This window comes from Coregonus lavaretus (assembly GCF_964263955.1).
Source record: "Coregonus lavaretus genome assembly, chromosome: 33".
Lineage (NCBI taxonomy): Eukaryota > Metazoa > Chordata > Actinopteri > Salmoniformes > Salmonidae > Coregonus > Coregonus lavaretus.
This window is the reverse complement of record NC_140020.1, coordinates 33,776,512-33,848,600: the sequence shown is the minus strand read 5'-3', so window position 1 is coordinate 33,848,600 and position 72,089 is coordinate 33,776,512. Positions and strand designations below refer to the sequence as shown.

Here is a 72,089-nt window from a genome sequence, read left to right as displayed (position 1 = left end):
TGGATCAACAAGAAAAAGACAGAGACCGAAGAAAGAAGGAATGAAGAGAAGACAGAAATAAAGAACAGGGTGACAGAAGAGGAAGATGGAGATTGAGATGGAGATGGAGAGAAGGGTGTGTGAGGAAAGAAATTGATTGACCGAAAGGAAAGAAAACAACTTGAAGGTGACTTGAGGTTAGTCTTTCTAGGTACTGGTAGAACATAACGTTTCAGATTGAACCTCCCTCCCTAGCCTTGGCCAAACTCTCTTGCTCTCTCTCCCCCTCTGTTCCATACCTCCACTGTGATGTAACTCCCTGTGCCAAACATGTTTTCCTGAAGGAAACACACACACACACAGAGGTCCCATTCATTCATTGCAGCGTTGTTTGTGTGCCGCTCTTTGACACAAGCACCGAATAGTTCACATTTCTCTCTTCCATCTGTCGGCCTGCAGCGGCCAATAAGGTCTTTATTTCTGTAAGATGACTCTTGTTATGAGTAAGCCAGCCTAAACATGCCTTCTGACATGCATTTTGTTTCCCGTCTGACAGCTCTGTGACTAAGCATATGCAGAGGAGCTGTGGGGAGGAAAGCATCTCAACAGATACAGTAAACACACATTCTCTCTCTCACACACTAACACATTGGCATACATATGGTGGCGAGTAGGCAATGTTCTCCAATCTAGTTTAAGTGTGCTTGGGCCGACTAGTCAACAGGAGATAAAACCTTCCTGTTTTCTCTTCTTTCCACTACTTCTCTCAATGTGCAGTTTTGCTCAGTTAATGTCTTCCTCATACACTGTCTTGTTATACTCGGTACTGTCTCACTATGCTCCCTACTGTCTGTCATTAACTGGTCTCCTGTTTAATCCGCTGCATTAGATCTGCACAACGTTGATTTATAGTTCAGAGATGATGCTGTTGCAGATTTGTCTGCTATCCTTTGAAATCAAAGTCAAACCAAAATGGGGGTAGAGTTGCTGCATTTTACTTCAGTGCATAATAGGTGTGAGACTGGTGCCTGAGTCTCTCCCCCCCTCACCTCCCCCCCCCCCCCCCCCCCCCCCCGGCTAGCTGGTGTGATGTAAGTGGAAGGGAAGATGACCATCTGCTGTCCCAGTTGCCCAGTGACTGGACATCAGCATTACAGCCTTCCTTTATGGCACCGTTCCACTGGGGAGAGGGGGGCGGGAGAGGGGGAGAGAGGGAGAGAGGGAGAGAGACCTGGCCTTCAGAAAAGGTTAGCGAAGGGTCACCGCTTTTTTTCCCACCTCGATCTAGTGCAGCAAATTAATACCATTTTTCTCCCTCTACACACACAGGGACACACATGGATGGACGGACACACACACCAATGCTAACATGGATCATTGGATTTTCAAATTAAATATTCCAGGGTCAGTGTTCAGATGCAGTAGCTATCTGCCGACACATTTCAATGGTCATTGTTAAGTCTAGTCGACCGGCCAACCAAATATTCTCAAGGTTATAGATACTGGCAGGCATCCACACACGCATCCACACGTGCATACATGTACGCGCGCACACACACAAACACTGAGGGCTGGAGATATTACTGGTGTCTGTGTGCCATATGGTGTCTCTACAGGTGGGGGACAGACAGACACCTCAGTAGGTGAGTACAGACAGACGGACAGATGCCGCTGTAGGTGATCTAGACTCAGTTGGGCTTGTGGAGGATGGAGAATATTACCCTCTAGCCCACACAGTTCTATTCAACTCCAATGTCTGCATAAAGACAGACAGTAGGGCTTATTCTTAGTAAGATAATACTGTACGCTGTTGGCAACAACAGAAAAAGGCCTAGGCTCGAAACAAATATATGTGATAACGAGAGGCAAGCAAGGGGCTATGGAAAAAAAACACCCACTCACCACATACAAAAATATCTATCACAGGAACCCCCAGGTATTGGATTTACACTTCTCTGCTTGTCCGCTGTGTCTATGTGGGTGACATCACACCATTAGTTTTTCTCTGTTAATATAGTTTTTTTTCTTCCCCTCTATTTTGTTCTGTAACTTGTTGTTGAGAAGTGTTGTTCAAACCGGTTTCTCCTCTTTTCTTTCTCGCACTCTCTGTCGGTGAGAAGGTGAATAAGTGGGTGGATTGATGTGATACAGTAGTGCCTGGGCTCAGTTGCTCATTACGTTGACAACAGCCTTGTCAGTCTGATGGCTCTCTCTTCTGCAAGCTCCTAAACCTCTATGACTACCTTCTGTTAGCTCTAAATCAAATTGTATTGGTCACATACACATATAGTGCTATGAAAAAGTATTTGCCCCCTTTTCTAATTTTCTCACTTTTGCATATTTGTTATACTAAATGTTATCAGATCTTCAACCAAAACCTAATATTAGATAAAGGGAACATACTGTAAGTGAAGAAATAACACAACAATTACATATTTATTTCATAAACAAAGTTATGCAACACCCAATTCCCCTGTGTGAAAAAGTAATTGCCCCCTTACACTCAATAACTGGTTGTGCCACCTTTAGCTGCAATGACTCCAACCAAATGCTTCCTGTAGAATTTTGGCCCACTCTTCTAATTTTTTACTTATCTATTTTTTACTTAACACTTATTTTTCTTAAAACTGCATTGTTGGTTAAGGGCTTGTAAGTAAGCATTTCACTGTAAGGTCTACACCTGTTTTATTCGGTGCATGTGACAAATACAATTTGATTTGATTTGATATTGCGGGTGTAGCGAAATGCTTGTGTTCCTAGCTCCAACAGTGCAGTAGTATCTAACAATTCACAACAATACACACACATCTAAAAGTAAAAGAATGGAATTAAGAAATATATAAATATTATGACGAGCAATGTCTGAGTGGCATTGACTATAATACAGTAGAATAGAATACAGTATATACATAAGAAATGAGTAAAGCAGTATGTAAACATTATTAAAGTGACCAGTGATTCCATGTCTACAGTCTGATGGCCTTGAGATGGAAGCTGATTTTCAGTCTCTCGGTCCCAGCTTTGATGCACCTGTACTCTATGACTTGGTACAGGAGAGGGGTGATTTGAGGGAAATTGGATTTCACGGATGTGAACTTTCTATAACTTAAGTGTAGTGAGCAATGTAACACTTGAAATATTTAATTAATGTACATTTGCCTGTATGGTATATGCGGCATCAGAAATATTTTGCATTGCATTTGAATTCTAAGCTTTAGTCAAGGATAGGTAATCGGGAGCCTCATAGACTGCATGTCTGACGGGCATCACTGGTGAAAGATCACTGCCATTGTTCTGAGGTCGTATTGAGTGACACAAATTGCTTGCATGGCATTATTTTGTGCTTCTGCTTGGCCATCTGTGGGTGCAAGTGTGTGTGTGTTTCCCTTCTCTTTTATTACCTGTCACTGTATAATTTGCACTCTGGTCCTTACCTGTGTGTGTGTGTGTGTGTGTGTGTGTGTGTGTGTACCGCTCAGGTGTGTGGGTGCAGATAGGTAGTGTTCAGTCATTGATTATCAATTACTAAACAGGAAGTGGCTAGTTATTGATTATCTTGGACGATGATGTCACTCCAGATGGACGGTACACAATGTTTGCTTACCCATGAGGTTCTCTCTCCCTCTTTAACCCCCTCTTCTCCCTCGCCTCCTCTTAGCCCCCTCCCTTCTGTCTCACGTCAATGTGGCGGAAAAATCCTTCTGTTCCTCCTGCTCTTCCATTCCTCTTCCTCCTCACTCTCCTCCTCTCTCCCGCTATCCTTGCTGTGGTCATAGAGGTAAGCCTGTTAGTCTAGTGAGCCATATGGAAGATTTTCCCTCGTTGGTTGGTTTGTTCTCCTCTCCTGCTTTTATAGTCCTGTTATTGATTAACCACAGGGTAAACATCTCATCCGCAGCCATCAGAGGACTGCTCAACTAACCACTCGCACGCAGACACACACACCACGATGGTAGTAGTCAGACCTGGGCTGTGAAGTCCAGAGAGGGCGAGAAATTTCACCAGCCAGTCTCTTATTCTATCCAGGTATTACTGTTAGACGTGAATAGAGCTAGACCTAGAAGACTCAAAGACTCTGTCATCTTTGAGAAAACATGCCAGTTGTACTAAACCTTACAACATGTTCGAAGAAGTCTGTTTTTGAATTTAGGGAAGCACATGTGCTGTTTGTTTGTGTGTGTGTTCTGGTACTTTGAAAGACTTATTTGATATTCCGCTGGACAAAGTGAGTCAGAACATTCAGGCTACACTCTTTTATAAATAGCACTGTTTAGTAAAGTCTACCACTACAGGACATTAAAAGACTGATAAAGGGAAAGAGATGAAGCAAGTGAGAGATAGGGACCCTAAAGAGGGGAGGGAGTGAAGGATGAGGAGAGAAAAGAAGGCCTGAAAGATGGTAGATAGATGGAGGGCCTCAGCTGTTACAGCCAGTACATTTCCCTCCCTCCATATTTCATGTGTGGAAATGTTTAGGTAGTGGAATTAGGGCATGAAGAGGGAAAGCGAGAGAGAGAGGAAGGACAGAACTAGGTTGAGTTTCTGCCCGACCAAATGGGCATTTCATAAACAATTAAATATTAACGGCGATGTTTGGGCCGCGGTGTGCCATTCAAACGAGGCTCTGCCGGTGGTTTTGTTAGGCCGGCTGGTACATATTTATGAGGTAACAGGACCTGGGGAAAACGGTAGCGCCACAACGATTAGGGCATATCACATCCTCTCTGCTTTATAGTGGAGCTGGATCATCATGACACCCATGAAACAAAATGGCAAGAATACCACTGCCTGGCAGGAGGGAGAGCGAGAAAGAGAGGGGCACCCATGTCATTATAATCAGCTTCGCCCGCTGGGTATATACAGTGCATTCGGAAAGTATTCAGACCCCTTTACTTTTTCCACATTTTGTTACGTTACAGCCTTATTCTAAAATGGATAACGTTTTGTTTTTTCCTCATCAATCTACACACACTACCCCATAATGACGAAGCAAAAACTGGTTTTTATACATTTTGGCAAATTTATAACAAATAAAAAACGGAAATATAACATTTACATAAGTATTCAGTTCCTTTACTCAGTACTTTGTTGAAGCACCTTTGGCAGCGATTACAGTCTGGAGTCTTCTTGGGTATGACGCTACAAGCTTGGCACACCTGTATTTGCGGAGCTTCTCCCATTCTTCTCTGCATATCCTCTCAAGCTCTGTCAGGTTGGATGGGGAGCGTCGCTGCACAGCTATTTTCAGGTCTCTCCAGAGATGTTCGATTGGGTTCAAGTCCGGGCTCTGGCTGGGCCACTCAAGGACATTCAGAGACTTGTCCCGAAGCCACTCATGCATTGTCTTTGCTGTGTGCTTATGGTTGTTGTCCTGTTGGAAGGTGAACCTTCACCCCAGTCTGAGGTACTGAGCTCTCTGGAGCAGGTTTTCATCAAGGATCTCTCTGTACTTTGCTGCATTCATGTTTCCCTCGATACTGACTAGTCTCCCAGTCCCTCACGCTGATAAACATCCACACAGCATGACGCTGCCACCACCATGCTTCACCGTAGGGATGGTGCCAGGTTTCCTCCAGATGTGATGCTTGGCATTCAGGCCAAAGAGTTCAATCTTGGTTTCATCAGACCAGAGAATCTAGTTTCTCATGGTCTGAATCCTTTAGGTGCCTTTTGGCAAACTCCAAGTGGCCTGTCATGTGCCTTTTACTGAGGAGTGGCTTCTGTCTGGCCACTGTACCATAAAGGCCTGATTGGTGGAGTGCTGCAAAGATGGTTATCCTTCTGTAAGGTTCTCCCATCTCCACAGAGGAACTCTGGAGCTCTGTCAGAGTGACCATCGGGTTCTTGGTCACCTCCCTGACCAAGGCCCTTCTCCCCCGATTGCTCAGTTTGACTGGTGGTTCCAAACTTCTTCCATTTAAGAATGTTGGAGGCCACTGTTTTCTTGGGGACCTTCAATGCTGCAATATTTTGGTACCCTGCCTCGACACAATCCTGTCTTGGAGCTCTACAGACAATTCCTTCGACCTCAATGATGTCGCTCTTGCTGCTGGTGACTCTCAGATCCACCTCTACGCAGACGACACCATTTTGTATACATCTGGCCCTTCATTGGACACTGTGTTAACAAACCTCCAAACGAGCTTCAATGCCATACAACACTCCTTCAGTAGCCTCCAACTGCTCTTAAACACTAGTAAAACTAAATGCATGCTTTTCAATCGAACGCTGCTGGCACCCGCCCACCCGACTAGAATCACCACTCTTGACGGGTCTGACCTAGAGTATGTGGACAACTACAAATACCTAGGTGTCTGGTTAGACTGTAAACTCTCCTTCCAGACTCACATAAAGAATCTCCAATCCAAAGTTAAATCTAGAATCGGCTTCCTATTTCGCAACAAAGCCTCCTTCACTCATGCTGCCAAACATGCCCTCGTAAAACTGACTATCCTACCGATCCTTGACTTCGGCGATGTCATTTACAAAATAGCCTCCAACACTCTACTCAGCAAATTGGATGTAGTCTATCACAGTGCCATCCGTTTTGTCTCCAAAGCCCCATACGCTACCCACCACTGTGACCTGTACGCTCTTGTTGGCTGGTCCTCACTACATGTTCGTCGTCAAACCCACTGGCTCCAGGCCATCTATAAATCACTGCTAGGCAAATCCCCGCCTTATCTTAGCTCATTGGTCACCATAGCAGCACCCACCCGTAGTCTGCGCTCCAGCAGGTATATCTCACTGGTCATTCCCAAAGCCAACACCTCCTTTGGCCGCCAATCCTTCCAGTTCTCTGCTGCCAATGACTGGAACGAATTGCAAAAATCTCTGAAGCTGGAGACTCTTATCTCCCTCACTAACTTTAAGCATCAGTTGTCAGAGCACCTTACCGATCACTGCACCTGTACACAGCCCATCTGAAATTAGCCCACCCAACTACCTCATCCCTATATTGTTATTTATTTTGCTCTTTTGCACCCCAGTATCTCTATTTGCACATAATCTCTTGCACATCTAGCATTCCAGTGTTAATACTATTGTAATTATTTTGCACTATAGCCTATTTATTGCCTTACCTCCATAACTTGCTACATTTGCACACACTGTATATATATTTTCTGTTGTATTTTTGACTTTATGTTTTTTACCCCATATGTAACTCTGTGTTGTTTTTATCGCACTGCTTTGCTTTATCTTGGCCAGGTCGCAGTTGTAAATGAGAACTTGTTCTCAACTGGCTTACCTGGTTAAATAAAGGTGAAATAAAATAAATAAATAAAAATGGCTTGGTTTTTACTCTGACGTGCACTGTCAACTGTGGGGCCTTATATAGACAGGTGTGTGCCTTTCCAAATCATGTCCAATCAATTTAATTTACCACAGGTGGACACCAATCAAGTTGTAGAAACATCTCAAGGATGATCAATGGAAACAGGCTGCACCTGAGCTCAATTTCGAGTCTCATAGCAAAGGGTCTGAATACTTATGTAAATAAGGTATTTCTGTTTTTTATTGCAAAAATGTCTAAAAACCTCTTTTCACTTTGTCATTATGGGTATTGTGTGTAGATTGATGAGGAAAATGTTTTATTTAATCCATTTTAGAATAAGGCTGTAACGTAACAAAATGTGGGAAAAGTCAAGGGGTCTGAAAACTTTCCGAATGCACTGTAGAAAGATATACAGAGTTATCGAGCAACAGAGAATGCGTTTGTCATATCTTGGATGTTTGCAATTATGTCTGCAATACATTGCATCAGACTGTCTTTGTGTCTGTCTGTCTCTGTCGACCCGTCATTCAGGGCAGGTGGGGCTGAGCCCCATCTGTTTTGAGCCACACATTTTTAGCAAAACCATTATTATAATATATATATACTTTTTTTGGGGGGGGCTTGCCTGTTTTGCATGTTATTTTGGCATTAATATGTGTCACATATCAGTTTGCAAAAATGTAAAAAAAATAAAATAATAATAATAACATTTAGTTAATAAAGCCTCATACAAACATTTTCTCTTTTTGCTTTCTTTAGTAAGGCAGCTCCAAAATACAGGTGTTTCAGCCTAGCTCAGTGCTCTTTGTGTTTTGATGGTGGGGCAGCCAGCTGAAAATACGGAGTGTAAGTGTTGGTAATGTTCTCTAATTGCGCCGTGATTGGCTCAGTGTTCTGTCACTCATGGGGACACTACTTCACCGCCAAGTCTAAGGGAAGAGCTCGAAAATTCAAGCCCCTTGGGTGCTGCCATGGAGTTACATTAGAAGTGCCCATCCAAGAAGGCTCAAGGTCATTGGCCACAGATAAAGTGATGTCAAATCACGTTATATCTACAGTAGCTTTGATTGGACTGATCATGTCAACATCATACTTTCAAAATCTTAGCTAGCAGTCAGCATAATGAATCAAGTCGATAATCTACAGGAAAATCCTTTTTAATCCTTGTCATATGAAGAGAAATTATAGATAAAACATATCGATGCTCACCGGCCATTGGATATAAACTTTACACAACAAGTTGAAAATCTCAAATTCAACAACGAGTGGTTTGGAAGGAATCAGTGGCTTACTGCAAGCATTTCAAAGCAATCACTAGCCTGCTATTCAGTGGAGTGGCTGTGTGGTCCCAAATCTGGGATTAAGGGTATTTTTTCCAAATTTGAAATGATCAACATTCAACATTGGCCATGTTGCCAATGAAGCATGATTTGTGCCGCGCTAAAAACAACTGTTAACTCGGAACTGCGAAAAAACGAGCTCCGACTGGGAAAATACGTTTTGAACAGTCATCCAACTCTGAATTGTAAATCCGGAACTTGGGCCTCTTTCTAGAGCTACGACCTCCGAGTTCCCAGTTGTCTTGAAAGCACTATAAATCCAGAGAATGCCATACTTTGATTAAAAGATTTTCCCAAAAAGGACCTCCGCGCCACCTTCCTGTTCAAGTGAGCACAGCACAACAAAGTGAGTCCAAAAATGTTGTTGTATGCATAAATGATGTAATATGCCAGGGAGATATGTATACTGTAGCTAAGAAAGTAATACTAGGTGTATGTTGTGTAGGAAGCTGTTAGTAGCCCATGTGCCTCACCCTAATAATTTGGTATATTTTCACCTCTTAATTTCGCCTACTGTTCTGACTTGGTGGTGCACATGTAGCCTATAACCTGTTTTAGAGAAATGTAATCGTCTAATATTGTAAAAGCTTTCATTGTCTGCTTATATGCCCCCTTTATTTATCCTACGGTTCTGACTTGGTGTACAGGGAGAACACTGTAAGAACGGCCCCTGTTCTGAATTCTGTCGCTGTACATTTCAAAAGTGCTAAACAAATAGTTACATTGACTACGTCCGTCGTAGCTCGCTCATTAATGTCTTAATCGAAATTACGGATTGCCTCATTTCCGCTTGTCGTACCCTTATGCCATAGTTTGTAACCACATTTGTTTAAGCAAGTCAGCCATATCAGCTATGTTTTTTTTTAAAGGCAGTAAATGAGGCTGAATTAACTGTCTTGCTGCCAGACAAGGCTCCGCTGATAGCCAGGTGTAGCAGTGATAAGATGTTGGGACTGCTGTTGGGACTCTGCTGTTGGGACAGCTTTATGTAGGCCTTAACAGTTTGTGGGCACCGTTTGTCACCATTATAGTGCAATTAATGTATTGTTTAGTGTTGTGTTGTGTAGTGGCTTTGCTGGCATGCATCCCACATTTCTGTTTTTGTTTGCCTCACCAAGATTGACATGCTAAAATCGCTACTGTTGTGTGTCCACTGCCCAGTATGTCAGTCATTCAGAATCAGTGGAAAGGATTAGGCCTGGACGTACCTCTCATACCTGCACTCTTCCACGCTTCCATTAATGTGCTACAATAAAACCTGTCCAACAATCCAGCCTTGAGTTTTATCACCCCATGTCTGCTCCTCTCCCAGTCCCGGTCTCTCATACAAAGAGTTCATTGACACCGTTGTTGTTTTTCTTTCCTTTAACCGTATGAGCAATCAGATGAGACTGATAATGCCCTAACTTTGTAGTGTACCGGCTGGCTGAGCAGAGGTTCAGGTTCATGGAGTTTTATATTAGTTATGAGGTTTTATGACCCATGATTTAGTGGCACGATGGTGAGCTGTTTTTACTGTGGTGTGGCCTTTTTTGTTGTTTGTGGAGATGGAGAGAGTTAGGGGAGTGAATTATTGTCTCAGGTGAGGGGTTGGATCTGTTATGAAGGCTTATTAAGGGTTATTTTAATCTGATTAGGGATGTGTTGGATGGGGTCCTGGTGTTGAGCTGACTCATTTCTGCCCAATCAGCAAGGTCTCACCAACCCAAAAAACTGCTGGGACTTACTGCCATGAGGCACGCAGCAAGTGAGCAGGGGGTTGGATAGTTTGGAGCTGCATGTTGCGTCATGGTCAAGGTTAGAGTTTTGAGATGGTTAACTGACCCCAGATCTTTGTTTACGATTGTCTTTACCATGTGCACCTCTCCCTTTTTTATTTTTAAAAAAACAACCATTGGTCCCTGAACTTTCCCTTTGAACTCTTGCCTGCACCCCTCTGTAGAGAAAGTGGTATTTTCCACAGTTCCCAGAGGTGAACCCTCTGAGACACCAAACTCCAGGATATTATGGGGAGTTAGAGCAGGGTTGGAATTATGTTGGCATAAATCACACAGAGGAGGAAGGGGTTTTGTAGGGGTAACATTGTTGGAGGAGGGGCTCTATTCATTATTTTATTGCTAGTCTGTTTTATATCAGGCTAAAGATAGCTGGGCCTGAGCAGGGTTTGTATCTTCTGTTATTCTGTGATCTTTTTGTTTGGGGCCTGTTGTATTGTAACAGCTGCACTCTCTCTCGACTGCCGGACTCTATACTGTGTGTGTGTGTGTGTGTGTGTGTGTGTGTGTACGTAATTGTTTGAAACATTAATGTTTTACTGTATTTAATATTATGAGGCATGTCTTACCTTGCTTCAAAGTAGCCTATAGGCAAAATCCGACCATGAAGGTGGAGGCAATTCTTTCAGAAAGATTGGGGAAGCTTACAATTTATCCTACCATTTCTACTGTTCTGTGTGCCAGTTATGATTTTCCTATGCACATTTTAGTGGAACAGTTTCATTTCAATAATAACGTTTTTGTGTCTCAAAATCATTGTCACATGGTTAATCATAAAAATTGGAATTAAAATGATAAAATCTAAAAAATAAAATAAAAAAAAGTTAACTAATGCGAGATCACCAGCCTCTGCCATATGGACACATTGATACACCCACCGCGATCCATTGGCGGCTAAAGAAATAAGCACATGGAACTCATAGACTATCGGCCAATGCAGCAGTAGGCTTATGTTTTCCATTGCTCTTTCACACCGAGGTTTGATGTTTATCGAGAGGGAGATTGTTGGAAAGATTTTTCAAATAGCTTACTTTGAGGAGTTTTAATATACAGTATTATCATTCGCAATGGATGTACAAAAAAAAGACACTTTCCTATTATTCTGCACAGCAGGCCAGTTACTTCTATGCGTGCTCAGGCGCAAGCGCTTCCCCAACATTATCAGGACAGAGAAACCAGACACATACTCATTGCTCACATTGATCACTCCAAACAAAAGACAATGAAAAAACAAAAAGAATGTTGTAAATGATGGTTATGAAATAAACCAAAACCTGTTTTCACAAGTGTAGCAGGTTGTGAACTCTGCAAACAATGTTTCTACTCCGAGAATGAGAACGGTAAGTGACTGTAATTAATACATGCATTAACAGAAATTAATGTAACCAAATGACGGGGATTAACGGTACATTTACTACTGCAGATGTATGTAATGGGGAATTGATTAAAAAATACAATAATCAAAGGACAAACTATTCACGAGAATTGGTGGGAGACAGCTGAGCCATTCTGGAGAGAGACACCCCTTCTTCTTGTCTCAAAATGATAAGTTGTACATTTACATTTACATTTTAGTCATTTAGCAGACGCTCTTAACCAGAGCGACTTACAGGAGCAATTAGGGTTAAGTGCCTTGCTCAAGGGCACATTAACGTCATTTAGCAGACGCTCTTAGCCAGAGCGACTCACAAATTGGTGTGTTCACCCTATAGCCAGTGGGATAACCACTTTACAATTTGGGGGGGGGGGGGGGGGGTTAGAAGGAATACTTTATCCTATCCCAGGTATTCCTTAAAGAGGTGGGGTTTCAAATGTCTCCGGAAGGTGGTGAGTGACTCCGCTGTCCTGGCGTCGTGAGGGAGCTTGTTCCACCATTGGGGTGCCAGAGCAGCGAACAGTTTTGACTGGGCTGAGCGGGAGCTATGCTTCCGCAGAGGAAGGGGAGCCAGCAGGCCAGAGGTGGATGAACGCAATGTCCTCGTTTGGGTGTAGGGACTGATCAGAGCCTGAAGGTACAGAGGTGCCGTTCCCCTCACTGCTCCATAGGCAAGCACCATGGTCTTGTAGCGGATGCGAGCTTCAACTGGAAGCCAGTGGAGTGTGCGGAGGAGGGGGGTGACGTGAGAGAACTTGGGAAGGTTGAACACCAGACGGGCTGCGGCATTCTGGATGAGTTGTAGGGGTTTAATGGCACAGGCAGGGAGCCCAGCCAACAGCGAGTTGCAGTAGTCCAGACGGGAGATGACAAGTGCCTGGACCAGGACCTGCGCCGCTTCCTGTGTAAGGCAGGGTCGCACTCTCCGAATGTTGTAGAGCATGAACCTGCAGGAGCGGGTCACCGCCTTGATGTTGGCGGAGAACGACAGGGTGTTGTCCAGGGTCACGCCTAGGCTCTTCGCACTCTGGGAGGAGGACACAGCGGAGTTGTCAACCGTGATGGCGAGATCATGGAACGGGCAGTCCTTCCCCGGGAGGAAGAGCAGCTCCGTCTTGCCAGGGTTCAGCTTGAGGTGGTGATCCGTCATCCATACTGATATGTCTGCCAGACATGCAGAGATGCGATTCGCCACCTGGTTATCAGAAGGGGGAAAGGAGAAGATTAGTTGTACTCAAGACACATTATCTTCAAACATATTTTAGTTGCTTTTTACTGACAGCCGCAACTCAATAATCAGCTAGGCTTATTGCCATTTGCGCTGCCCAAATTGCGGGCTTCCCAAATTTATTTTTATTTATTTTTATTTATTTAACCTTTATTTAACCAGGTAAGCCAGTTGAGAACAAGTTCTCATTTACAACTGCGACCTGGCCAAGATAAAGCAAAGCAGTGTGATAAAAACAACACAGAGTTACATATGGGGTAAAAAAACATAAAGTCAAAAATACAACAGAAAATATATATACAGTGGTGCAAATGTAGCAAGTTATGGAGGTAAAGCAATAAATAGGCTATAGTGCAAAATAATTACAATAGTATTAACACTGGAATGCTAGATGTGCAAGAGATTATGTGCAGATAGAGATACTGGGGTGCAAAAGAGCAAAATAAATAACAATATAGGGATGAGGTAGTTGGGTGGGCTAATTTCAGATGGGCTGTGTACAGGTGCAGTGATCGGTAAGGTGCTCTGACAACTGATGCTTAAAGTTAGTGAGGGAGATAAGAGTCTCCAGCTTCAGAGATTTTTGCAATTCGTTCCAGTCATTGGCAGCAGAGAACTGGAAGGAATGGCGGCCAAAGGAGGTGTTGGCTTTGGGAATGACCAGTGAGATATACCTGCTGGAGCGCAGACTACGGGTGGGTGCTGCTATGGTGACCAATGAGCTAAGATAAGGCGGGGATTTGCCTAGCAGTGATTTATAGATGGCCTGGAGCCAGTGGGACCTACTTTCTTTCATTGTCCAGAAGCCAAAGGCACAATCCTAGTCATATTAGCAACCCATCCTAGTTGTTGCATCTTTAGATTTCCCCTCTTTCTAAGTTTCTAACAGATTTTCATCTCTTACAGATATGGAACCTCTATCAGGTGCAATGTTTAGAATGGTGTTTTCCCAGGTGCACTGTTTAGAATGTTGTTTTCCCGCAAATTACATACGTTTTATTGGCTGCTTCATTACATGAGTTGAATGTTCTCTTAAGAAGCATTACCATAATCTAAATGTGATTTCTGTCATTCTGACGCCGTGGGTGGACGGCGTAATGGGTTATGCACCCAATGCATATGGGTCCGGTACATTTTTTTAAAAAGCCGGTAAATTACATTCTTCCCGGTCACGTTGTCAGGCGCCACATTTTCCTAATGGGAACCTGTGTGTGTGTGTGTGTGTGTGTGTGTGTGTGTGTGTGTGCAGGAGATGCAGAAAGAGCAAGCCTGTATGTGTGCGTCTGTGAGAGCTAGAGACAGCATAAGAGTGTGTGTGTGTGTTGGAGACATATTCTACACGTTTTCCAGAGTCAAACCATACAAAGTACAACACAATTTTTTTATATTTTCCTTTGTTTCAGAGTCCTCCCTCCTCTCTACCATCTCTGCAGCCTTTACTTTTTTGTGCTCTTTGCTTCCTAGAGTTCCGCTCCATTTCATGGAAGCCAGGGAACGTGGTTTCCTCCTGGTGTCCGTGTGCGTTTATCCCGGGCCAGGGCCCATTGGTCTCAACCGCGCCTCACCACTCAGGAAAGCCGGCGCTTGGCGAGGCAGCTGCACTCAGATAGCATGCCAGAATACAGACACATCAGAGAGGAGAGAGAGAAAGGGAGAGGGGAGTGGGAGTAGAGGGAGGAATTAAGAGTAGAGGATTCAGTGTTTCCCCTTTGATTCTTTTTAGCAGCAGTGGCAAAGGTAAAAGGGGGGGGGGGGGGGGAGATCTTTGCTGGGGGGTCCGGCAGCATGCCCCCCACTTTATAGAACGACTGTGTGAAGGTCACTTCTGGTGACTTTCTTTAAAATACATTCTACTCCAAAATGCATGAAAATTGAATTATGTTGACAGCATCTGAAATATAACTGATGCGCACCACTGCATTGTAGGGAGATGATGAGGAGCAAGGGGTGGCTGTACGCTCGTGGCTCTCAATTGCGTCACTGCTTGCTCTGTTTGCTACAAATATAAGATGTAACTTGTCACTGACTTTAAAGGGATAGTGTGAGATTTTGGCAATTAAGGCCTTTTTCTACTACCTAGAGTCAGATCAACTCATGGATGCCATTTTTATGGCTTTGCATGCAGTTTGGATTAAGTTAAAGGTAGTTTTGCGAGACAGGAAGTTGATGGTAACAGCATGCTATGCTGTTCTTATAGACTTCTAGTCATTGTGCTAACGCTAGTTAGCAACTTCCTTCAAACTGCATGTAGAGACATACAAATGGTATCCATGAGTTGATATGACTATGGGTATGTAGAAAAAGGGCTTTGTTACCAAAATCTCACACTATCCATTTAAAAGCTTGTCTCAGCAGAAATATATAAAAAATATAATTTACAAAATGTGGGGAGTGGTGGCAATGATTTAGCAGAGGTGGGCCACCGCTAGGACTCTTACGGTGACCGTATTACTTCCACACCGGCGGTCATGATTCATGACCGCAGTCATATTCCACGTGACCGTTTAGTCACAGTAACCAGGCTTCTCCAAGCTCTGATGCCGCTGATGGTCATTAGTAGCCTACCAAACTTGCTAACTGCCTGGTACTCAGCACTCTATTGTCCCTCTAATCACTCTGACATCAATGCAAATGTTTTAGAAAATCAAATCAAACACTTCATGAGAGCCCATGAGCTCATGTTGCACAACATTTCTATAGGCTATGCAATTGCGTGAGAAAACAGAGTTTTGACGGCCTCCATTAGAAAGAGGAGGATCCCATCAGTTTTCTATAGGCTAGGCCTACTATATTTATTTATCAACTTTCCTAATATGAAGCACATTGCTATGCTTTACAACAGGAATATAGCCTACCTGGCTGGCATGAAAATGAACCGCAGGGAAAAGCGTCCTCCATGCGCTATTTAAGTGCATAGATGACATGTTTCTTTCTTTTCATGCCCGTTTCCGAGACAGGTGCATGATAATGGTCGCCGACGTGTCTGTCTTCACTTGTAGCCTACTTCTTAGCTGAGATACCTTTTGAGAAGGAACCAATCATGTGACGGGCATTTGCTAATAAGAATTGGGCTATCTGAGAGAGCCATGTGAGTGAGAGGTGCTTCGGAGCACGGCAGCCGGGAGAAGGGAATTATAATTATATTCAGCCCAAGGGCACAACGGCCACTGTGGCCACTGTGGTCCTCTGTAGCTCAGCTGGTAGAGCACGGCGCTTGTAACGCCAAGGTAGTGGGTTCGATCCCCGGGACCACCCATACACAAAAAATATATATAATGTATGCACGCATAACTGTAAGTCGCTTTGGATAAAAGCGTCTGCTAAATGGCATATTATTATTATTATTATTAAAAGGCATGGATTTTTTAGGGGCCATTACGGCCACACAAGGGGGATGCCGCCGGGAATATTATGCCTGGTGAGAATATTATCAAGTGCTTGTCAAATTGTGAATGAGAGAATGATGAAGTGTGTGCAGCCTGCGCAAGAAACAGAGCAGAGCGCTTACCTTTGATACAACTTTTTTCAAATCATCATTAGAGTCGCATCATGCAGCCTAAGAATGTATCAAAAATCGAAATATATAGCCCAACATTTGTATCACAACTAAAGTTGCATAAATAACTCTAAATTAAGCATAAAGGAGGACCTGTTTCTTTGTTAACCGCTCAACACAGAATAGCCGCATGTGCGCACTTCCTTGGAAATCATTTGGAGAAAATATTATTTCTTTTTTATAAAGCTATGTTCAATAATAATGCCACGGAATTCTAAGCAAATCTTGTCTGCTAAATGAACTAGTGTTGACCACAGTCATATGGCATAGCCATATCAGGGCCTAACATAAGGACAACTTAGATTATGCTATTCTGTTCTTCTGAAATAGATTACATTTTCTTCATATCATGTTTTTTTAGACCTGTCTAAAATAAATAATTGATTTATTGTGATGGTGTAGGCTATATTAAATTGATTTATTAGACTACACTGAACAGACATGTAAACACAACATGTAAAGTGTTGGTCCCATGTTTCATGAGCTGAAATAAAAGATCCCAGAAATGTTCTATACGCACAAAAAGTTTATTCCTCTCAAATTTGGTGCACAAATTTGTTTACATCCCTGTTAGTGAGCATTTCTCCTTTGCCAAGATAATCCATCCACCTGACAGGTGTGACATATCAAGAAGCTGATTAAACAGCATGAGCATTACACAGGTGCACCTTGTGCTGGGGACAATAAAAGGCCACTCTAAAATGTGCAGTTTTGTCACACAATATAATGTTACAGATGTATCAAGTTTTGAGGGATTGTGCAATTGGCATGCTGACTGCAGGAATGTCCACCAGAGCTGTTGCCAGAGAATGTAATGTACATTTTAGAGAATTTGGCTGTCACGCTCGTCTACGAGAGAGGACCAATGCGCAGCATTGAAGGTGAACATAATATATATTTATTAACTGATCACACGATCAAAACAATAACCAACGATGCGTGACGTCTAAGGTTACAACACGAACAAACCTTAACGGAACAAGAAACCACAACACAAAGTGAAAAGACCGATAGTTAAATATGGCTCCCAATCAGAGACAACCAGCTGACACTCGTTGCCTCTGATTGGGAGTCACTCAGGCCCACATAGATATACAAACATAGACTTACATACCCTGGCTCAACATAACATAGTCCCCAGAGCCAGGGCGTGACAGTACCCCCCCCCAAAGGCGCGGACTCCGACCGCGCCAAACAACCACAACAGGGGAGGGACCGGGTGGGCACTCCGCCTCGGCGGCGGATCCGGCTCCGGACATGACCCAGGCACGGGTTGTGCTGGACTGACGACGCGCACCCCTGGCTTGGTGCGTGGAGGAGGAACGGGCCTTACCAGGCTGACGACGCACACCGTAGGCTTGGTGCGTGGAGCAGGGACAGGCCGGACTGGGCTGGCGACGCGCACCACAGACTTGGTGCGGAGAGCAGGAACGGGCCGGGCTGGGCTGTCGACGCACACCGTAGGCTTGGTGCGTGGAGTAGGAACGGGCCGAACCGGGCTGACGATGCGCACCCCTGACTTGGTGCGGGGAGCAGGAATAGACCGGACCGTACTGGGGACACACACCACTGGCCCTACACCGGGATCTGGAACGGGCCGGACCGGACTGGCAACACACGCCAGTACCTCTCGCCGTGCCTCTACATCCTCCATCCCCTCTTCGACCAGTGGCCCCCGTAACCTGGCGGCCTCCTCTGGCAACCCACTGGGCCGCTCTATCGCGGCCTCCTGCTGGTCCGACGTCGTGAGCCCCCCCCTAAAAAATTTCTGGGAGTCTCTCTTCCCCGTGGGCCAGGCCTCGATAATTCTCGCCCACCTCTCGCTCCTCTGCTTCCAATCTCCGTCATTCAGCTCCTCATTCGGCTTGACCCAGTCGAAGCTCTGCCTCCACTGTTGCCAAGTCCACCTACTCTGCTCCTCACTAGGCTGCTTGGTCCAGTTCTGGTGGTTTCTTCTGTCACGCTCGTCTACGAGAGAGGACCAATGCGCAGCATTGAAGGTGAACATAATATATATTTATTAACTGATCACACGATCAAAACAATAACCAACGATGCGTGACGTCTAAGGTTACAACACGAACAAACCTTAACGGAACAAGAAACCACAACACAAAGTGAAAAGACCGATAGTTAAATATGGCTCCCAATCAGAGACAACCAGCTGACACTCGTTGCCTCTGATTGGGAGTCACTCAGGCCCACATAGATATACAAACATAGACTTACATACCCTGGCTCAACATAACATAGTCCCCAGAGCCAGGGCGTGACATTGGCAGTACGTCCAACCGGCCTCACAAACGCAGACCACGCCAGTCCAGGACCTCCACATCCGGCTTCTTCACCTGCGGGATCGTCTGAGACCAGCCACCCGGACAGCTGATGAAACTGTGGGTTTACACAACCGAAGAATTTCTGCACAAACTGTCAGAAAACGTCTCAGGGAAGCTCATCTGCGTGCTCGTTGTTCTCAACAGGGTATTGACCTGACTGCAGTTCGGCTCAGTGGGCAAATGCCCACCTTCGATGGCCACTGGAACGCTGGAGAAATGTGCTCTTCACGGATGAATCCCGGTTTCAACTGTACCGGGCAGATGGCAGACGACATGTATGGCGTCATGTGGGCGAGCGATTTGCTGATGTCAACGTTATGAACAGAGTGCCCCATGGTGGCGGTGGGGTTATGGTATTGACAGGCATAAGCTATGGACAACGGACACAATTGCATTTTATCGATGGCAATTTGAATACACAGTGATACCGTGACGAGATCCTGAGGCCCATTGTCGTGCCATTCATCCACCGCCATCACCTCATGTTTCTGCATGATAATGCACGGCCCCATGTCGCAAGGATCTGTACACAATTCCTGGAAGCTGACAATGTCCCAGTTCTTCCATGACCAGCATACTCACCAGACATGTCACCCATTGAGCATGTTTGGGATGCTCTGGATCGACGTGTACGACAGCGTGTTGTAGTTCCTGCTAATATCCAGCAACTTCGCACATCCATTGAAGAGGAGTGGGACAACATTCCACAGGCCACAATCAACAGCCTGATCAACTCTATGCGAAGGAGATGTGTCGTGCTGCATGATGTAAATGGTGGCCATATCAGATACTGACTGGTTTTCTGATCCACGCCCCTACCAGTGTAATAGTTCCTTCAGTTCTCACTGGTAGGGATCGTTGTTAGGCTACATAGAGGACCACTGATCCACACCAACATATGACTCAAGGTTCATCATCTTTAGGTATACAATATACAGTGGGGAGAACAAGTATTTGATACACTGCCGATTTTGCTGGTTTTCCTACTTACAAAGCATGTGGAGGTCTGTAATTTTTATCATAGGTACACTTCAACTGTGAGAGACGGAATCTAAAACAAAAATCCAGAAAATCACATTGTATGATTTTTAAGTAATTAATTTGCATTTTATTGCATGACATAAGTATTTGATACATCAGAAAAGCAGAACTTAATATTTGGTACAGAAACCATTGTTTACAATTACAGAGATCATACGTTTCCTGTCGGTCTTGACCAGGTTTGCACACACTGCAGCAGGGATTTTGGCCCACTCCTCCATACAGACCTTCTCCAGATCCTTCAGGTTTCGGGGCTGTCGCTAGGCAATACGGACTTTCAGCTCCCTCCAAAGATTTTCTATTAGGTTCAGGTCTGGAGACTGGCTAGGCCACTCCAGGACCTTGAGATGCTTCTTACGGAGCCACTCCTTAGTTGCCCTGGCTGTGTGTTTCGGGTCGTTGTCATGCTGGAAGACCCAGCCACGATCCATCTTCAATGCTCTTACTGAGGGAAGGAGGTTGTTGGCCAAGATCTTGCGATACATGGCCCCATCCATCCTCCCCTCAATACGGTGCAGTCATCCTGTCCCCTTTGCAGAAAAGCATCCCCAAAGAATGATGTTTCCACCTCCATGCTTCACGGTTGGGATGGTGTTCTTGGGGTTGTACTCATCCTTCTTCTTCCTCCAAACACGGTGAGTGGAGTTTAGACCAAAAAGCTATATTTTTGTCTCATCAGACCACATGACCTTCTCCCATTCCTCCTCTGGATCATCCAGATGGTCATTGGCAAACTTCAGACGGGCCTGGACATGCGCTGGCTTGAGCAGGGGGACCTTGCGTGCGCTGCAGGATTTTAATCCATGACGGCATAGTGTGTTACTAATGGTTTTCTTTGAGACTGTGGTCCCAGCTCTCTTCAGGTCATTGACCAGGTCCTGCCGTGTAGTTCTGGGCTGATCCCTCACCTTCCTCATGATCATTGATGCCCCACGAGGTGAGATCTTGCATGGAGCCCCAGACCGAGGGTGATTGACCGTCATCTTGAACTTCTTCCATTTTCTAATAATTGCGCCAACAGTTGTTGCCTTCTCACCAAGCTGCTTGCCTATTGTCCTGTAGCCCATCCCAGCCTTGTGCAGGTCTACAATTTTATCCCTGATGTCCTTACACAGCTCTCTGGTCTTGGCCATTGTGGAGAGGTTGGAGTCTGTTTGATTGAGTGTGTGGACAGGTGTCTTTTATACAAGTTCAAACAGGTGCAGTTAATACAGGTAATGAGTGGAGAACAGGAGGGCTTCTTAAAGAAAAACTAACAGGTCTGTGAGAGCCAGAATTCTTACTGGTTGGTAGGTGATCAAATACTTATGTCATGCAATAAAATGCAAATTAATTATTTAAAAATCATACAATGTGATTTTCTGGATTTTTGTTTTAGCTTCCGTCTCTCACAGTTGAAGTGTACCTATGATAACAATTACAGACCTCTACATGCTTTGTAAGTAGGAAAACCTGCAAAATCGGCAGTGTATCAAATACTTGTTCTCCCCACTGTAGCTAAGCAGCTGCACAAACACAGAAAAGCAAGCAATTGAGTTACAATTTTTTACAATTTGAAAGTTTGACATTTTAATGAAGCATAAAGTCCAATTGTCCTGTACTTCAAAGTGGACCTGGATGGGGACATAAGGGTTATGCCAAGTCATAGCCGTTATGCTAACTGCTTTGTGATGGAATGGAATGGCTTGAACCAAGAGCCTTGTTTGAAGAGTGGGGGAGCGACAGAGTGAGTGATAAAGAGGGAGAGTCAGAGGAAAAGGGGGAGAATACCTACTTAGTCTGCAGTTTTCACTCTTTGCACATGAACAAGAGTAAAAAAAAGTTGAACTTCAACGTTTGTCTGAGGTGGAGCAGAAGAGGGCGACACTGCAAGGTGGGGGAAGGAAAAAGGTTAGCGAGGAGCTTGAGCAAACGCTGTGTGCTCTGCATTACGGAAATAGACGCCTTGCTCAAATAGAAGCCTGTCTGTAATAAGCGCCGGTTGTGTTCAGTGATTGAAGCAAATAAGCACTATTAATATAAGTTTTACGGTATACACTGTGTTGATTCATCTCCCTTCCATTAAGTTTAAACAGACGTTACCAACTACTAGAGAGCCTCAACTCTAAACAACATGCAATGACAGAGAGAAACAAAGTCACATAAGGAATATGCATGCTGCATACAGTACACTGTTGATTTGGGATAAGAGATATGGGTTGTTTTTGTGAAACCGCTCTGGGTCAAGCTGCGGCATATGGTTTCGTGTTCACAGTGAGAATAGAAGTCTACTTGTTACTCACCCACGCACACACACCAACACACATGCACTTACATACACACTTGCACTGAAAACAGCTCTTAAAAACGTTCTGGGACAATTTGTTTGTAAAGTGAAAAGTTAGTCAAACTATTATATAGACCAGATATGCTTGTGCACACAACTTCATGCTCTAGCAAAACCTTTAATTCTCTTTTTTTCCCCAGAGGAAGGAGAGAGGGAGAGTGAGAAAAAAGATTGGCCCCTGTAAGTGTTGTTCTAGCCTGTAATTGGTGGAAGCCTGTTGCTAGGCTTATGTCATTGTGAGGGTGGGAGTTTTTCGCTTCCTCTCTCTGCGAAGCGATAGGTCAGGTTTGAACTGGTTAGGAGGACTTCTACCACTTGTTGAACATCCCCACTGTTTTGTGGTTTTCTTTCGCTCTCCGCTCTCTTCTCTTCTAATTGCATTTGAAAAACACTGCAGCCACTTCTGGGGCACATACTATATGTGCACAGATTTAGCTTTGGCTTCCTCTCTCTCTTTCTTTTTCTCTCTTTTAATCCCTTTGACTTTCATCCTCCTTTTTATTGTTAAAAGCAGCTCAAATGTTTGCGCAATAAAACAATATGTTCATTTCCTTCTTTGTTAACTTTTTTCACCAAAAAAATCCAAAATGCCCAAGTGTTTAAATGCTACTTTAAGTATTCTGTTAAAATGAAAAAATACATATTTCTAGAGTAGGTACAGTAACACTTTCCCAGTGAAGAGAATGGCACTCAAACTCCTCTTGTTGTTGTCCTTTTATGTTAGTTGAATTTCAAGTTGAGAGGGATCAACATTTCAGAATTCAAAACTGGAGCTTGAACTTGTGACTGGACTGATGTTTGCTCTCGTTCTTTATTTATTCAGGGCCCACTCGAATCTCAATTACTATTATCCTGTCCAAAAAAATACTCATCACAAACCGGTTGTATTGATGTGATAGAGATCTGTTAGTTAACTATTTACTAACATACTTCTCTCAAACCCCAGCCCCCCCACCCAAATATCTAATTTGTATAGATAATCTGTTCATATGCGGTCCATATCTACCATTGTTTCGGTCTTATCTGTAGAATGTATTCCCAGTCTTTTGTAACAATAGGATATTATTGTGTGCGGGTGGTTTGTGCATCATCAGTTAGACAGCTCATTCAGACTCAATAAAGAGAGGACCACTGAGGACCAGGGGTCTCTGGAGACCCAAGTAATTTAACAAGGCCCCTATTCCTAATACCGCAGGACTAATGGGATGGCTCATATACCATGTCAATTCGGTTAGTTCAGGAGTCCAAAAGTCCTCAGAAAATGATGGCTAAATGAATGGGGTCAGTTCCAAACGGAGTTTGATCTGACGGAATTAAAGAAGAGTTCACTCCAGCTCTACCGTCCAATCCCTCTATCTCTTCATCTGAGGCTCACCATCTGCACTGATTTGCACTGTGAGAACTGTCTTGAGAAGGATCCCTGCAGGATCTCCACTAGCCTCCCACTGCAGTGTAACTAATCATCATGATGTTATCATAACCCACTCTTACCCCCGCCCCGCCCGCACTCTGCCTCTGGCTGGCATGGGTACAGTAAAGCCCCAAGAGTGGCTGCTGGGTGGTCGTGATGTGTACACCCCTGACAATAGTGTTTGGGCCAGTCGGGGCCCTGGCCTAGCCTAGCGCTTTTATGTGAAAAGATGGTGTCGTAAGCCGAACGCTGACCAGGCCTCTTCTGCTCTGCAACTTTGCTGAGCCATGGGGCTCACATACTCACTGTGCTGCTACTGCTGCTGGGAAACTGCAGAGTGCTGACTCCAGCCCCAGGGCATATTTACCATGACCCCCACCCCTCTCTGGGGGTAACAGGGAGGGGGGAGAGAGGGAGGGGGGCACTGTCACACAATGAACCTGCTGAATGGTGTGCTATCTATCAGCCAGGGGACTGACTTGCAGCCAGCCAGTGCCAAATCAACCAGAAGGCCAGGCCCTTAAACAGAGTATTGAATTGGAGCTTGGATCGGCTCGGCCTTGTGATAACCGATAACGATCTGGGCTCCCTCACACCACCACCTCCTTGTTACCTAATATAACTTGTTTGTCAGGTTTTTATTTGGTTCTTCCCCCTGCCCACCACCCACTCCCCAAACCCACTGCCACCCCCACCTTGAATTTATTATTAGATAGAGTTGATATGCCAGTGGCATTGTGTAACATGCTTGTAAAGACGTTGTTGTTGGCATCTCAGCCATGGAACACACATGACTCACTCAGGCCTGCCTAGCTAGCTGTGCTGTGCTGCAGCAATAAGCAACTATCCCAATTATGCATACGCTATTTACCACCACTAATGTATAAGACAATTGTCAGATATTTAGATTTCATTCCACTGCAAGACCTTTTTTGAGTAGTCATATCCGGACCAAACCTCATATTCATGCTCCTACCATCTGACAAAACAGCATTATGAATTACTCATAAATTACTTGTAAATATTCAGGGTACAATACAGTAAAACACCAACACAGGTGGCTGGTGACATCATCCAGGCTGTGTCTATATTGACAGGCTCTATGATAGAGCCAGAGAGGGAACCGTTGCCTGTCTTATCTAGACTTCCTGTTAGGTTTGTTTGAGGTGCTATACAGCCTGTCTGATTGGTTTAGGCCTGGGCTGCTTTATCTGAGCTCTGTTGGTCTAAAGGCCTCCGCATGCTTCCCATCCGAAACAGTTCGGAACTGTTTGTGCATATATTATGACAACATTTTGAGATGTTTTTATTCGTTTTGGTCTTCGGCAAGGTTTTTTTTTTACTGTTCGTGCACACAATTATTTTTATTTTTGCAAGCTGAATTTCAGTAGCCGAAGTCTATGCCCCTTCGTCAGTCCTTGGTTAAAGTTCACAGTTAGCCATTGTTATGTAAATGTAGGCAGAAAAGTAGCCTACCCTGGGCCTTGCCTTAACTGGCTCAAAGTTAAGGCTCATGTCCACCAGATGCATCAAACTCTTTGCGTTCCGACAAAAGTAATTAATTGCCAATGGAGCAGTCCGCAATGCTACATAGGGGGTGCCACACTAGGCTGCGGTGCGTTCTGTGTACCGCATGCATTGCTTTACCGTGCGGTGGTACAAACTGAGGTACGCACACAGACTCCAACTAGCAAACTTTTAGCTTGTTACAAGTGAAGTACATGTACGGAAAACATGGGGGTGTAACTAAGCTAACATATGGAATTGTTTTAAGATGGTCATACCATGGATCATTTAGCTATTTGATTTAGAATTGTAGGACCCCTTTAGGTATAATTTTTTTCTTTTTTATTATTTGATAAAATATAGATACTGGCCTTTACTACTATAGCCCATAGAAACGCATTGAATAACACATTCATAAATGGCAAAAAAAAGTATGTGAAAAAATGAATCATCAAGGAATAAGGTTTTGAAGTGTCTTGTGCTATATCTAGGAGATATAAGAAAGCTCGGGAAATATTTTTTTGGACACATATTTAACCCCTTATTTTTGTTGGCACAAAACAAGACGCAGCCCATACTAGTTTACATTGATGGATTTTGATGGGGATTTGTTTATTATGTTACTTAGATTGACTCTTAAGGATTAATGCACACATTGTGCGCTGCAGAGGGATGGTGGCCAGTCGATTTCCATTGTCATGATCAATGGCAGAAGCAGGGAACAAAAGGAGAGACATGATTGATTATGTTTTCTTGGGGGCTCGCTCTGCGCTCATGTTTAGATCCTCTCTCCGCACGGTTCACGCCTCCTTTCTCCGTCCCCTTATACCTCATTGGATGAATGGAGGTTGTTTTCGCCTTTCGATTGGCTGTTGTGCACGTCAGTCAACCAGGGCTCAGTTTATTTACGGAGTGTGTGCGCTGAGATCGAACGGGATTCTGCTGTGGGGCTGCAACAGCTGACAACTGAGCACTTTACCCAGTGCCTGAAGGAACAAAGCGAGAAAGGAAACATCCATTTAAATATACCTTTACATTTTTATACCTGAAACACAAGATCGCACTGAGGACACATTATGAGGCACGCAACTGCAGCAACAGAAACCATGGAAAATAATTCATTTACAGTAACAGACTTATATAAAATATGCACTCATTGTGAACGGCTAAGCAAAAAGGTAAGCGAAAAGGAAAATAAAGGGCAAATGCTTTTGACAGTGAATGCATGTTTTTAAAACTATGTGCACCGTCGTTGTGGAATTTAGAGTATTAATGTGTGACAAATTCATGTCCCTTTAGACAGTTTTTCTGTGGCTGCGAGTGAAGGAACTGCAGTGCAGTCTTTTCTTTTGTGTCCAATCTTGTTTATGCGTTTGAGGAGTTTGCGTTGCTTGTCAAAGCTCTACATTTATTCGCCTGCTTTGTCATCATATTGTCAACTCTGCTATTCGGTATATGCTCTTAGCTCAATTTTTCGGTTGGTGTCTTTGAATGCGAGACAGTGTTGTCGCTTTCTAGCAATCTTCGGCCCGGAGTCTTCTAGGTCATTCATTCTACCAGTTCATTGCGCTGCGCAGAGGGACACGAACGGAGCTATCTATGGAGCCCCTAGGGAACATGTCGTGATCAGCGACTTCTTAAGTTGACAGTTTGCTGACAGTTGGCTGTTTAATGTGATGTCAATCATTTCTTGAATTTGTTCCTTTAATAACATCCTTTAGTATGCGAGCCTTTCCGAATAACTTTGTGTCATATAATGTATGAATTAGGGTATTATTAAAACGTATCAAGTGTATATCAAATGTTTTCAAACTGCAAGTGGTTACATAACCTCAGCACGCATGATACATTGTATCTATCAAGTGTTTGATTTGTGTATTTTGAGACTTTTGTCGCATTTCTAGAGACTACTGTTATGGCAGCTTGCTGCAGCGAAATTGTGAACAAAGCGAGTTGGATTTCTCTTTTGCACAGGCTGGGCTTGCAATGCTCCAACCCGACTGTAGAGCGAGTATGTGGTCTAGTGGAGAGAGGGGAGAGATGTATCTTGCAGAAGGTAGTACAATATTACTCGGTCAGGGCTTGCAGCCAAAATGGTACTAAAAACAGCATTTAGGGTTTTCGCTTGCACCCCCAGCTTTTGGCATTTGACTCCACTGAGCACGGTTGGCATGCTGTTGCATTTGGTTCTTGCAGAACTATAATGTGTTTCTGTACTCTTTTTGTCTTGCAGGACTCAGGAGTACGGATACCAAGACCACTGGGGAATGGACCAAGTAGATTTATCCCTGAAAAAGAGGTAAGGAGAACAACAGCTTTATGTACCACAAAGGATTTTTCTATACTTATGAAAAGTATTACTCACCTTTTACTTACCATTACAATACATTAAAGTGCCATATTATATCAATAAGTGATTGAGAGTAAAAATTAATTTACTGGCTCTCTGGCACCAGATCCTTCAAATCAGTAAAGTAGATCCGAGGACACAATCGATATTCGAGGACGCATTCGCTGCACTGGGTCGTCTTGACAACATCTCCTTGGTGATGGGCTTCCACCCACAGTACCTGGAGAGTTTCCTGAGGACACAGCACTACCTGCTGCAGATGGACGGGCCCTTATCCCTGCACTACCGCCACTACATAGGCATCATGGTGAGGCCCCTTACCCCCTACACTAACCACTACACAGACACTCTCGGACAGTCTCGTAACTCTCTCTCCATCCCCCTCTTCCCTCCCAGGCTGCGGCCAGACACCAGTGCTCCTACCTGGTCAACCTGCACGTCAACGACTTCCTCCAGGTGGGAGGGGACCCCAAGTGGCTGAACGGCCTGGACGGAGCCCCACAGAAGCTGCAGGCCCTCGGGGAGCTCAACAAGATCCTGGCCCACCGGCCCTGGCTTCTTACCAAGGCACACATCGAGGTACGCAGCTGGGGCTGGACCTGTGACACACACACCCAGGACTGGACAAAGGGACAGGTTAGGGTTATGTAACTGAGATCATGGGTGGAGGCACACCAGAGTTATGCAGCTGTTACTTGACAGGGTTAGTTATATGAAAGGGGTAGGAATGGACAGAGAAGAAAAGATTCCATCCAAAGGAAACTACTGTCTGACATATCAACTCTCTCTTCTCCCCCTCCCCAGCACCTGCTGAAGGCTGAAGAACACAGCTGGTCCCTGGCTGAGCTGATCCATGCTGTGGTGCTCCTCACACACTACCACTCCCTGGCCTCCTTTACCTTCGGCTGTGGCATCACCCCTGAGATCCACAGTGACGGGGGGCACACCTTCAGACCCCCCTCCGTCAGCCAGTACTGGGTCTGTGACATCGCCAATGACAATGGGCACGGCAACGACCTGGAGGAGAAGAGAGGCAGCCACAAGGTGCGAGGAAGGAGGAGGGTGTGTGGGTGTGTGTGTGTGTGTGTGTGTGTGTGTGTGTGTGAGAGAAAGTGAAACTGGGGGTTTTGTTAGTAACCGGCTTTGACAAAGATGTGTGGTTGTGAGTTGAGTGGTTCTTGTGGTTGTGGTCACCCTATGTATGACCCAATAACGTGTGTGTGTACCTGTCTAGGTGTCTGGTGAGGTGGAGGTGCTGATGGAGAGAATGAAGCTGCTGCAGGAGTGTCGTGATGAAGAGGAGGCCAGTCAGGAGGAGATGGCCACACGCTTCGAGAGGGAGAAGACTGAGAGCATGCTGGTGGCCACGGCAGAGGACGAGGAGTGTGTGCCGTCCAGAGATGTGTCCAGGCACTTTGAAGACCCCAGCTACGGCTACAAGGACTTCTCCAGGAGAGGAGAACACGTACCCACCTTCAGAGTGCAGGTATATAACACACACACACACACACACACACCGTCACTTACGGAAAAACAGGGAGACAGAAAGAGGCGTTTTAAAGGAAAGTGGAGTTTTCTCAATAGCTTCAAGATGACATTTTCTAAATGTTGCACTATGCAGTATCTATCTGATTGACCAATTGATATCCAGACATTGTGATTAACACCTTGCTTTCTTCTCTTTTCTCCTCCCTCTTCTTCAGGACTACAGTTGGGAGGACCACGGCTACTCCCTGGTGAACCGTCTGTACCCTGACGTTGGTCAGCTGCTGGATGAGAAGTTCCAGATGGCCTACAACCTGACCTACAACACCATGGCCATGCATAAAGACGTGGACACCTCCATGCTCCGCAGGGCTATCTGGAACTACATCCACTGCATGTTCGGCATCAGGTACGCCACTCACTGGCGCTATACAAACACAAATCTACGAATACAAATTGATTTATTCCAAGATCACATATGCTAGATTCAAAACATGAATATTGTCACGTGTTTAATACATTGAGAAAATGCATTCATTTCGTACAGTAATGTACTTAGTAAAGAAATAACTGTATTTATCAGTAGCTCTAACAGATCTCCCTCTGTGTGTGTGTCTCAGGTATGACGACTATGACTACGGGGAGATTAACCAGCTGTTAGACCGCAGCTTTAAGGTCTATATTAAGACCATGGTGTGCAGCCCGGAGAAGACCACCAAACGAATGTACGAGAGCTTCTGGAGGCAGTTCCAGCACTCCGAGAAGGTGAAGGAACAACTTCTTATTTTATTTTACTTATTGGTCCATGGGTTAATGTTTCTATTGGTAGCATTTAAAGTTTGATCTGTGTAAATGGAGTAGTGTTGTGTTGTAACTCTCTCTTTCCCTTTCCCAGGTCCATGTAAATCTGCTTCTTATGGAAGCGCGTATGCAGGCGGAACTGCTCTACGCTCTGAGAGCGATCACCCGCTACATGACATGAAGTGCTTTTGGCATTTATCGTTCTCTTTTACTGTCGTTGCTCTCGTTGGACACTTCAAAAGAAAAAGAAAAAGAAGAAATAAACCAAGAGAAAATAAATAGGAAGGGACAGAAAGGAGCCCCGTCCATCACGACGAAGCTCGTCCTCGTGATCGATGGAATGTAGAAAGATGAACAGAACAAAAGAAAGAGAGAAAGGGGGGGGGAAAAAACAAATGAAAGAAAGAAATAACTGCAAAAAAGAATAATCTGAACCCACTTGTGGAAAGATAAGGTGTCCGTCGGTCCTCTTTGCCCGCAGTGCCAAAACTCACCATGAGGAGGCAGCCTGGAGCAGACTCCCTCTGCCGGGAGTGTGTGCCGGGCCAGAGGACAGAAACAGAAGGCACAGGCCAACCTTCCAGTATTCCAGGATGATGGCACTGAAATCTCCTTATAGTGTGAAAACCCACAGCAATTCTCCAGAAAGAAAAGCAGTGCACCAGTCTGCACTCAATAGGGAGGGAGGGGGGGGGGGGGGGGGGGAGAGAAGGTGTTATTAAGAGAAGGTGTTATCATGTGGTTGATGATCTTATTGCGGTAACTGGAGATGATGAAAGCATTATTCGGGCTGTGTGGTAAAGTGTGCCTGATTGATATCATGCAGCACAGCACAGTGTTCAGAGGTGCTGCCTGATACTGCTGCTTCTGTAAGCTAATGTAAGCATGGGGTCATATTGACTCCCCCACCCCCAACCCCCTAAGAACCCTAACCATCCTAAACCCACAGCATTATAAACTGTTTGTGTAAGCTAACCCAAGGAGTGTGTGAAAACGGAAAGGTGTTGGAAAAACTAAAAAAGAACACTGTCTGAGCCCTATTAAGTTTGACTGTACGTATGATGAACCCATTCTGTATGAGAGGCTGATGTCTGTGACAAATATAATGTGTGGATGTGTGTGACTCCGTGTGTTTTACAGAAAATATAAAGAAAAAAAAGTTTTTCAAGCGTAAAAAAGAAGAAAGGGTGGCGCTTTGAAGGATGAGACTTCTTGCTTCTGCTGTAGCTCTTTTTGTGTGGTGACTGTTAAATCGCTGTTGTTTTGTTTCTGGTAGAAGCTTTGTCCTGTAAGGAAAAAAACAAGAAAGCCAAAACAAAAAACGTTTTTATAAACCAGGTCTTCCAGGGGATTGGCTTCCGGTTGTCATAACGATGACCTCACCTGTCTGTCTTCCGTTCACCTGCGACCTTTGACCCTGGCCTGATCATCCTAACATTTTCAAAGCTTTGGATTGTGAATTTTACCAGTAAATACCTCTTCTGTTTTCTCTATCACATGAAGAAGTGCTCTTTGGCGAGCAGAATTACTCTTTATATCTCTGGGTCACTTGGCTTCCATTCGTAGGGAGACCGGTTGGTCCTCACTGGACTGACTGTGGTCGATAAGGTCCGACCGCAGTCGGTCATAGCTGTGCTTGTTCCCTCTGTGGAAGCCTAACCAGTGCAAAAGTAGCTTTTTTATTTTTTAAGACGAGGGCAGACCCTCCACTGTTTTATTTTTGTTGACTAAAAATGAGTAAAGTACTGCATTCTTCTGAGGGTGGATTGGGACAGTTGGACAGTTGAATGATTGTTTGACGTTAAGAGGAGGAGGAACATGAGGATGATTATGGAATGGTACATTATTAGGAGATGGTTGTGGTAGGAGGTTTCATCAAACTTCTGACTGATGTCAGTTACTGACACTTTATTAAAGCAATTAAATATATATTTTTTATTGAATCATTTTGTATCATTTAGTCGTTTTCTCCCTAAAACTGTTTTTGCTGCATCAGAATTGTCATAATCATTACATATCAACATAGGTACACGTTGAATCATTCATGGAACAAACCCACCAAATTGTAGTCACAGCACACATGTATTATCTGCAACCTGAACAATGGACATCTGATCTCTATCAATTACATTTTCCAATGTAAGCTCAGTAATGATATAGGAAAACATTGACTATTACAGATACATTTTGTACACTTTAATGCAATAATGTCTCTCACACATAATGAAATGTTTCGTACAACAGCGTAAGACTGTTAGGTATGCGAGTCCAAATCCTAGCAGTGTTTCAGTTTCCTGTGTGGAGTCAGTCCTCCCATTCACACTACACTGAACTCAGTGGTTCGATGTTTGCTTGTGTTAACGATACGACCCAAACAGAACCACAAATGGTCCTTCCTTGTCCATGTGTGGTCAAGTCACAGTTGAACGTTACTCCCACAACTGTTTTGCTAAAACATTTGGACCTGTCTGTAATGTGCAGTGAGATAAGAGGGGAAATTCCCTCTAGGATCACCTTTGAGCTTTGTTCTGCTCACTTACTTCTGTCCTCACTGGAAAAACTCCCTGGCATGACCAGCTATAGACTGAATTCTTTGGATGTTCAGGGACTTTTCCATTAAGACAGAGGGTGACTTGGTCCATTCAATCACCAGCAGTGTATCTACTGAACTGCCTCTATTTTTGACTGACTAATTTCCCTATGACAATCTGAAAAAGGATGAGACTATTAAACAAATGATGCTCTTAACACCTCCATGATCAGCCAGCTACCTGTTTCATATCAACCCAGACGGACAAGCATCTATCATGTGGAGAACAATGTTTGTCATTGAATATGCCTGACGAAATGCTATTGGGTTGTCTCGTGTGTTGTGTGATGACATCACTGAACGCTTTAATTTTGTGTAGTAGGATAAGGAAGTGGGGAACTGAGGAGGGTTTTTTACAGAAGTGCCGTTTTTTTTATTTGTTGTTTGATGTGATGATAATAACAATGTGATTTGAAAACGCTGTCCTTTACTCTGTGTAACTTTGCAGCAGCACTGCCTGGTCCATATTTGTGTAACAATAAAGGCTTTGAGGAGAAAGTTTACGACACTTTTCTGTTTTGTTGTGGTTTATTGTGTACAGCGGTTCACAGTACACAGATTTAGGGCTCTATTCAATCAGATCCACTTTAGCCGACATCAACATAATAATAATTTAATCAACTTTTATATAGCACTATTCATTAGATTAATCTCAAAGCCCTGTAAAGCAACAACAAAAAACAAGCAATTTAAAAACCACATTAATCGTCATGAGTTGATCGACGGTCAAGAGACTGAAGGTTGAGAAAGTTCAGTGCTTAGGAGGTCAAAGGACAAAGGAGGTGGTCAAATGGGAGAGCCGGGAGCATAGCGGTGGTTTTGGCGGTGTCGGAGGTGAAACTGCGTTAGAGCTGTCAAATCCACAAGCAGCTCCTGGCATTATACCTAAAACGGACATTGCCATTGGCTGCAATGAGTCGCTTTAAGATAAATCCCATGCAGCCTTGTTTAAAATAAATAATATAAATAATAATATATCTATAATATCAAGTTCAAAAACTGGAATGTGAGATGTAATCTATACCTCGATTAGGCTGTTAGAAATCCTCATTTCATTTAATGATGTCAAATTTCAGTGTCATTATTTCTATATAGCCTACACGTTCTCGTTCTGAACTTCTAACGCGAGTGGGACGGCTGTAGCTTCGTTACAATGATCAAGAGGAGCTGCTCACAGATTTGACAGCTCCAATGCATTTAGACCTCTGACACCGCAAAAACATCAGCTATGTGGGTGTCGGCTATTGCCGGTTTACACTTGATCTGATTGAATCTAGGCCTAACAATGTCTTAACCAGCCATAAGGAGAAACATTCACTTTTTATCACCACAGAGGCAAATTACAATTCTGCTCATATGTTAACAAGAGTAGCTTATGACAAAATCACATTAATCATTTACAGTATGCATACGATACAACCTAAAAACGATAATTTCTGTTATTTAAAGTGCAAACAGTTTGTCTTACATGTTAGGTAGAGGCTCAAAATTCAGTATGTCATAGGTATGGGCCCTGAGTTTTTCATGACCATGTGACATAACCAGGAAAAACTCTAGACCCAAGTTACAGCCTATAACTAAGTCCCAGAGTTTTTCCTGGCCAGGGCCTTATTAATAGAATTAGAGAGTGTGGTAGCAGCATAGAGTAGAGAGTGACTTTAGAGAGGTCAGTGTAGCAAGGCACAACAAGGAGTAAGGAGAGGACATTGCAGACGTCACACTAGGGAGGGAGACAGATGTGCATCCCAAATGACACCCAATTCCCTATATAGTGCACTACTTTTGACCAGTGCACTATATAGGTAACAGGGTGCCATTTGCGACAACCAGAGTAAGGAGATAGATGACTGACAGTAGGGGCTGACAGTCATGTCAGTCAGTCTGAGTTTGGATCCTGTCCCTCAGCCTCTGAGCCACAGGCAGGAACTCCAACTCCCAGCATGCTCGGTGGAAGTCACTCATGTCATCACCAGAGGTCCACTGCAGTGCGTCCTCCTCGTCTGAGAGAGAAAGAGCATCATCAAAAAGCTTCAACATAAAAAAAAATATATATATTAAAAAAGTATCTGTTTACAGCAGTAGACCAAAGCATAGAAACACTATAGATGGTTATTCAAGAAACTTTCGGTAAATCATTACAGTAGTTTGGTATCCTTACCTAGGTACAGTGTTAGGACCTCTAGCAGTGCCTCTCTCTCCTGGTTATTCAGTGTGGATGGGGGGTCTGTCTCCGTCCCTGTCCCCCCCTCCTCAGTGAGGTTCCACAGGGTCTGACACACCAGGCCAGCTAGCTGCCAGTCCACTGGCCCAAAGTCCCTCAGACAGTCTGCCAGCCTGTACAGGCATTCACACACACACACACACACACACACACACACACACACACACACACACACACACACACACACACACACACACACACACACACACACACACACACACACACACACACACACACACACACACATATACACACACACACACACACACACACACACACACACACACACACACACACACATACACACACCATGTGACTGGGCAAGACTTAAGTCACATGATCCTTGAGTGCCGCTGGTCCTAAAGGTGGGCTGAGGAAACTTCAGAGTTCTGCCCCTGCTACTGTAGTAAGTCTCTTCTGCTACAGATGACAGTCTTCTGCTTATTACTCTACAACAGATATATTTATATATACAGTACCAGTCAAAAGTTTGGACACACCTACTCATTCAAGGGCTTTTCTTAATTTTTACTATTTTCTACATTGTAGTATAATAGTGAAGACATCAAAACTATGAAATAACACATATGGAATCATGTAGTAACCAAAAAAGTGTTAAACAAATCAAAATATATTTTATATTTTAGATTCTTCAAAGTAGCCACCCTTTGCCTTGCCGGCTTTGCCCTGCCGGCTTTGCACACTCTTGGCATTCTCTCAACCAGCTTCATGAGGAATGCTTTTCCAACAGTCTTGAAGGAGTTCCCACATATGCTGAGCACTTGGTGGCTGCTTTTCCTTCACTCTGCGGTCCAACTCATCCGAAACCATCTCAATTGGGTTGAGGTCGGGGAATTGTGGAGGCCAGGTCATCTGATGCAGCACTCCATCACTCTCCTTGGTCAAATTGCCCTTACACAGCCTGGAGGTGTGTTTTGGGTCATTGTCTTGTTGAAAAACAAATGACAGTCCCACTAAGCGCAAAACAGATGGGACGGCATATCGCTGCAGAATGCTGTGGTTGCCATGCTGGTTAAGTGTGCCTTGAATTCTAAATAAATCACTGACAGTGTCACCAGTAAAGCACCCCCACACCATCACACCTCCTCCTCCATGCTTCACGGTGGGAACCACACATGCGGAGATCATCCGTTCACCTACTCTGCGTCTCACAAAGACATGGCGGTTGGAACCATAAATCTCAAATTTGGACTCATCAGACCAAAGGACAGATTTCCACCGGTCTAATGTCCATTGCTCGTGTTTCTTGGCCCAAGCAAGTTTCTTCTTCTAATTGGTGTCCTTTAGTAGTGGTTTCTTTGCAGCAATTTGACCATGAATGCCTGATTCACGCAGTCTCCTCTGAACAGTTGATGTTGAGATGTGTCTGTTACTTGAACTCTGTGAAGCATTTATTTGGGCTGCAATCTGAGGTGCAATTAACTCTAATGAACTTATCTTCTGCAGCAGAGGTAACTCCGGGTCTTCCTTTCCTGTGGCGGTCCTCATGAGAGCCAGTTTCATCATAGCGCTTGATGGTTTTTGCGACTGAAATTGAAGAAATTTTCAAAGTTCTTGAAATGTTCAGTATTGACTGACCTTCATGTCTTAAAGTAATGATGGACTGTCATTTCTCTTTGCTTATTTGAGCTGTTCTTGCCATAATATGGACTTGGTCTTTTACCAAATAGGGCTATCTTCTGTATACCCCGCACTACCTTGTCACAACAAAACTGATTGGCTCAAACACATTAATAAGGAAAGAAATTCCACAAATTAACTTTTAAGAAGGCACACCTGTTAATTGAAATGCATTCCAGGTGACTACCTCATGAAGCAGGTTGAGAGAATGCCAAGAGTGTGCAAAGCTGTCATCAAGGCAAATGGTGGCTATTTGAAGAATGTTTAACACTTTTCTGGTTACTACATGATTCCAAATGTGTTATTTCATAGTTTTGATGTCTTCACTATTATTCTACAATGTAAAAAATTGTGAAAATAAAGAAAAACCCTTGAATGAGTAGGTGTGTCCAAACGTTTGACTGGTAGTGTATATATATATATATATATATATATATATTTTTTTTAAATGTACCCCCTATTTCTCCCCAATTTCATGATAACGATCTTGTCTCATCGCTGCAACTCCCCAACGGGCTCGGGAGAGGCGAAGGTCGAGTCATGCGTCCTCCGAAACATGACCCGCCAAACCGCGCTTCTTAACACCCACTCACTTAACCCGGAAGCCAGCTGCACCAATGTGTCGGAGGAAACACTGTTCAACTAACAACCGAAGTCAGCCTGCAAGCGCCCGGCCCACCACAAGGAGTCGCTAGAGCGGGATGAGCCAAGTAAAGCCCCCCCGGCCAAACCCTCCCCTAACCCAGACGACGCTGGGCCAATTGTGTGCCGCCCTATGGGACCCCCGGTCACGGCCGGTAATGACACAGTCTGAGATCAAACCCCAGGCTGTAGTGACGCCGCAACACTGCGATGCAGTGCCTTAGACTGCTGCGCCACTCGGGAGGCTCTGTAACAGATATTCTATAAAATGTTTGCATGTATAAAAATCTCAATAAGCTCAATTAACATAATCAAAAGAGGTCAGTAGATCAAGTAAAGTAGCCTAAGCTGTGAGTCCTAAAAGCACCAGGTCTTAATTTACATGTTTTAGTACCATAAAGAAGGTACTGGAGTTGAGACCTAGTAAAATGACCACATACAGTACTCTAATATCATTCCTAGTTCCTGTGTGTGCTCCTTACTTGGTGTGTGCCCCCTCCTGTGTGAGAGTCGTTCTGCTGGGGGGGTCCAGGGCCAGGTTAGTGAGGACCCCACAGGCTGAGAAACACACCTCCGGGCTCTTAGAGTCCAGCAGAGTCACCACAAACTGGTGCACTGGGGGAGATGGGGAAAGGAGGGGTTAAGAGGGGTTAGGGGTACAACACAGGAGTGAGGGGGGTCTTTTTTGTCAGTGTTTATCTGGGAAAAAAGGTTTGTATTGTGTGTATGTGTGTGTACGTGCATGCATGCATGTGTGCGTGCTCTGTATGTGTACCCCCAGAATACAATACCTAAAGCACAACCTTTATTTTGTCTCACAGGGTGTCAATAGAGCATGACACATACCCCCATTTCACTCCACTGTATGTTTGTGTGTGTGTGTGTGTGTGCGCGCATATACACACCTTTGTTTTGTATGATGAAGTCACAAACCTGCCTGGACTGGGACAGGTTTCCAAACACACGCGTGGCCTCCACTACAGAGAGAGAGAGGGGGGGTGAAAGAGAGCGAGAAACGGTGAAACAGCAAATATAAAAAGACACTAGAGCCACACAAACACATAGGCCTAGTATACACAAAAACAGCCTCTCGCACACACAACACACATACACACACACACACTCTGTCTCTAGCTCTCTTACGCTTGGCGACAGTAAGTCCTCTGTCCCTGACCACTGAGCTGTCTTCCTGGTAAAAGGACAGGTTGTTGATGGTGGCAGCCACGTTCACCAGAAGCTCCTCGCTTTCCTGCATGGACCTGAGCTCTGACACACAGACAGAGGACACACACTTTACAGCAGGGATCATTCAAATATGATGCATTTACTGTGGAAAAAATATCTCTGTTGAGGCTCTCTGCAGCACAGCAAGAACCCAATTTATAGGTCAAATAAAGGCACTGGTATAGTGAAAAGTGTGAAAATAGTAACTATGGAATATGCAAAATTCACTTAGCTACATGTTATATGCAGGAAATGTACAAATAAATGTGGGTATCATTTCCAACAAACTTGTGCAGAAAATGAAAAAAAGATGCAAGCGGTTGAAAACAGAATGTGCTCTTGATTTAGCAGCAGATGTTGCTTATTCAGTCATCCTGTATATCACAGATATTGCGGTCGTACTGAGTGTCAACCGGTGCCTGCGTCATAGTGTGTGTTTCGTTTCTGGGTCTAACTGGAAAGGCTCTTTAGTGTGGTGGAGAATTTCTCCTCCTCTCTCTAATGTAAAGCAGCATGCATGGCCTGTCATAAACTGTGATCAAAACAGGATATTATTGAGCTGCCTGATTTATGTCCACAGCCAGTGCAGATCTCTTCGGTCTGTCTGCCTGACTGTCTCACAATCTACTCTCCATTTTGCTATTTTTCCCATTCTTTCTTTACTTTGTTTCACACTCACCCGCTCTTTCTTCAAATATTCCATACCTTTGTCTTTCTCACCATCTGCATATGGCCCTCTATTTCTCTCTGTCATTCTCTTTCCATCTCCCCATACCCAGTCACGTGCAGTACAGTGTGTGGGAGGGAGGTGGAATACAAGAGCTCACAGTTAAAGCTGAGAAACTAAGAATTTCACACCCACCTGAACATGGCCTATACCAGTCAGTCAGTCCTGAAACCATCATTCTAACCACCTAGGAGTTTCACAAGAACCAACCAGGCTCTCAAGAGAACAGAGCATCCTGCTCTCTCTCTGGCTCTTTTCTGCAAAAGGACCCAAACCGAAAAAGGATGTGCACAAAAAAATCTAAAGAAAGAAAGAAAGCGAGAAATGGAAGAATGAAATAGGTATTAGATGTTTGTCACTTGTTCCCAGCACACAGGAAGTGGTGGTACCAAACAAGGACTGACTGTACAGAGTTACAGTAAAGGGTTTGTACAGTGTTATTCATCTGGTGACGGAGCACCTCAGGGATAAACAACTACTGTACTACTGTCTTGAGTGCTAGCTAGCTAGTTAGCTAACTAACTAACCCTGGTGAATAGAACGCTTCAGTACAACCAGGGACAATATGGGGATGAGAACATTATGGGAACATTATGGGGATGTTATGGGGATGTTATGGGAACATTATGGTAATGTTATGGAGACATTATGGGGATGTTATTAGAACATTTTGGGAACATTATGTGGATGTTATGAGAACATTATGGGGCCATATTTCACCCTTACATTACCCTCAAAGCGCTGAAACTCACCCAGTGTGTCCAGCAGGTAGTGTATTAGGTGTGTGTTAGCTGCCAGGGTCGGTCCCACTGCAGGGTGGATGGACATATTAGCCAGCACCCTGACCAGCTTCACCAGCACATCCTCGCTCTCCCGCCATCCTAAGGGAGGGGTGCGGGGGGTACGGGTGTCCCTGGCTGGAGGTGTGCAGGGTGTGTGTGCGGTAGGTGTGTCCCACCTCCCCTGGTAGGTGTGGTAGAGCCCCAGGAGCACAGACATACATCCCTCAGCCGTGAAGAGGTGCTTTCTGGCCTCACTGCTCCGAGACGTTAGGTTACCCAGAGTGAAGAGCAGACGCACCACCAGGTCCTGTGTGGAGGAGAGACAGAGGGAGGGGGGTCGAATGTGTGTCAGTGGAGTGTGTGTGTGCGTGTGTTATCCACATAAACAAATACCTTGGCTACAGAGAGTAACACAGTAATTTCTCCTATCAGATATGGCATGAAATTCGTCACATTTACCATTTCTCCCCCACCACAACCACAAGGACCGACAAATTACCCCAAAAGCAGATGAAAACAACCTGTATACCACTACGTTTGTTTCTCAATCGCACTCCGCCCCTCCCCAAAAGTGTGTGTCACAAACACAGAAACACACACATCCTTCCCATTGCCCTAGAGTTACCCTAGTCCTGGCTGGGCTGACTGGCCAGTGTGGCTGGGATGGACTGGGCTGTACTGTACTGTACAGGCTGTCCTGTCAAAGAGCTATTCAGGACACAACGTGATCAACCGTGTGTCTGTGTGTATTAATGGGGGATATCTACTGTGTCTACTGTGTGTGTGTGTGTGTATGTGTGTGGTGTTAGCACCCCTGCTGTGTGGTGTTTATTCCCTGGGTGATTTAGATCCTCTAGGATTGCCAGAGCCCTGAGGAAGGGAAGGATGACTTCCTCAGTTTCTCCTGGGACGCTGATTAAAGTCAAAACACACACACACACACTGCTGTAAATGCACTGGGACTTGGAGTACATAAACAACTTGCTCAAGGTAAACAGGCTTAGTCGATGAACAGTATAAACACTGGGAGTGAATAGGCTAATCTGCTTCCTATACCACCGTACACACACACACACACACACACACACACACACACACACACACAGGGCTCACCTGTTTCCGCTGGTGTTTGCTCAACAGTTCTATAAATAGTGTGTAGCAGCCAGGGGTCTGGGCCAGAGCCAGGCAGCACTCAGAGTAGGAGGACAGTTTACTGGAGGACAGACAGAGGGACAACAAATAACACTCACCAGATAGACTCTCACTGTTTTACTAAAGAGGGATGGGTTTTAATGGCGTTCGTTGTGGAAATAGGGTGTGCTACATGGTCCATTCATATTATAAGATAGGATGAACTGTCAATGTGTTGTTATGAGGAATAACAGTTCAGGGGTGGCTGATGTAGTTGGGAAAAGTACAGTGGGGAAAAAAAGTATTTAGTCAGCCACCAATTGTGCAAGTTCTCCCACTTAAAAAGATGAGAGAGGCCTGTCATTTTCATCATAGGTACACGTCAACTATGACAGACAAATTGAGAATTTTTTTTCCAGAAAATCACATTGTAGGATTTTTAATGAATTTATTTGCAAATTATGGTGGAAAATAAGTATTTGGTCACCTACAAACAAGCAAGATTTCTGTCTCTCACAGACCTGTAACTTCTTCTTTAAGAGGCTCCTCTGTCCTCCACTCGTTACCTGTATTAATGGCACCTGTTTGAACTTGTTATCAGTATAAAAGACACCTGTCCACAACCTCAAACAGTCACACTCCAAACTCCACTATGGCCAAGACCAAAGAGCTGTCAAAGGACACCAGAAACAAAATTGTAGACCTGCACCAGGCTGGGAAGACTGAATCTGCAATAGGTAAGCAGCTTGGTTTGAAGAAATCAACTGTGGGAGCAATTATTAGGAAATGGAAGACATACAAGACCACTGATAATCTCCCTTGATCTGGGGCTCCACGCAAGATCTCACCCCGTGGGGTCAAAATTATCACAAGAACGGTGAGCAAAAATCCCAGAACCACACGGGTGGACCTAGTGAATGACCTGCAGAGAGCTGGGACCAAAGTTACAAAGCCTACCATCAGTAACACACTACGCCGCCAGGGACTCAAATCCTGCAGTGCCAGACGTGTCCCCCTGCTTAAGCCAGTACATGTCCAGGCCCGTCTGAAGTTTGCTAGAGTGCATTTGGATGATCCAGAAGAGGATTGGGAGAATGTCATATGGTCAGATGAAACCAAAATAGAACTTTTTGGTAAAAACTCAACTCGTCGTGTTTGGAGGACAAAGAATGCTGAGTTGCATCCAAAGAACACCATACCTACTGTGAAGCATGGGGGTGGAAACATCATGCTTTGGGGCTGTTTTTCTGCAAAGGGACCAGGACAACTGATCCGTGTAAAGGAAAGAATGAATGGGGCCATGTATCGTGAGATTTTGAGTGAAAACCTCCTTCCATCAGCAAGGGCATTGAAGATGAAACGTGGCTGGGTCTTTCAGCATGACAATGATCCCAAACACACCGCCCGGGCAACGAAGGAGTGGCTTCGTAAGAAGCATTTCAAGGTCCTGGAGTGGCCTAGCCAGTCTCCAGATCTCAACCCCATAGAAAATCTTTGGAGGGAGTTGAAAGTCCGTGTTGCCCAGCGACAGCCCTAAAACATCACTGCTCTAGAGGAGATCTGCATGGAGGAATGGGCCAAAATACCAGCAACAGTGTGTGAAAACCTTGTGAAGACTTACAGAAAACGTTTGACCTGTGTCATTGCCAACAAAGGGTATATAACAAAGTATTGAGAAACTTTTATTATTGACCAAATACTTATTTTCCACCATAATTTGCAAATAAATTCATTAAAAATCCTACAATGTGATTTTCTGGATTTTTTTTCCTAATTTTGTCTGTCATAGTTGACGTGTACCTATGATGAAAATTACAGGCCTCTCTCATCTTTTTAAGTGGGAGAACTTGCACAATTGGTGACTGACTAAATACTTTTTTTCCCCACTGTATTTGAGCTATCTTTAACCATCACTTTATGTTTACAGACTAAAAAGAAATGCACAATACACACAATGTCCAATGGCCTGAGGAATGTACTGTCCCACTCTCAATGAAACAGTTGAATGTAAGTTTTGAGAGGTTTTAGGTGTACAGTGTGTGTGCGTGTATGTGTGTGTTACCTGAACACCCTGGCAATGTTGGTGCAGATGTCCTGGTCTCCGTGGTGATGGCGCAGCACCAGGCATAGTTCTGTCAGGGCGCCGTGGGAGACGAAAAGGGGGCGGGACTCAGGGAGGTCAGCCAGGTTCCTCAGGGTCGCTGTCAACTGCAGGGGTCAGAGGTGGAGAGAGAGAGAGAGAAAGAGAAAGAGAAAGAGAGAGAGCGAGAGCGAGAGCGAGAGCATGTGATGCAATGTCGATGTGATGAGAGAGGAATCAAGAGAACTGATGATTTATTGTCGATCGTCTTAGCCAGTTGCACCTGATGTAACAATATCTCCAGTTATCTTCAACCTTTTTCTTTACAAAACATGACAGAAAGTTATTCAAAGACCCTATAAATCACTCTATCGTGAAGGAAACTGATTTCCAACACCACATAGAGCATTGCCAGCAGTAGCGCTACAATGAGAACACTCTCAGTTCCCTCTGACTACCAACAGCATAACAAGCAGCCAGATATCAAATCATCTGCTAACCTCTAACTTAAATCAGTTAATCAGATTGAAGTCGTTAAGTGGTGATTTTATATAGAATGAAACACACTGTACTGTGGAGCAGAGCTGTGTGTGTTATGGCCAGAACAGATCAGAATATCATGGAGCAGCAGACAGAAACAAAAACATAATTCCTAATACCAAGAAAAGGACAATTAAAGTTCCCCTCACCAGAACTCTGAGAAGTTCCTTAAAACTGAATATTTCAAATGTTGTTCCTTTTCCTGTTTTGTTTTGTTACATTTTTTACTTCAACTGAAAAGTGAACTGTCTTGCTGTTCTTGAACTGTTGAGGAACTTAGTATAAAGTTGCTCAAGTAACTGCCCTTGACTGATTTGCTGTCAGCTCTACCGGGCCTTTACCATAGTGTGCATAAAACTGGTTTGGGGTATCTTCTACCATCTCACCTGTACATGGATGTGTCCTGCGATGGTGAACTGAGTGTGGTCAGGTTGTGCCAGTGGGTGGAGCTTCTGTATGAGCAGGGTGGCCACACCCACACAGTCCTTGGCCAATAGGAGCCTGAGGAGGGCGGAGTTCCCTGAGAGGAACTTCAGAGTGCCCACACAGTACAACACAGCCTCCCCAGACACACACACATCCTCACAGCGCAGCACACACAGCAGGGAATCTGGACGTAATACAAAGTCGCACGCACACACTTGTTAACACATATCACTCCAACCTCACAACACATGAGCTGCTTTTGATACAAACTTACATTTTAGTCATTTAGCAGATGCTCTTATCCAGAGCGACTTACACAGGTAAACACAAACACACACATTCAAACATACAGTACCAGTCAAAAGTTTGGACACACCTACTCATTCAAGGGTTTTTCTTTATTTTTGCTATTTTCTACATTGTAGAATAATAGTGAAGACATCAAAACTATGAAATAACACATCTGGAATCATGTAGTAACCAAAAAAGTGTTAAACAAATCAAAATATATTTTATATTTGAGATTCTTCAAATAGCCACCCTTTGCCTTGATGACAGCTTTGCACACTCTTGGCATTCTCTCAAAACTTTTTTGGTTACTACATGATTCCATATGTGTTATTTCATAGTTTTGATGTCTTCGCTATTATTCTACAATGTAAAAAATAGTAAAAATAAAGAAAAACCCTTGAATGGGTAGGTGTGTCCAAACCTTTGACTGGTAGTGTATATAAATAACATTATACAATCAGTGTACACACATACTGTAAAGTATGTCAATGTGTTACCTATGATGGAGTTGTTCTGGAAGAGGATATCGTTGCTCTCACTGCGGCTGATCTTGAAGATGAGTTTACAGATGTTCAGCAGGTTGTTTCCACTGACGTTCAGCTTAACAACAACAAGTTATTAGACAACAATCATTCTAACACAGCAGCCAGGAACTTTACGCTGTTGCTTTGTACTGAGGATGTCACCCAACAAAGCTAACTAAGGGCTGGTCTGTTAAACCTACTGTTGTGTGTTAGGGCAAGGAAGAGACGGGAGAAAGAGAATCATCATGATGACATTGATTGTACTCACCTCAAGGGTGAGTTTGGCGAGCTGTAGGTTGAGTTGGGCAGAGTTGAGGTCGATGAGGCGGAACAGCGCCCTGAGAAGCCCCGCTCTCTTCCTGCAACGCCGGCCCAGCATGCCTCGCTCCGCCAGGGCGCCATGGAGACAGTCACACGCGTCACACAGCCGTTCCACAGCATCCTCGGATCCACCTGAGGAGAGGCACATGATTGAGAAAAATATGTAAAGTTACTAGACATTTTTGTGCAAATATACCACTAACATGCATTATTTATGCAAATGCACACAGAGTTTTGAGTTATGCACTCATATCTTATGTTAGGATTTGGCCCTCAGTGAATATGCATGATTAACATTATGTACATTACTGAGAGGAAGAGAGAGGGTGGGGTGCTTTTCCTGGGTTTTCCAGGTAAAATACATAATTTTTCTTCTGTCTAAAAAAGGCAGACAATTGCCTCTTTCCGGAAAGGTTGGTCACACACTCGACTCAACATATTGCAATTTCCCAGCCAATCTGAAAGGTTTTTAATGCATGAGCCAGGAGGTACTTGGTACAAAAAATATTTTATATTTATTTTTCAAATTAATTTCCATTACATTTCAAAAGAGTTAAAATATTTACAGACCTAGATTACATTTTGCGGTAGTCAGACTGCAAAGTCAAACTAGGAGAAATGTGAAGGGACGCCAAACACAACACTACTTTGTTTTGCTTTCTTCAACCGTTAAAATGGCTCGGTGTTTACTTTTTTCATTTGTGTGCATGTGTTTTTCTACCAACACTGATTTTTTTTGCTGAACTTACATTTAAGCATGAAAATGAAATCAGCTCAATAGCACAAGAGAAACTTCCCTATATTCAAATCACAGGATAAACTTAAATTCAGTCCTGTTTTCACAATATCTCCCCACTTCCCAAAAAGTAATAAAATAATTTGTGCATTTACGAAAGAGGTGCTTTTTGTACAGGACAACATAGATGCATTAGGGAAAGAATTGCAATTCAACACCGTCCAATCATCATTGTCCTATATTGAGAAGAATGTTATGTGACTAACATCTGTTTGTACTTTTGTTTGGGGTTCATTCATAGCAAACAGAACACTACCTGCAGCGATGGACTCCAGCTCTTGCAACAGAGGGACAATCTTAACATTCCACACCACTGATTCGTCCTCAGCCGCCTGGCTGGCTGGTCTGTCTCCGTTGCCTAACTCTGTTCCTAACTCTGACACAGAAACAAGGAGACGAAAAAGGAAGAATGAAAAACACAGTTAGACAATTAATGCCTCAAACCCCAACTTGGTGCAAGAGGGCTGAGTATAGTTCACAAGTTCAGTGTCTTAAAATAAATCGCTCTGCAGGAAGTTTAATGCCGGCAATGAAAGGTCACCGTTCGCATCTATACTTCCTCTGATTTGTGTGTGTGTGTGTGTGCTTGCGCAGGTGTGTTCTAACTCTTTACTGAACATTTGCATGTCTGTCTGCCTGGCTGCCTGGTGCAGTGGTGGTGCAGGAAGCGGTGGCTACAGACCAACAGCCATTGATTGCTGCTTACAAAAGGTGTGAGTGAGGCCTTCAGCAACAACACCCTGCCTGATCAAAGCGTGACACACTGCTAAACTCTCAAAGTTGAGAGGAAAGAAAGGTGTTTATGCTGGAGATGAGATTAACACTACATTCTTGGTTCTTTTCATTTAGCAGCTTAATATATCCACCCCCAGTCAGTGTGTAGACATCAAACCAACTCTGATTTTGATTTAAGCTCAAATAAAATAAAACATCCTTCAAAGTCGGAGTGACAAAGGTCAAATTAAAACATATAATCTCTATATATTTTTTCATGGTAACAAACTTGTTATAAGAACTAAAGGTTTTGACACACATCTACCCATCTACAGGCAACCAACCAACCTGGATGGTAGATTTAACAATTGGTTTAACAATTGGCCTGGTGTAGGCTACCCTCTCAGGCTCTCAGTTTGTTCGCTGTTGGACATAGTTGCCCTTAGTTGATCATAACGTACAGTTAGAATTGTATGGTTCAGTAAACTATTGAACTAAGCTAGTATTCACTTAGTGAATCAGGACTAACCTGTTCGGGCCCCGGCTCCTGCTCCTGTTCCTTCGCCTGGTCTGATAGATGAGTCAACACCACCAGGGAGCCTGAGTCCACTGCAATTTGACATACAAACACACACACAAACACACACACACACACACACACACACACACACACACAATACGTTAGAGTTGAAACAGTCTTTAACAAAATGGTGGCTCAGAACCTATTAGGTTTTGGCTGATTAAGTATCGTTAACTAAGATGTAAGACATTTTCAAAGATGGGTCACTCACAGTGCAAAATACTGTAGTTTGGAAACGACTGGTTGTATTGCTAGATACATACGTGACCAGTTCCTTCAGCTACCACTCGGTGTCCCCATTGCAACAGGAACTCAGACCACAGCTTTGCGGGTTAAGCCTGGTTAAAGCCGTTCCATGTTTTGACACTGTGACTTTACTCACCAGTCAGTTTCAGTTAGAGAACAGACAGTAACACCCATTTCATGTTGTTTTAATCTACACTGTTTTGTTCACTGTCTGTTTGTTGTCATTGATGTTCCAATTGATCTTGACAGTGCTCTAATGTCCCTACCGTATATGAATCATTGTAAGAGCACATGGGAGAACAGATAAGTACAATTCTGCATGGAACTTACAACTCCCTCAAGGGCTAAAGCATCTATTGGATGACTTACGGACAGTACTGAGGCTGGTACACAGGGCATAGACTAGAGCAGAGAGCACAAGCCGAGAGCAGAGGTGAATGTTATTCTAAATTTCAGAGAGAGAGAGAGAGAGAGGAGAGAAAAAGAGGGAGACGCACGCATACACATGGAGAGAGAGAGAGACAGAGAGAGAGAGAGCGAGAGTGGGAGAGAGAGAGGTCATGGGGTCTGTGTGATAGGATTAAGGCCTGATAATAGGGCCTCTGTGTGTGATAGTGCATTCTCCGAGACATGATCTCATCTGTGTCTTGGGCCTGGGCAGGGCCTGACCAATGGACAGCAGGCAGTCAGTCAGTCAGTCCCAGCAGAGACGCTGCTATGATGCTGCCAGCCATGCCCAGATGGGCACCCATATCTAACAGACATCAATTTGGAGCTATAAAGCCCTGGCTTATTGGAGAAAAAGAAGCAGCCAATGTCTAATCTCTCACGCTTCATCGCTCGCTCTCTTTTTTCAATTTCTTGCGTGTGCACTACACACTCCAACTTTAAATCTTTCTGACTCTGTAAATCAATTTGTTATATCAATCTCTTTCTCTCTCACCCCTGGCTCAACCCCTCACTCTCTTTTCTCTGTCACTTTCTATCCCCCTCTTTCTAAGATGGGTTGGTCTAAGTAGGAAAGTTCTGAAAAAGATTCCTGGCTTGGATTCTAGGTTCTCAGTAAAAGTGTGGGGGATCTTGGTTCTAAGTAAACGTGTGGGGGATCTTGGTTATAAGTAAACGTGTGGGGGATCTTGGTTTTTACATTTATATTTTAGTCATTTAGCAGATGCTCTTATCCAGAGCGACTTACAGTTAGTGAGTGCATGCATTTTCATACTGGCCCCCCGTGGGAAACAAACCCACAACCCTGGCGTTGCAAGCGCCATGCTCTACCAACTGAGCTACAGGGGACTAAGTAAAAGTGTTTTATGGTTGTTCGCCATCACAGCCCCAGCAGCTCTAGCTCATCGATGGGCGGATGGATTATAATGACAGGCCCCGTCCTCACGCCTGGAGTTATGCCTCCATAACTGACACACTCCTGATGAGGTCGGCAGAAAGAAACGGTGTTCTAGCCTCTCCTGGCTGTGGAGGTATAAGGCTGACCAGTCAGTGATGGTGATAACAGATAGATAGGCCTATTTTATTGGGAAGGGCTTTGGCTGAGAAGGTAGTTTGGGTGGGGAAACTAGGATCCCTTTAAACCAGGGATTCTCAAACTCGGTCCTCAGGCCTCCCATGGGTGCACGTTTTGGTTTTTGCCCTAGCACTTCACAGCTGTTTCAAATAATCAACTCATCATCAAGCTATGATTATTTGACTCAGCTGTGCAGTGCTAAGGCAAAAACCAAAATGTGCACCCATGGGAGGCTCCCAGGACCGAGTTTGGGATATCCTGCTTTAGACAGATACCTGACCTGAATAATGAGGTTGACTTATTAGGCCTAGATGGGGGTAGCTAAAAGGTTATATAATATTTTATAAGACTTATTTACATGCACATTTGGCTAAAACTACTCTCTCTCTCCCAAGGTTCTGGTTTCACTTAAGAGTGGGAGAAATTCATGAAATACCTTGAAGAAATTTGAAGGCAATCTGAGAACCAAAATGAGTGAGAAAGCATGGAGGAGGACACACTGAAGGTGTGACAAAGAGAGTGACCAAGGCCAAGGGCCAGGGGCGTGAAATGTAAAAAATAGGAGGTATAACTCACCACTATACAGCAATGGCCACCATGGAATCCTTTGTGTGCCAATAAATCTTCACTTATTGTGAGAAGGAGGCGAGAGGGAGAGGGAGGAGAGAGAAGTGGGAGAAAGAGGTAGAATAAGAGTGAGAAGAATAGTGAGAAAACATTGAGAGAGAGAAAAAAAGATGGGAAAAAGAGATAGAAAGAGAGAAAAAAGAGATGAGTGGACAGACAGAAGAGAGACGAGAACAGAAAGAAACGAGAATATGGAGGAAAGAAAGAGAGAACAAGGGGTGAAATGTAGAGAAATGTACAGGCAAACAGTACCTTTCACTGTTGGTCCTGCGTGGGGCAGGTTTCGAGGGTCCTCCACTATCCTTGTCCCTCCTCTCTCGATCAGTAGGCTCAACATAAGGGGCTCTCCTGCCTCTTCCCTTAGCTGACAGCTCTCTCTGCTCTGGGCTGGAGTCTGAATTTACACTCTCCCTTACTACAAAAACAAGACAGTACAATTAAGAGTTATTATAGTTACTGGATACTAGTGTTAATTCTGAACTTCGCTAAACGTTTTCACCATCTTTTCAGATATTGTGTAGAAAATTGACAAATAACCCAATTTTACACAGTCATTTTAGCTTTTCCCAAAGGCGTTATAATACAGTAAGTAAGGGATGACAGCAAGAAAAGGTGCAAAAAAGAAGACTAAACCCCATGGCAACCAGCTGCAGTGAATTATGTTTTCCACCTCAACCACCCCAGTGGTAATGTAAATCAGGTAGAATGTCCTCCTGTGAATAGCTCCATTCATTTCCCTTTGGGAGAAGAGCTGTTCCAGCCTTCTGCCTGCACACATGATTTAATATAAAATGACTGGCAGGCCACTCGCTGAAATATTTACTTACAATAATAGTGTTAATGGTTTGCTTATTGCAACCATCGACCATCCCTCTCCACTCCCTCTTTCTCCCCCTCTCTCTAAAAAACCCTAACATGCAACTCTCTCTCTCTCTCTATATTACCTCCTATCTCTCTTTCCATCGCTTTTGCAATTTTGTCTCTCTCTCTATCTTAGACCTCCTAATAAAATACAAAAAAACTAAATCTCAGCCCTCTTTTTCTCGCTTTCCTTTTTCTCCATCTCTCCTTACCCTCTGTTGGCCGTGCCACAGGTGGGAGTGTTGTCAGAGAGCCAGCTCTAAGAAGGCGTGCCCTCGCCCCCGCCGCCCCCCTCTTCAGCTCCAGGGGGTCAGAGGGGGGTTTGGGGAGGGCCATGGGGCTGACGAGATTTGGGTCCTCATCCTGGGCCACTGGCAACTTGGGCTTCTGGTAGGCCACAAAAATTACTTCATCATTGAAGGGACCAAACACTGATTTAGTGTGTGTAGTCTTCAGCTGATCAGAACAATACACTCAGGCTTTCCAAGACCCCCAACAAATTCACAAGGATACACACAGATGAATGTACTGTACAAGTGTGAGGATATGAGATGTACAGTGAGGAGAACCCACATGTTCCAGAGGAGACAGGCGAGTCCCAGAACCCGGTCTGGAGTCTGGCGCTTCAAAGTTCCGAGCGTAGAGGCTGAAAGAGGAAAAATAGATCTTATTCATTCAGTACACTGTATGGATGTGACACTAGACTACTGCTAGGGCGTTTCACCAGATCCTTAACCTGAATGTAGAGGGAGGTCGACCATCTTGGGCTCGAGAGGAGGTCTCTCCAAACAGCTGTCTGTGGTCGTCTCGAGGGGTAAAAGGTCGCTGGGTGCGCAGGGTCCTCAGGGAGTGCCTGGCCTCAGTGACAATCTCTGCGCTGGTCTTCCTCCGGGGGTGAGGGTTCAGGGTGAAAGGGCTGTGTTTCTCACGCTTCCTCTCCAAAGAAGACATTTTGTGAGGGCTGTTGCCAGCAAGACCAGGGATGAGGTCAGGATAATGACTTTATGGGAATGATTTCATCACTGAAGTGGGTTTTGCCTGGGTGTATTACTGAAGAGGAAGAGGCGGGGAAATTATGAGGAAACCTATTCATTATTCACGAAAGCTATTTACTATATACAGTGAGGGAAAAAAGTATTTGATCCCCTGCTGATTTTGTACGTTTGCCCACTGACAAAGAAATGATCAGTCTATAATTTTAATGGTAGGTTTAGTTGAACAGTGAGAGACAGAACAACAACAAAAATATCCAGAAAAACACATGTCAAAAATGTTATAAATTGATTTGCATTTTAATGAGGGAAATAAGTATTTGAACCCCTCTCAATCAGAAAGATTTCTGGCTCCCAGGTGTCTTTTATACAGGTAACGAGCAGAGATTAGGAGCACACTCTTAAAGGGAGTGCTCCTAATCTCAGCTTGTTACCTGTATAAAAGACACCTGTCCACAGAAGCAATCAATCAATCAGATTCCAAACTCTCCACCATGGCCAAGACCAAAGAGCTCTCCAAGGATGTCAGGGACAATATTGTAGACCTACACAAGGCTGGAATGGGCTACAAGAGCATCGCCAAGCAGCTTGGTGAGAAGGTGACAACAGTTGGTGCGATTATTCACAAATGGAAGAAACACAAAATAACTGTCAATCTCCCTCTGCCTGGGGCTCCATGCAAGATCTCACCTCGTGGAGTTGCAATGATCATGAAAACGGTGAGGAATCAGCCCAGAACTACACGGGAGTATCTTGTCAATGATCTCAAGGCAGCTGGAACCATAGTCACCAAGAAAACAATTGGTAACACACTATGCCGTGAAGGACTGAAATCCTGCAGCGCCCGCAAGGTCCCCCTGCTCAAGAAAGCACATATACATTTTACATTTTTACATTTTCGTCATTTAGCAGACGCTCTTATCCAGAGCGACTTACAAATTGGTGCATTCACCTTATGATAGCCAGAGGGACAACCACTTTACAATATTTTTTTATGCATACATTTTTTCATACTGGCCCCCCGTGGGAAACGAACCCACAACCCTGGCGTTGCAAGCGCCATGCTCTACCAACTGAGGTACACGGGCACGTCTGAAGTTTGCCAATGAACATCTGAATGATTCAGAGGAGAACTGGGTGAAAGTGTTGTGGTCAGATGAGACCAAAATCGAGCTCTTTGGCATCAACTCAACTCGCCGTGTTTGGAGGAGGAGGAATGCTGCCTATGACCCCAAGAACACCATCCCCACCGTCAAACATGGAGGTGGAAACATTATGCTTTGGGGGTGTTTTTCTGCTAAAGGGACAGGACAACTTCACCACATCAAAGGGACGATGGACGGGACCATGTACATTCAAATCTTGGGTGAGAACCTCCTTCCCTCAGCCAGGGCATTGAAAATGGGTCGTGGATGGGTATTCCAGCATGACAATGACCCAAAACACACGGCCAAGGCAACAAAGGAGTGGCTCAAGAAGAAGCACATGAAGGTCCTGGAGTGGCCTAGCCAGTCTCCAGACCTTAATCCCATAGAAAATCTGTGGAGGGAGCTGAAGGTTCGAGTTGCCAAACGTCAGCCTCGAAACCTTAATGACTTGGAGAAGATCTGCAAAGAGGAGTGGGACAAAATCCCTCCTGAGATGTGTGCAAACCTGGTGGCCAACTACAACAAACGTCTGACCTCTGTAATTGCCAACAAGGGTTTTGCCACCAAGTACTAAGTCATGTTTTGCAGAGGGGTCAAATACTTATTTCCCTCATTAAAATGCAAATAAATTGATAACATTTTTGACATGCGTTTTTCTGGATTTGTTTGTTGTTATTCTGTCTCTCACTGTTCAAATAAACCTACCATTAAAATGATAGACTGATCATGTCTTTGTAAGTGGGCAAACGTACAAAATCAGCAGGGGATCAAATACTTTTTTCCCTCACTGTATATGGGTGAATAATAAACACAGTATTTTAAGCCATTGCAGAAATAGGGACCAAAAATGCATCTGAGTAAAGCAAGCAAAACGGCATGCACTGATCTGCAGCATTACAGTGGCTTGTTGTAAATGAGAAAGCCTGCGCGTCCTCGCCAAGTAACCATGGTAACCGAGAGCAGCGGCGACAGCAAGCGTTTGACTAGTGACAACAAACCGGAGTGGCTAAAAAAATAACAGAAATTGTGTACAGAAACGAACAAATTAAATGTTCATCTTAGATACACTCAGAATTTTTCAACGGATAGCACTACCAGGAATACTCACCATGAACTGGTATCATAAACTAAATACCTCGGGAGAGGTGTCAAAAACCAAGCACGCTAGACATGCTAGCCAGGCTAGCCTGTTCAAATGCTTTGGTTAACGTTAGCTAACATCAGCTGGCCGACTTTGGAAATTAAAATAACTTGAATTCCTATTGCTAAAATAAACTTACCGTCTATTGGTGTTGAGACAACACTTGTAGCTACAGCCAAACAGGAAAATGCATTGCTTTTGAAGTTCGATGCAAGTGAGTTTGCAGAGGTTGCCAGCAAATGACTGTCTGACGTCGTCGAGTCTCGGGCACGAGCCTTAACATCAGTTTATGTGCCCAGCATTAGCCCAGGTGATTCCCTCAGCATCTTCACCGTTTTTTCGGTACAACATTAGCATTTGTCACTAAACTGACAAAAATCATGACATTTTAACAAGTCAATTGCATCACACCATCACATAGGCTATCATGTCATACATCACTGAATAATAATTTTTACCTGTAACCAGGGATGATAACCAATTTTGGGCGTTTAATTGGTTTCTAGATTAGAGAACCTTTGCCAAAATGATATAGTTTTCCTCATCTGTCATTCAATTAAACGGTGCTCTGTCTTTAGACGATCTTTAAAATGGACTTTGTGTTGTTTGTCACATTGTTATCTTTGTATATGTCCTTCCCAGTGCCCCAGAGATGTTTTATACCCAGACTTAACCTGTTTCAACTAATAGGCAAGTACATTTTCCACATTCCACAGACATTACATTCTGGGTAGTATTCAGAATGAGGAATTGATTAATAACAATAACCATCCATTCAGTTGTTTTTAAGAGAGTGAGTGCAGTGCACCCTGTCCCTTTCAACTGAACAGGCTGCCCTGATTCCTGATTTACACCCTCTGGCTAAATTAAAAATCAGCATTAATGTGTCGGCCGCTATGAATCACCCATCTCCTCTTTTTCACTGGCACATTAAACCGCTGCTGACACTTAAGCTCATAATTAAGTAGTGAAAACTGGTAAAGCTTGACTGATACAGTATTTAAAGACTTAGACTGTCTCAGTCTGCCACAGACATTACAGTTAGGTCATTATGTACATTTGTATTAACCCTTTTTGACATTTATACCTTTTATTTCCAGTCAAGGTTTATAGAATTGCTGGAGGGAAGAACCTTGCATTCTCATGACTTTAGTAGTAGGCTATCTGTTGTTGTTCCGTTGTTTGTTGTCATGGTTACGGTAAGGTGGCATGGGCCATTGCTATACAGTACTTTGACCTCTCCCTTAAGTTTCACTCACCTTAATGAAATACCAGGCAATTAATGTTTTATTCAACAACATAAAATCGGAACTTTTTTAAATATAAGCTGTAAAATGGTAACAATGTAGACACAGATATGAAAAGATAAGTTATTTATTTGTATTACAGAAATTATGATAGAGTTGAGACATTCAGACATTTTAATGTACATGGGGTCATACATTTATGTAGTCTACTTTATAATTAACATAAGGCTGTAGAAATTCATTAAAACTGCTAAGAATATGTGGATAAAATCTGATTTACAAACCTTTTAAACGTGTTTCCAAAGTCCATCTAAAAATGTTGGTCACCATTACGGCATATGTTGCAGGTGATATTGTTGGATTAAATTCAATGAAAACAAATCTCGAAACAATCGTAATGGCTGACTTAGCAGGAGAACATTTGTACGCCATTTTGTGGTCCGTGAAAATGTGACGTTGTTAAAATAAAAAAGCAAACACAAAATGGCCGCGGACTTACGTCAACTTTTTCATCCGGTGCTTTGCTTTCGAATGCTGCTCCTCTGCGAGATGTAAAGTATTTTTCGTACAACATTCCTGTGGCATGAACAACCAATACCCAGTGGCCCCCTGACACAGTAGTACAGGAGAAACGAGACCTCCAGCTTTAGTTCATTCTGTCCACCCGATTTCACCGTTCAGTCTCTGCTCACTGCCACAGCTTCATTTAGGGCAAAGCAGGCATGAGTGCAAGTAAGGGATAGAGTTCTATCAATATTCATAAACAAACTCAAGGTAGAGGGATAGAGGAGTACAACATGCATTGGTACACTGCTTTCATTCATTCAACTCACGCTTCACCCTGGGTCAGTTTAACCACGAAGATGGGTCGATCACTTTGCAGAGATCAGGTCTGTCTGGATTTACAACGTTCGTCCACTCGCAAACCTTTCCCCCCCCCCCTGCATTTTTTCCCCAAAGTAGAAACGTACATCTGAGCAATTTTGTGTCTCTCTTGTTGGATTTAAATAGCCCTACATGCTTCAGTCTCATGGATACAGTGAGCCTGATTGGACGAGAGTGCATGGTGGGCATGCCCAATCAGAGGGCATCACCATGGTGCTTCCCAGCCAATGAGAGTAGGAGGATGGTCTCTGTGATTTTATTGTCACTAAGGGAGGGGGAAACATACTGCCAGGACAGTTGGCACTAACATGGTGAGCAGTGGAGGAGGCTGTTACAGTCAAAGTGTATATCACTGATATGGCTTGGGAGCAGTAGCAGTAATCATTGAGAGAAAGAACAGAACGGCTCGAAAAATGCCAGCAAACACACACTCCCACCACAGACACGTCACCGTTATAACTTGTCCTCACGTCACAGTGAGGAAAAATGGGTTGATTTGCGAGAGCTTTCGTCCTCCTTGAAGGTGGCGCATCTCCTTGGCAACCGGCTCAGGGCCAGGAGCTCAGTATAATAGAGGGAACGCACAGCTGACATGGAGGTTAGATGAGAGGAGCTTCTCTCTCTCTCCTCAATCAATATTCAGTCCAGGACCCCAATGGAAGGTCTCTCTCTCTCTCTATCTCTCTCTCGTCCCATTACTCTCCTTTCTTCCCTGTTCTGATCTATTTGTCTTTCCCCAAATGCATTCCTTCTCTTCTTTCTCAATCTATCTATACAGTGACGTCTCTCTCTCCTTGTCTCTAAGGTCCTCTCATAGCAAAACCTGTTTTATAGAATTGCCAAAATGGTACTGACAGTGCAACCTGCAGGCATCGTGATGAATACCATAGAAAACTGCTGATATCTTGTCTGTCTGAAAAATAAGGGCCCCTCCCTCCGATGTGCAGCTGCAGCAGGTTTTTTTATTTGGCATTTTAAAGATGTTAAAGACCCCACCCCAACCCTCCCCAATATCAGACTTTAATAAACAGGCATGACATAAAATTACAGTAATATAAACACAATTTTGAAACACACAGATATACAGTGCATTCGGAAAGTATTCAGACCCCTTCACTTTTTCCACATTTTGTTACATTATAGCCTTATTCTAACATTGATTCAATAAAACAATTTCCTCATCAATCTACACACAATATCCCATAATGATGAAGCGAAAACAGGTTTTTAGAAATGTTTGCAAAATAATAATAAATAAAGAAATACCTTATTTACATAAGTATTCAGCCCCTTTGCTATGAGACTCGAAATTGAGCTCAGATGCATCGTGTTTCCATTGATCATCCTTGAGATGTTTCTACAACTTTATTTGAGTCCACCTGTGGTAAATTCAATTGATTGGACATGATTTGGAAAAGCACACCCCTGTCTATATAAGGTCCCACAGTTGACAGTGCATGTCAAAGCAAAAACCAAGCCATGAGGTCGAAGGAATTGTCCGTAGAGCTCCGAGACAGGATTATGTTGAGGCAAAGATCTGAAGAAGGATACCAAAAATATTTGCAGTATTGAAGGTCCCCAACAACACAGTGGCCTCCATCATTCTTAAATGGAAGAAGTTTGGAACCACCAAGACTTCCTAGAGCTGGCTGCCCTGCTAAACTGAGCAATCGGGGGAGAAGGGCCTTGGTCAGGGAGGTGACCAAGAACCTGATGGTCACTCTGACAGAGCTCCAGAGTTCCTCTGTGGAGATGGGAGAACCTTCCAGAAGGACAACCATCTCTGCAGCACTCCACCAATCAGGCCTTTATGGTAGAGTGGCCAGACGGAAGCCACTCCTCAGTAAAAGGCACATGACAGCCCACATGGGGTTTGCCAAAAGGCACCTAAAGGACTCTCAGACCATGAGAAACAAGATGCTCTGGTCTGATGAAACTAAGATTGAACTCTTTGGCCTGAATGCCAAGCGTCACGTCTGGAGGAAACCAGGCACCGCTCATCACCTGGCCAATACCATCCCCACGGTGAAGCATGGTGGTGGCAGCATCATGCTGTGGGGATTATTTTCAGTGCCTTTGAACAGGGTATGGTAGTAGGTGCCAGGCGCACCGGTTTGAGTGTGTCAAGAACTGCAACGCTGCTGGGTTTTTCACGCTCAACATTTCCCGTGTGTATAAAGAATGGTCCACCACCCAAAGGACATCCAGCCAACTTAACACAACTGAGGCAAATTGAGGCTGTTCTGAGGGCAATAACTCATTATTAGCAAGGTGTTCCTAATGTTTTGTGCACTCAGTGTATAGACCAAGCCTATGCCCCCTTTGACATAAGGATTAACTTTGCAAACAGAGACTAGAAGGGAGGTAGGTGGGTGTGATGGGAAGTGATTAGAGTTTGAAGATACAAAACTACGAAGTAGTACCTAGGTGGGCCCACAGGATGAAGTCTCTAGGGTCAACCATTTCGGGCCTGCAACATCATGGATTTCTGTCATCCAATATATAATTATTCTTAAATTAGCTGCCCAATAATAATATTGAACGTTTGGAAGTGTGCTAGACCACCCTGCAGGCGTGATCTCTGCAAAACACTTTTACGTATCCGAGGGTTTGTCTTGTTCCAGATAAAAGCAGATATCAATTTATATATGGAATAAAATAAATTGTAAGAAAGATAGGAATACATTGAAATTAAGTATAAAAACGTAGGTAACACATTCATTTTAATTGTGTTAATTCTTCTGCCCAAAGGAAGAGGTAGTAAATTCCAGCGTTCAAAATTATGGAAAGGAAAATTGGCCTTATATAGAGATATTTGAATGTGTGTAACCCAGACTCCCAAGTACTAACATGTACTCTAAAAGGCACATGGCTAAAATAAGTTTGCTCAGCTGAAGGATTAATAGGCATCAATTCACATTTTTGTAGATTAACTTTATACCCGGATATTTTACAAAATGTATTTAGTAGCTCCTGAATGCAGCTGCAGCAGTCTGACCAAGAGGTCATTCTGACACAAGACACAGGAGCCTTTGGCCTTTTCTTTTTCTTTCTCTTTACTATTGTCTCTTTCGTTCTGTCTATCTCTTACTCTTTCTTTTTTCTATATCCAACTTCCTCAAAAGGGCTGTCACCATCTTGAACAGGCTGATAAGTATGCCCTGAGTCAGGTTAAAGTTGTCGTGTGTCAGCGTGCCATGGCCATGTTGTAACGTGAGAGAGAGTTGCAGTGAGGGCCTTTCTGTGTTATGGCAGAAAACCACAGCTGGCTAATGAAGGATGTATCTAGGCCTACGCTCCTGTACAACACAAGCTGTGTGATCTCCCTTTGACACATTTACCCATTGTTTTACATTTTAGTCATTTAGCAGACGCTCTTATCCAGAGCGACTTACAGTTAGTGAGTTACATTACATGATTTTTTTATTATTATTATTATTTTTTTTATACTGGCCCCCCGTGGGAAACGAACCCACAACCCTTCAAACGCAATGCTCTACCAACTGAGCTACATCCCTGCCGGCCATTCCCTCCCCTACCCTGGACGACGCTGGGCCAATTGTGCGCCGCCCCATGGGTCTCCCGGTCACGGCCGGCTACGACAGAGCCTGGATTCGAACCAGGAGCCTTAGACCACTGCGCCACAGGCTTGCTTGACTTTGCAGTTTTATCAGAGATTTCAAGTTCAAATGTGCCTTCAGGAGATCGTTGCCTCATACAGGTACGACAGAACAGAACAGTGTGTACGCTGCATATTTCTGGTGATAAAAAAGAAGCCAACTTTGCTTACTCCAGACTGTGTTTGACAGCACAAGCACTTTTTTCACTCTGTCAACCTTGGCTCTCTCAACTTTTTGGTGAGAGAGAGAGAGAGAAACAATAGGACTCAGAAACCAACTCTAATGCTTGACTTGTTGGCAGGTTAGAGTTTTTTGTCATAAATCTTGTTCTGGAGGCAGCTAGCTGGTCACTAGCTGGCACAGCCACAAAGTCATAAAATCTGATTTTAAACCTTACCCTATCCTTAACCACACTGCTTATTCTAATGCCTAACCCTAACCTTAAATGAAGACGCTCTGGATAAGAGCGTCTGCTAAATGACTAAAAATGTAAATGTAAAAAATGTAAGACCAAAAAGCAGAAAAATTAAAATCATTAATCTTTACAATATAGCCAATTTTGACTTTGCAACTGGCCTATCTAAGGGGAAATCGCTTAGTTCTGCCTCCAGGACAAGACTCGTGACAATAACTTTCAACCTAAGACTTGTTGAGGCCTTTAACCACCAACAATATGTTGTGATTCACACAAGCAGATATAAAATCTGCACACACACTGTCTGCAGCCCGTCTGTAGGGGTGAATAGCAGTCACTGACACAGTCTAGCCATTCAAATAGAGCAGACACACTCGACAGACAGTCACCCTCTTATCACTCATCTCTGTCTGTCTGCACGGAAAATAACCCTGACACGCACACACTCATATTACACACAGATATTTTTTTGGGTGCCACACTTGGAGACATGCGCCATGGGCTCGCACACACACACACACACACACACACACACACACACACATTATGGAGAAGTGTCCCTCTGTATTATATCCCTTTGACTCCTGTCATCCACAGACTCCAACGAAGCGTATCCATCTCATTTAATATGCTAATCAAAAGGAGAGAGCCTCAATCTAATCTTGATGGAACTAATGAATGTTTCCATAAATACCTCCATGGGTGTTGGTGATGCTGTGGTCTGTCAGTCTGTCTCTTTCTTTGTCTCCACAGGCCCTGCCTGTCGGTCTGTCCGTCTATCAGTCTGTCTGTGCACTGTGTTCCTGCTCTATGACAGTCTGTATGGGCTTCTCATATCAAGGGCCAATGACGACAGACACTCTCTGACTCACTCCTCCACAATACAGCCTGAATGCACTCCCAACCTGTTACCCTGGCCGGAATAAACAGACATACACAGAGATACACACACTCCTACTGTCACACCCTGATCTGTTTCACATGTCTTTGTGCTCCACCCACCTCCTGGGTCATATTTTGAATCGTGATAGTACGAACTGGCCAGGACTGACCCAGCAGACTCAGACCAGCTCCGCAACGTCGTCTCCTCCCAGGGAGCCACCATTGGAAGACACGAGGAGTTACTGTCTGTGGGGCAGCCCGCCACTGCAGTAACCCCCTAGCGGCGTTTCTCCCCAATCTACCCCGGCTTCCCAAGAACCCCGCTTACTTCCTCCGGAGTGCTACGCTGGAGATCCCGGATCCTGCCGGGCATTTCTCTCCCAGTGTTCTCTCATCTTTGAGCTGCAGCCCTCTTCATTTCCCTCGGATCGTTCGAAGATAGTGTTCGAGAGAGGCGGCTCGTAAGCTGCTCCAACTATGTCAGGATTCCCGTAGTGTGGCAGAATACGTGGTGGATTTTCGCACGTTGGCGGCTGAGAGTGCCTGGAACCTGGAAGCCCTGTTCGACGCGTTCCTTCACAAATTATCGGAGGTGATTAAAGACGAGCACGCAGCCCGGGAGCTGCCCCTGGACCTCAATTCCCTCATAGCCTTGACCATCCGGATCGATGGGCGGCTATGGGAACGTAGGAGGGAGAGGGAGTCTGTTCCCTGTTGCCGACGCTGGTCCTCGATTTCCACCTTGCCTCCGGGGAATCCCAGAAATTTGCGAAGTCCACATTTCCGAGTGGATCCAATGTCACCCGAGTTCTCTCGGAGGTCACTGAGGGCTGTCGAGTCGTCTCCTCTGGAGCTCTGGGGCCGACGAGAGCTTTATGGACGATTCCCTGGTGTCGGAGCTGGGAATCCCCACACAACCCCTGTCCATTCCCATGGACGTCAGAGCATTGGATGGGCGCTCTATTGGCAGAGTCACCCACACTACGTTTCCCATTAACCTGAGAGTGTCGGGTAATCACAGTGAGTCTATGCAGTTCCTGCCCATTGAATCCTCTCATGCACCCGTGGTTTTGGGGTTTTATTGGCTCCAGAGGCACAATCCTCTGATTGACTGGGCTACTGGTTCTATCCTGGATTGGAGCCCATTTTTGCCATGCGCATTGCCTGAAATCGGCACTGCCTGCCCCGGGACGTCTTCCTGCGGGCTTGGGAAAAGCCCCGGACCTCTCCGCCATTCCCGTGGAGTACCAGGACCTCCGGGAGATTTTCAGCAATCTCGCTTCCTCTGCATCGGCCCTATGACTGCGCCATCAACCTTCTCCCGGGCACTACACCGCCTCGGGGGCGGCTTTATTCCCTGTCAGGTCAGGAGACCAAGGTGATGGAGACGTATATTGAGGACTCCCTGGCTGCAGGGGGTATCCGTCCTTCTGTCTCCCCCGCCGGCGCAGGGTTCTTCTTTGTGGAGAAGAAGGACAAAACCCTGCGTCCGTGTATCAACTACCGGGGCCTGAATGACATCACGGTTAAAAAATGTTACCCGCTTCCACTCATCGCCTCGGCTTTCGAGCATTTCCAGGGGGCTACCATCTTCTCCAAGTTGGATCTCCGGAACGCCTACCATCTGGTACAGATACGGGAAGGGGATGAGTGGAAGACCGCCTTTAACATGGCTAGCGGGCACTACGAATACCTGGTGACTGACCAACGCTCCTGCTGTGTTCCAGGCCCTGGTAAATGACGTTCTCCGGGACATGTTGAACCAGTTCGTATTCGTCTACCTTGATGACATCCTCGTGTTTTCCCACATCAGCTCAAGAACATGTCCTCCATGTCAGACAAGTCCTCCAGCATCTTCTGGAGAACCAGCTGTTCGTCAAAGCAGAAAAATGCGAATTGCATCACTCCACCATCTCCTTCCTTGGATACATCATAGCTGCAGGCAACATACAGATGGATCCTGAAAAGGTGAGAGCGGTGGTGGATTGGCCGCAACCCACCTCCAGAGTGCAGCTGCAACGCTTCCTGGGGTTCGCCAATTTCTACCGCCGGTTCATCAAGGGCTACTGCACCAGGGCTTCCCCCCGTAAGCGCTCACCTCTCCCAAGGTCCCGTGTACGTGGTCTCCAGCTGCAGACCAGGCGTTCTTGGACCTCAAGCACCAATTCACTACCGCCCCCGTCCTAATCCATCCGGATCCGACCCAGCAGTTCATGGTGGAGGTCGATGCCTCGGACGTCGGAGTGGGGGCTGTCCTGTCCCAGCGTTCAGCCCAAGACCAAAAGCTGCCTCCCTGCACTTTCCTCTCCCATCGTCTCAACCCCACGGAAAGGAATTACGACGTGGGTAACGGGAACTATTTGTGGTGAAGATAGCGTTGGAGGTGTGGAGGCACTGGTTAGAGGGGGCGGAACACCCATTCATAGTATGGACAGATCACAAGAACCTGGAATATCTCCGCACCGCCAAGCGCCTCAACTCCAGGCAAGCTCGATGGGCCCTGCTATTCACCCGATTCAACTTCACCATCTGCTACCGCCCGGGGTCCAAGAATGTGAAGCCGGATGAACTGTCACGCCTCTATAGCTCCACTGCTACGCTATCGGACCCCGAGACCATCCTCCCTAACTCTTGTCTCGCGGCTACATTCAGCTGGGACCTGCCGTCCTGTACCTGCCTGACTCTGACCTGATTACGAACCTCTGCCTGCCTGACCCCGAGCCTGCCTGCCGTCCTGTACCTGCCTGACTCAGACATGATCACGAACCTCTGCCTGTCCTCAACCTGCCCTTTGCCTGCCCCGTGTTTATAATAAATTATCTGAGAACTGTACTATCCGCCTCCTGTGTCTGCATCTGGGTCATATCCTGAGTCGTGATACATACAGTGGCTTGCGAAAGTATTCACCCCCCTTGGCATTTTTCCTATTTTGCCTTACAACCTGGAATTAAAATGGATTTTTTGAGGGTTTGTATCATTTGATTTACACAACATGCCTACCACTTTGAAGATGCTAAATTAAAAAAATTGTGAAACAAACAAGAAATAAGACCAAAAAAAAGAAAACTTGAGCGTGCATAACTATTCACCCCCCCAAAGTCAACCCTTTGTAGAGCCACCTTTTGCAGCAATTACAGCTGCAAGTATCTTGGGGTATGTCTCTATAAGCTTGGCACATTCTTCAAGATAAAACTGCTCCAGCTCCTTCAAGTTGGATGGGTTCCGCTGGTGTACAGCAATCTTTAAGTCATACCACAGATTCTCAATTGGATTGAGGTCGGGGCTTTGACTAGGCCATTCCAAGACATTTAAATGTTTCCCCTTAAACCACTCGAGTGTTGCTTTAGCGGTATGCTTAGGTTCATTGTCCTGCTGGAAGGTGAACCTCCGTCCCAGTCTCAAATCTCTGGAAGACAGAAACAGGTTTCCCTCAAGAATTTCCCTGTATTTAGCGCCATCCATCATTCCTTCAATTCTGACCAGTTTCCCAGTCCCTGCCGATGGAAAACATCCCCACAGCATGATGCTGCCACCACCATGCTTCACTGTGGGGATGGTGTTCTCGGGGTGATGAGAGGTGTTGGGTTTGTGCCAGACATAGTGTTTTCCTTGATGGCCAAAAAGCTCAATTTTAGTCTCATCTAACCAGAGTACCTTCTTCCATATGTTTGTGGAGTCTCCCACATGCCTTTTGGCGAACACCAAACGTGTTTTTCTTTAAGCAATGGCTTTTTCTGGCCACTTTTCCATAAAGCCCAGCTCTGTGGAGTGTACGGCTTAAAGTGGTCCTATGGACAGATACTCCAATCTCCGCTGTGGAGCTTTGCAGCTCCTTCAGGGTTATCATTGGTCTCTTTGTTGCCTCTTTGATTAATGCCCTCCTTGCCTGGTCCGTGAATTTTGGTGAGCGGCCCTCTCTTGGCAGGTTTGTTGTAGTGCCATATTCTTTCAATTTTTTAATAATGGATTTAATGGTGCTCCATGGGATGTTCAAAGTTTCTGATATTTTTTTATAACCCAACTGTACTTCTCCACAACTTTGTCCCTGACCTGTTTGGAGAGCTCCTTGGTCTTCATGGTGCCGCTTGCTTGGTGGTGCCCCTTGCTTAGTGGTGTTGCAGACTCTGGGGCCTTTCAGAACAGGTGTATATATACTGAGATCATATGACACTTAGATTGCACACAGGTGGACTTTATTTAACTAATTATGTGACTTCTGAAGGTAATTGGTTGCACCAGATCTTATTTAGGGGCTTCATAGCAAAGGGGGTGAATACATATGCACACACCACTTTTCCGTTATTTATTTTTTAGAATTTCTTGAAACAAGTTATTTTTTTCATTTCACTTCACCAATTTAGACTACTTTGTGTATGTCCATTACATGAAATCCAATTAAATATACATTTAAATTACAAGTTGTAATGCAACAAAATAGGAAAAACGCCAAGGGGGATGAATACTTTTGCAAGGCACTGTACAGCACATAAACTCTCTGACGCACACAGACAGACACTAGTGGGATTGTCATTTTGGATCCACGTTTTGTACGCTAGAGCACATGTCCTAGACCTAGAGACTACTGAAAAATAAATATAAAAAAACAGGCAGTTAAATCCTAGGGCTGTTCATAATGTCAAATAAAGGCTAGTATTTCAATAGAAAATGCTTGTTCAATAAAGAATTGTGATGCACCTGTATACAAAGACAGGTTTGAAATGGCAGGGCTATAAACTATTGAATTAACTGCCCTCTCCTGAGCTGTGAGATGACGTCACAATAGGTTCTGTCGGCCCAGGACACACATGGACCAATGCCTTGGTGTGGTTGAGTGATATGGACGCAGTGTGTTTGGAACACAACAAGATTCACATTTAGGGGACAAATCCCCTTCATCTCTTTATTTTTTCATTTGTGTGTGTCACAAAGTCTATATTAGGTCACAGTGTTCAAGTGTGTACTATTTTGTATAGATGTTTTAGAGTGACTAACCTCTCCACCCTTCTCCTTAGTGCTTTTTGCACGTCACTAACTTTTGTGCAACCAAGTACATTCACAATAGAGTTTACTGTTCTCTCCCTCTTCGTCTCTGTAGTTTTCTATCGTGAGAAAATAAATAAGAAATAGTACACCCTTTGTGTGGTTTCAGATACTCCCTCCCTACCTCCCCCATCTGTGCAAACAAACTCAATGGGAGATATGGTTTTATGACACATTTGGCTTTTCTTTCTGTCATGTAAGAAAGATAAGCAATCAAGGTGAAATGTATCCTTGTTTGTCCCTCTAGCCGATATACTCCTCAGGTGAGAGAGAAAGGCATGCATGAGATAACTCAAGGACACACAAACACACATTAGCAGGGCATAAATAATGTACAGAGAGTGAGACATGCCTGTGTTGAGAACAATCATTCGATCGTTCCCTTCACAGCCCTCCTCACACATCACCTTCCCTTGTGTAAAGGGGCGGTGCAGCAAAATACTGTGAAAACACATAATATTTCGAGAACCACATTGTTCCCTAATCCCTAGTCTCGCTTTGCCATATCACCAAAATCACGTCGTTGTCACACCTCCCTTGGAGGTCGGGAGTATTTTGTATTGCAAAAAACGGTTTGAAGGGTCTGCTGGCTCTCAGTGGCAATATTTTGATTGGATGTTACACAAACCCTCCCCCCACACGCCCATAGAAAGGTGCTATGTGTTATGTGCATCACTGTTTTCCATCCAGATAGTTGTTTCCTATGCGCTAGTGTTCAAGTTATAAAGTGTAGCCGACAGTCTGAGATTTATACACTGCTCAAAAAAATAAAGGGAACACTTAAACAACACAATGTAACTCCAAGTCAATCACACTTCTGTGAAATCAAACTGTCCACTTAGGAAGCAACACTGATTGACAATAAATTTCACATGCTGTTGTGCAAATGGAATAGACAACAGGTGGAAATTATAGGCAATTAGCAAGACACCCCCAATAAAGGACTGGTTTTGCAGGTGGTGACCACAGACCACTTCTCAGTTCCTCTGCTTCCTGGCTGATGTTTTGGTCACTTTTGAATGCTGGCGGTGCTTTCACTCTAGTGGTAGCATGAGACGGAGTCTACAACCCACACAAGTGGCTCAGGTAGTGCAGCTCATCCAGGATGGCACATCAATGCGAGCTGTGGCAAGAAGGTTTGCTGTGTCTGTCAGCGTAGTGTCCAGAGCATGAAGGCGCTACCAGGAGACAGGCCAGTACATCAGGAGACGTGGAGGAGGCCGTAGGAGGGCAACAACCCAGCAGCAGGACTGCTACTTCAGCCTTTGTGCAAGGAGGAGCAGGAGGAGCACTGCCAGAGCCCTGCAAAATGACCTCCAGCAGGCCACGAATGTGCATGTGTCTGCTCAAACGGTCAGAAACAGACTCCATGAGGGTGGTATGAGGGCCCGACGTCCACAGGTGGGGGTTGTGCTTACAGCCCAACACCGTGTAGGACGTTTGGCATTTTCCAGAGAACACCAAGATTGGCAAATTCGCCACTGGCGCCCTGTGCTCTTCACAGATGAAAGCAGGTTCACACTGAGCACGTGACAGACGTGACAGAGTCTGGAGACGCCGTGGAGAACGTTCTGCTGCCTGCAACATCCTTCAGCATGACCGGTTTGGCGGTGGGTCAGTCATGGTGTGGGGTGGCATTTCTTTGGGGGGCCACACAGCCCTCCATGTGCTCGCCAGAGGTAGCCTGACTGCCATTAGGTACCGAGATGAGATCCTCAGACCCCTTGTGAGACCATATGCTGGTGCGGTTGGCCCTGGGTTCCTCCTAATGCAAGACAATGCTAGACCTCATGTGGCTGGAGTGTGTCAGCAGTTCCTGCAAGAGGAAGGCATTGATGCTATGGACTGGCCCGCCCGTTCCCCAGACCTGAATCCAATAGAGCACATCTGGGACATCATGTCTCGCTCCATCCACCAACGCCACGTTGCACCATAGACTGTCCAGGAGTTGGCAGATGCTTTAGTCCAGGTCTGGGAGGAGATCCCTCAGGAGACCATCCGCCACCTCATCAGGAGCATGCCCAGGCGTTGTAGGGAGGTCATACAGGCACGTGGAGGCCACACACACTACTGAGCCTCATTTTGAATTGTTTTAAGGACATTACATCAAAGTTGGATCAGCCTGTAGTGTGGTTTTCCACTTTAATTTTGAGGGTGACTCCAAATCCAGACCTCCATGGGTTGATACATTTGATTTCCATTGATCATTTTTGTGTGATTTTGTTGTCAGCACATTCAACTATGTAAAGAAAAAAGTATTTAATAAGATTATTTCATTCATTCAGATCTAGGATGTGTTATTTTAGTGTTCCCTTTATTTTTTTGAGCAGTGTATTTATTGAAATTGGAAGTGGATTACTCTGGTGAAGTCAAATGTCACAACACATTCTAAACTGCTCTGTAGACAAACACACTTTTTTCCTTGTCTCCATTCGTCCACATGGCTGCTGTCTGTGTTTTGCTGCCACCAAAAATATTGTGAAGATTGCCCATTATTTTGTTTTTGTAAGGACCCAAAACACGTTAATAGTGGGAGAACCTGTTCAAGTAAGTAAATACATTTTTTAAATGTAAAAACCCCCACTATGTATTATTAACTAGCTAGCTGGCTACATTAGGCCACTTTGTAGGCTAACTCAACTGAACTGCTAGCTAGCTAGCTAACTTTACACATTGTTTAGCTAAGTGAATTAAATGTAATCAGCTAGCTAACTTCCAATTAGCTAGCTATCTTGATGTAATCATTGGGTGTTTCTCAAAATGCATACTACCGTGCTCAAAGCATGCAAATTGGAGCACGGGAGGGTCGGCTTATGAGTCCAAATCAAAGTATGCGAAACTTCATAATGAAATGTTACCTATTCACATCTCATATGTTGCCTGACTACAATATTTTATCTTGATATATTAATAAATACATGCTGTGTTAATTTTGGCATGTTTACCTAGATCGCAAGCCCATAATAAGTCAATAGGGCTACTACTGTTAGTTAGCCACGAAAAATTGTTAGCTAGCTACCCACGAATAATTTACATCTATCTTGCATAATATTCGTTTTAGGTAATTTTGCCTGTTAAACTATCTGGTTAGCTACATTATTACGATTCACATACTGTATAGCTAGGTGATAGTTATGAAGTAAAAGGGTTGCTTTGTGTATATGTTGTTTCGTCTCTATTGCCATTGCCCAGGCTGGAAGACGGTTCAGGGAATGGGTAAGTCCATAGGTCAATAGGGCTAACTGGCTAGCTAGCTAGCCACGAAAAATATACACCTACCTTACATGACATTAGTTCTAGGTCATTTTTGCCTGTTTAACTAGCTGGCTAGCTAGATTATTACGATTCACATATATAGCTGATAATTATGAAGTAAAATGTTTGCTTTGTGTATATCTTGTTTCGTCTATTGTTGCCATTGTCCTGGCTGGAAGAAGGTTCAGTGAATGGGGAGGTGCAGCGTGAGGTAATACAGTAGGGGGAGTGCGAGTGCTTCTCAAATGTAATGTTTTATGTGTTCTCCACACTTTCGTCCTCACAAGAACGTACTCAAGAGAACTTCATCAGAGAATGCACCCGGAGCATGAGAGTGTGGAGCACGGTAGGATGCATATTCAGAAACACCCATTGTAAATTAAAAACAGTGCTGTCTTATTTGAGTATAATGAATCTTGTTTCTTTGTGATGTTTTCTGTCCTCAGATATGGAAAGCTGTGAAAGCCTGTTTGCAGATGAAGAGAGAGGTCCCAATGAATGTCCCAAGAGACAAGGGGTATATCCTCTTTACCATGGGTTATACTTTATGTGTAGGCCTCGCTATGTTAGCAAATGTTGTATACAAAAATACAGTTAAACATCACACACAATGTATAAACCTATTACAATTGGAGCAGGCCAACCCTGCTGGAGGTCTGCTGGGTGTGCAAGGTTCTGTTTCAGCCCAGCAATAACATTTACATTACATTTACATTTACGTCATTTAGCAGACGCTCTTATCCAGAGCGATTTACAGTTAGTGCACACATTATTATTTTCATACTGGCCCCCCGTGGGAATCAAACCCACAACCCTGGCGTTGCAAACGCCATGCTCAAATAACACACCTGATTCAACTTGTTAAATCTAATGACTTGATAATCTAAGGGGCTACTGCTCAGCTGGAATAGAAGTTTGCTCACCCAGTAGATCAGGGGAGCAAGGTTGGCCACCGCTGGCATGGAGTTTTTTTTTGTTAACCTGAAATGATGCTTTAGTAATAATAGCCTACTTCTTACTACTCAATTATCTATTGTTGTTTAGACTAAGATGTCTAATATTTACATAAGAGTTAGCTTATTTGTACATTTTTAAGTGATAAAGTGTTGATTATTTGAAGTGAAGTGTTTAAACTTGTTTTAATTGTTAAACTATTATTCAAAATGAACTAGTGTCAATGTTGATTAATCACATATCACAATCCTGCAATAAAGAAGTGAAGGGGTTCGTTCTCTGTGTTGTATTCCCAAATGAACATTTCCTTTTTGTCTAGTCTTAAGATCTCCAATCTGTTTTATTTGATTGTCACTCTCTCAGTATCAGCTATGTGAATCCATTTTGCAGCTTATCATATAGCATGCATCGCCAATGCAGCCATAGGCCTACAGTGTAATGGCATTACTGGCCTTATGGGCATCTGTCATCCGAAGCAGAGAATAGCTAAACTCACACATTGTTTACATGTTGAGCTACAGTATCAGTCAAAAGTTTGGACACACCTACTCATTCAAGGGTTTTTCTTTATTTTTAGTATTTTCTACATTGTAGAATAATAGCGAAGACATCAAAACTATGAAATAACACATAATGTAAGCCAATCATGTAGTAACCAAAAAATCCCTCGATCCTGACTAGTCTCCCAGTCCCTACAGCTGAAACACATCCCCACAGCATGATGCTGCCACCACCATGCTTCATCGTAGGCATGGTGCCAGGTGTCCTCCAGACGTGATGCTTGGCATTCAGGCCAAAGAGTTCATTCTTGGTTTCATCAGACCAGGGAATCTTGTTTCTCATGGTCTGAGAGTCCTTTAGGTGCCTTTTGGCAAACTCCAAGTGGGCTGTCATGTGCCTTTTACTGAGGAGTGGCTTCCGTCTGGCCACTCTACAATAAAGGCCTGATTGGTGGAGTTCTGCAGAGATGGTTGTCCTTCTGGAAGGTTCTCCCATCTCTACAGAGGAACTCTGGAGCACTGTCAGAGTGACCATCGAGTTCTTGGTCACTTCCCTGACCAAGGCCCTTCTCCCCTGATTGCTCAGTTTGGCCAGGCGGCCAACCCTAGGAAGTGCCTTGGTGGTTCCAAACTTCTTCCATTTAAGAATGATAGAGGCCACTGTGTTCTTGGGTACCCTTAATGCTGCAGACATTTTTTGGTACCCTTCCCCAGATCTGTGCCGCGACACAATCCTGTCTCGGAGCTCTACGGACAATTCCTTCCACCTCATGGCTTGGTTTTTGCTCTGACATGCACTGTCAACTGTGGGACCTTATATAGACAGGTGTGTACCTTTCCAAATTATGTCCAATCAACTGAATTTACCACAGGTGGACTCCAATCAAGTTGTGGAAACATTTCAAGTATGATCAATGAAAACAGGATGCACCTGAGCTCAATTTCGAGCCTCATAGCAAAGGGTCTGAATACTTATGTAAATAAGGTATTTCTGTTTTTTATTTGTAATACATTTGCAAAAATTTCGAACAACCTGTTTTCGCTTTGTCATTATGGAGTATTGTGTGTAGATTTTTTATTTAATCAATTTTAGAGTAAGGCTGTAATATAACAAAATGTGTTAAAAGTCGAGGGGTATGAATACTTTCCGAATGCACTGTACCTATTTAGGCAATCCCTGCTGGGCTGCTCATTCCGGGCGTGCAGGCGGCTCGGGCTGGCTGGGCGGTCTGGCTGAAATGTTATATAGAGAATTTCTTAATAAAGACAATCAAAAGTTAAGTCTTTGTACTTTATTTGTAAGAGTTGTTAATTTGTTAGGCTATTGGTTAAAGGTGCAACACAATATTGATTATTGAATTATCATTGATCTAGTTCAGTCTTATCAATTTACTTAAACATATTTAATAATCTCTTACCTAGCTTGATGACTGTGGGCATTTTTGCCTACTTTTTGTTGTTCTAAATAAGAGACTGCTAGAAGGTCCATGGGCCATATTAGATTCTGTAGAAATGCAGGAGATGTGCTTTAGATGCCCCCCAAAATGGGAGGACCCCCAGACCCGCCGCCAACTTATCTATCAAATGTATTTATAAAGCCCTTTTTACATCATCAGATGTCACAAGGTGCTATACAGAAACCAAGCCTAAAACCCCAAACAGCAAGCAATGCAGATGTGGAAGAAACCTAGAGAGAAACCAGGCTCTGAGGGGTGGCCAGTCCCCTTCTGGCTGTGCAG

At 44.3% G+C, this 72,089-nt stretch overlaps 2 protein-coding genes across 2 annotated transcripts; one reads left to right on the top strand and one right to left on the bottom strand.

The window, feature by feature from the left end:
• The first annotated feature begins 26,082 nt into the window (after window positions 1-26,082).
• On the top strand, window positions 26,083-32,883 carry LOC311108212 (sestrin-1-like). Its single transcript, XM_084150834.1, has 9 exons — window positions 26,083-26,327; window positions 27,383-27,448; window positions 27,606-27,806; window positions 27,896-28,078; window positions 28,304-28,543; window positions 28,734-28,985; window positions 29,203-29,393; window positions 29,605-29,749; window positions 29,880-32,883. Exons 1-9 carry the CDS (start codon window positions 26,226-26,228, stop codon window positions 29,964-29,966), a joined length of 1,467 nt encoding a protein of 488 aa, XP_084006960.1. The 5' UTR covers window positions 26,083-26,225; the 3' UTR covers window positions 29,967-32,883.
• A 524-nt stretch (window positions 32,884-33,407) lies between these two features.
• On the bottom strand, window positions 33,408-51,222 carry LOC311108187 (armadillo repeat-containing protein 2-like; the record flags this gene model as incomplete). The annotated part of the gene is made up of 17 exons (XM_084150805.1): window positions 33,408-34,375; window positions 34,534-34,709; window positions 37,362-37,494; window positions 37,785-37,856; window positions 37,999-38,145; window positions 39,583-39,919; window positions 40,726-40,825; window positions 42,806-42,951; window positions 43,750-43,973; window positions 44,578-44,680; window positions 44,873-45,057; window positions 45,978-46,097; window positions 46,965-47,044; window positions 49,663-49,825; window positions 50,484-50,658; window positions 50,845-50,917; window positions 51,008-51,222. The coding sequence occupies 17 exons, from the start codon at window positions 51,220-51,222 to the stop codon at window positions 34,248-34,250; spliced, it is 2,577 nt and encodes an 858-aa protein (XP_084006931.1). The 3' UTR covers window positions 33,408-34,247.
• Between the last annotated feature and the right edge of the window lie 20,867 nt (window positions 51,223-72,089).

What these genes read in the sequence shown, in the direction of transcription:
- LOC311108212 (XM_084150834.1), top strand. Translation starts at nt 26,226, where the DNA reads ATGAGGCACGCAACTGCAGCAACAGAAACCATGGAAAATAATTCATTT. An exon ending in TTACCAAGGCACACATCGAG is followed by an intron (nt 28,079 to 28,303) that starts GTACGCAGCTGG and finishes CCCCCTCCCCAG; the next exon opens with CACCTGCTGAAGGCTGAAGA. An exon ending in TACCCACCTTCAGAGTGCAG is followed by an intron (nt 28,986 to 29,202) that starts GTATATAACACA and finishes CCTCTTCTTCAG; the next exon opens with GACTACAGTTGGGAGGACCA.